We start from the raw sequence: 60,958 nt of genomic DNA, 5'->3' as shown, positions 1-60,958 counted from the left end.
CAGGATTATCTGCCAATAATTGTTTCTTTGTTGTAATTCACGTTTGTGTCATCAGTGATTGTATCTAGCAACCTTGTCTTCCATGAATTTCCTTTGATATTTTCCCCCAAGCATTGAGCTTTTCTTTGAGTCTTTTGCCTTTGCATTATGGTTCTAAAATATTTAAACATCACTATCCTTATTAGTGCTTCTTGCAAGCAATCCAGTGTTATGTTGTTTAGTATTACAATATTTTGCTTCCTATGGTCCAAAGTATTCTCAACTATTTTGCTGTAGCACCATAATTCAAAGGCATTAATTTATCCTTTCTTGGCCTTTCTGATGGTACAGTTTTCACAGCCATATGTTCCAATTGGGAAAAATATAGTCTTTACAATTCATGCTGTTATTGTCAGTGTGATGTCTCTGCACTTGAATATTTTGTCTAGATCTGTCATCTTTCTCACAAGTAGCAGATGTCTTTTCATTTCATGGCTACACCGTCACCATCCCTGTGAATTTTGAGCCTAGGAAGATAAGCATCAACTTCTTCTCTGCTTATATCCATTGTTGGCATAATTTTATTTTTTAATATTTTTTTTAAAAAAACCATTGAGCAGCAGACCAGCTTTTGCATTGTTCTTTTCATCTTCAAGAAGAAATTCCTTAAGTCTTCCTCACTTCCAGCCATCATAGTTGTATAAACAGCTTTTTAAGGTTGTTGATATTTCTTCCAGAAATTTTAATTACAATTTTTATTTTTTTTTAATCAGCATTTTTCATGACATATTCTGCATGTAAGTTAAATAAGTTAGGTCATCATGTACAACTTTAGTACTTTTCTGCTTCTGATGTAATTGCTCCCTTAATTGCTGTAAGAAGTTTCCTGGTTATCATATTAATTGTTCAATTGGTCCAGTACACCTATGTTTTTAAGAGCGGTTCACAATTTGTTATAGTAGCCTATGCAGTAATTTTTTATATGTTTATTAATGTTATAAATTTCAGCCCAGAGATTTTTAAACACTCAGTTTATCAAATCTAATCCATTAAATTTATTCTTTATTTTCACTGCACAATCAAAGGAAACATTGTTGATGTTGTTTCTTTGAATTTGGTGACCTTATTTGTTTTCTTTAGTTTGAGTTTTGGTTTTGCAAGAAATTAAAGGCCTGATTCACAGGCAACGCCTGATTTGGCTTCTGCTGACTGAACAGAACTTCTCCATCTTTGCATATACTGTAGAGCAGACATGTCAAACAGAAGGCCCGGGGGCCAGATGCGGCCCGCGAAGTAGTTTCATGTGGCCCACGAAGCCATCTTGGAAACAGTGAGGGAACGGCCCCCTCTCCCTTGGCCCTGGCCTAGGCCAGCCGGGAGCCAATGTACAATTTTGTGGTGGTGGCCATCTATGCTGAAACACATTCAGTCTTAGCTCCACAAGGCTCTCTGGAAACAGCGAGGAACCAGGAGACCCTTGAGTAGCAGCCTTGGGGAAGTGGGGCTGGGCTTGATGCCGCGGGTGCTCAAAAGCCAGGCTGGGCATTTGACCTCTGCTGCCCAGGGCTCCGGGCAGCCCGTACCATCATCCAGCCCCCCCGCATGTCCTGAGAGGAACAGTGAGGCTCCTCCAGTGAACCATGCCTTGGCACTTGCCCTGATCCCATCCCTTCTGCCAGAGACCCTCAGATCTGTCCCATTCCTGCCCAGGCCCCCACAGGCACCCTTGACGCGAATGATGTAGAGCTGGCCATGCCCACCCAGTAGGCCACACCCACTCCATCCATGCCCACCCAGTAGGCTGCACCCACCTTGGCCACATCCACCTGGCCCCCTGAGGGCAACCGCAATGCTGATGCAGCCCTCAATGAAATTGAGTTTGACACCCCTGCTGTAGAGTATATTTGATTCCACTTTGTCTAGTGATACCCATATGAAGAAGTTGTTAGAAGGTAGTTGCTTTAGGTTGTTCAAAGAAGGAATCTGTTACAAATATTGGATTTAATTGACAGAACCATTTGTTTGTTGTCTGCTTTATTTCAGATGATATTTTCCTTCCAGGTTAAGCATTCCAGTCTGCTATAATTAGCATGTTATCTTTTTTCTTGCTGGTGTGGTATTGACATGGTGTTGCAAATTACACAGAATTGTTCATCTTCTGTTTACTTCATATTTGTGATTGGAACACATCTAGCATCACCAAGCTGCCTTGGACTTGAATTGACATCATTCTGTCATTTTGGGGGCTAATATTTGAATATTAATTTTGACATCCTTTTGTTAACAATGATAACTACTCTAGTCTTCTGTTTTCTTATTCACGGTAGAAGATCTATTGCTCTTCTGATGTGAAGTAACACATTCCAGTTTATTTCAATTCACTAACTGATTCCCAAAAGCAGTGTTCAATCTTTCAATTTCTGCTTTGAATAAGAGCTGGATAGCTTTAGAGAATTGAGGTTGAAAGAAAGAAATTATTTCAGTACACAGATGGCAGTTTTCTCTACAGATAACACTTAGCTATAGAGGGGGGAGATGTGTGGTGTGCATTTGAAAAACAATCCAAGTTCATTTGCAATATAATTTATTATGTCTTCTGTCCTGCTATCAAAATAAATACATCAGGCCAATCTCCTCCAAGCTAGATCTTTCCTGATGTATTAGGATGGTAATTTCTCTGTTTCCAGCTAGCAGGTCTAATACCGCAAGAACATGGCAGATGGGGGAAGGCTATATTAGTATGGTATTGTATATATCCGCATAAATATGGCTAAGGGTCCTAATCATTTCAAATAAATATATATCTTAGAGAAACTGACTAGAATTGGTGATTTCTGTGGAATGAGGTATTTATATTTAAAATAGAAATTATCATTAAGAGCTGGAAGAACAAGTAATTGATTCATGGTTGAACAAAAGGAAGGAAGCCATCTAAACTGATTTTTAAATTTTAAATCTAAGTTTAAAAGAACAAATTTCAGCTTGGGGATCTATACTTTTTAATTTTTTCTCCAGAGTTATTTGCACTAACATGAAACCACTAGGATAGTTGTCCAGAGATTCTTCAATGTACTTATGTATGCATCTTCAAGTCAATGTTGACTCCTGGTGACTGCCTGGACTAGGCAATATATATTTTTGGAAATGATTTATCATTTCCTAGGGCTGAGAGAAAATAACTGGCTTAAGGTCACCCAGCTGGCTTTATTGCAAAGGTGGGACTAGAACCTATGATCTTCAAACTGGCTCTCTTACTTGTATATTATTTAATTCTTTTCTTTTATCAGATTTCAGGAAGAGTACATAGATTACTTCAATTACGTCTATTACTATATTTAATTGTTAAGATGGCATCATGGAGGTCACCTGGTTTCAGTGAAAGAGAGGGTTTTTTTAGTTTATATTAAATTATGGAGGATTTTTTTATTATTTTGGCTGGTTTGTTTTGGAAGTTATGTTTTGTTATCTGATATATTTTTAGGGTACTGGTTCCAAACTCTGAGAGATTCTTGGGACAATTTTTGGTTGCTGCAGTGGAACTTGCCGTGTTCCCATGAGAGGCTTTCAGGTTGTTTACTTGCTGAAGATCAAGCTGCATCATTGTTGGAGGTTGTGGAGAGGCTGTAGAGGGCAGTGCTACCCAAAAGAATCTGGACGTATCCTCTGAGCATAGAGACTTTTTTTCCCCTTTTGTGGCCTGTGGCTATCACTATAATTGGCCCAGCATCTAAGGTAGAGGGCTGACTGGATCTCTTGGGTTGCTGAGGCTAACGCTGAATTTAATCTGTTTTTTTAATTGGCCATTTGGTCAAAGGGTGGCCAAAGGATGGCACCATTCCCCATCCTGCTGGCTGATTAGATGGCATATAGTGTGGGCTGACAATATTTATCATTATCAAATTCATTTGATTGTTAGTCATCTCCGGAATTCCATGGACTTTGCTATGGCACGTGACAGAGATAAATGGCTGAGACTGCTTCCCCAGGATTTCTCTGGATGGATCATTTTACTGGAAGGAATTAAGGCTGGGTCTTTGGATCCTGATACTTTTCTAAGGACTGACTCAGGTGGCCACTTATCTATATTTAATTTCTAGATGTGTATCCTAACACATAGGTTTTTGGTACATATGTTTGCCTAAAATTAGATTCAGATGGATTGAGATGTTAATTTCCTATTGGGAAAAAGTAAAATGCTTTTCATTGTCATTTTGCATAATTTGTGATTGTAAAATAAGATGAGCTCTTGTTTGAAGAAATTGCATAGTTTACTATGCAGCAGCTACGCTATATTTAGTAGTTTTGATATGAAATAGAACATAAGATCTTTCACCAGTAGGTTTTAGGACGTATAATTATTTGTCTTAGAAATCTAAAGGGTGAGTAAAAAAATGGAAGGGGTTACATGGCAATATACAACACAGCATCAGTACTTTCCTTCCCCCCCCAAAAAAATTAAATTTCGTCAAGTGGCAGCCCTTATTTTCTTACCAAATTTCTAATGAGTGGGTGGAGTTCTCAATAATGATAAGCTGTAAGGCAATAATAGTCCATCCATCCAAGGCAGATGTGCTTTGAATTTTAGTATGGAATGGGAGTCATTCTTTATGCATACCATGGCTACTCTTATTAGCATTATTTATTATGTTTATTTCAAAATAACCTGAAAGTGAGGGTTTTTGTGTTTTTGTCAATTCTTCAGCAGTCTATTTTTCTCTAAAGTTAGGATAAGGTCCAAGCATTTTGTCCATATCATGGCATACATGATGTATAGTAAAAAAAAAAAGTGTTAACATGGTTGTGATAAAATAGTCAAAAACAAGATGATGCTTTACCTTTTTTGATGTATCTTTTTGATATAAAATTTGAGAAATTTTTAGATCAAAACAAAATATTTTTAGACTAAATTATATAGTGTTTGCAATATCTGGAAAGATTCTTGACTGTTTTGACCTCAATTCCTTCTTCTAATGTCTTTCAGTCCCAGCAAAAATGCATCGTGATTTTTGCACTGGTTTGCTGCTTTGCAATTCTGGTTGCACTGATATTTTCAGCTGTGGATATTGTTGGAGAAGATGAATATGGACTTACAGAAAAAAACTGTCAAAATAACTGTCGGTAAGAGGTAACAAACAAAGCTTCTTTTTTGGGGATAAATGGCTGCTGTGATGCAAAAGATACATAGAAAGAAAGTTTAAAACTTTCTTTAGAGGTACAAAAACAAGGTGAATTGCAATTCATTTGTAAGAGTAATGTGAATGTCAGAATTTTGAAATAATCTCTAATTTGACAATATCATCCATTTGAACCCAAAGCTCAATAGAGAACATTTTTAAATGTGGGTATAAATTGATCAGATTGCATGGTCATATTATATTTTTTTCTCATATTAACATAAACAAACATCCAATGAATAGCAGAAATAAAGGTGAATATAATGTATGTCTCATATTTAAAATGTGATTTACCTGCAGGCATGATTCTTTAGTTAACCATGTTTTCAAATGTATTTTTCTGAACATAGTTCAGAATGTTTCTAGCAAAGCTTATAGAGGAAAATGAATTTTAGAAGTAATGTATCCATTTAAACATAGAGTGTCAAGGTTCTGACTAATGGAACACTTCAAAGAACTTCCAGGCATTGTTTATCCTAAAAAGTCTTTAATCATGTAAAGACAGTGTCAGCACACGGCATGGAGGATGCCAAGATCTGAATTCTCCTCCCCTGCACATAACATTCCAGCCTATTCCCCTCCTCTATTTTGTAGTCATAAATCACGTTTTCCAATCAGCCCAAAGGGCAAAGGTTCACCTCCGTTCTGTAGCCCAAGTATTCTTTATCTTAATTACTCCAACACTGGAAGTTTTTAAGAAGAGACTGGACAGTCATTTGTCCGAAATGGTATAGAGTTTCCTCCCTGAGCAGGGGGTTGGACTAGATGACCTCCAAGGTCCCTTCCAACTTTATTATTATTATTATTATTATTATTATTATTATTATTATTATTATTATTATTATTATTATTATTATTATTATTATTATTACTCCCCACACACATTCTTTCTCCTCCCCTCCCAGCATCATCTAAGTTAACTCTAAAAATACCAGACAGTTCTGCATATTTTGCCAAAGCAAGAATATTCAATGTTAGCAGCGTTGACATAGAGCCTTTGACTCATTCAAATTATTTATAAACTTTGTAAATAAGGGCCAGCAGGTGTTTGTGTTATGTCAAAGTTTGCATCCTTACTTTTGTCATTTTTATTACATCATTTCTTGAGATATTTTGGTTATTTTATGCTTCTTACCTTGTAATATTTTATAAGATCTTTTATAAGATAACTAACTTTGATATTATTTTGTTATAGTGTTAGGTATTCTGTTCTGGGTTTCGTATTGAATGACAGGTAGTTTACCATTTTATAGAGAAAGTAATTTATAGATAAATAAGGTATACATTATCATGCACAACAACACTAAAAAGCAATGCACACTAATATTCATACGAGCTGAAATTAGATTTCATGTGTTTAAATTAATAGATAATAAAGTAGCATAAAATCAAGTGCCTACATTTTGAAATGTGGACAAGAATATTTTTTAGTTTTTTAGTTTTTAAAAAAATTTCTTCCTATCTTTTTCTTTTAAAATTATAAATGTATGCGTGTCTTTTATTTGTTAATTCAAATTATCTTCTTGCACTACGTATAAATTTGATATTTATATGTTTTTTCCTTCCTTTTCTAAGAAAAAGAGCATTTTTAATGAAATGCTGACCTTCTGTTTAAAACAATAAACTGTGCCATAAAAGAGAATATCAACAGATCAAAGTTGTACTGTGGGGTTCCGGTTGGATTGCAGCGCCGATGGCAGCTTCCTTTCGAGGCTGCCTGCCCCGAGGACACGTTAGAGCCACAGGAACAGCTGTTCCGCGGCTCAATCCCCCTCCCCGGGCAAAGGGGAGGGGGCGAGCTTCCCCGATAGGGGTAGAGCTCCTTAGCCTTCGCATTTTCCAGCTGTGAGGGCTAGGTGAGCTCCCCCAGAGTCGGGGACTTCTCCGTGCTTTGGGCTCCTTCGTTCAATAGAACGAAGCCAGACGCGCATCCAATCTCTGCTGTTTTAGGAAATTAATGACTGTGAGTACACCTATCATGCAGACAGAGCCTAACAGGATTTTTTGAAAACTGTTCGAAATGGGACTTTAACTCTGGAATCTATTTTGTATTTGTTCTAATTTGAAGAAGAAGGAATATGGCTGCGGAAGGGCGTTTCTTTTCGTTTGATTGAAACTTATGAGACTTTCGTTTTTTGGAAATACATGAGACTTTTACTCTTTGGAAACTTTCTCTTGGATTATTTTATTGTAACAGATTTAGCTACTTTGGATTGTTTGTGCAAGTACTCCTACTCCATTGTTGTTTGAGGTTCTTATAAGACTGTTAGATTTTTTCTTTTAAGATTTTTATAAGATTCTTTGAAAGAGAAAAGTAAAATGGCCTCTAAACGTGTGGGATTTTTTGTTTCTCAGAAAAGTACGATCTCCTCTGCAGCTGTTTTAACATCACAGCAACCAAAACTTGATGTGCCTCCGCCTTCCCCCCTAACTTCAGCATTTATATTGAAAGAGATACAGGATGTATTTAAAGACATTGTAAGACAGATTAGAATGGATATGGAGAAACTTACTGATAAGAAATCTGAAGAGAAAAATGTAGAGATGAGAAAAGATCTATTGTCTGCCTCTCAAGGCTTAGCATGTCATGAAGAATGTGTTGATGGATGGGACGAGGAAGCAGAGGAATATGTTGAAAGTTTGGAATTTGAATTGGAAATGGGGGAAAAAGTGGACTTAATTCAAAATGAGGTCGTTATGTCACAATATAGAGAATTGGAATATGCTTCGATAATAAGAGAAAAATCCTCAAGAGAAATCGGAGGAAGAGGATGCAGCAGATTTGGTTATGGTTCTGAATTGTCAGCCCAAAGATATTATGAGAGAAATGTAAAAAAAATTATAGAATTAATTTATGGGTTGCAAGACAGAAAAACCTTCCAAGAGATGTTGTTATCTACTCTTCTAGAAAAGCAATTCGTAATGGAATCATTCAGCTTTTTTATAAGCAGAAAATACCACTTAAAGTGTTTAGAAGAAGAAAAGATTCTGCCCTTTTGTTCGACAAGGTACCAGGAAGGAAGGAACTTATGAAGATTAAGTGGTTGAAGGAGTTATACTATTATCAAGTGCGACAAAATCACAAGATCAAGATGAAACTAAGTAACAAGTTAGAGGTGATCAGAAAACTTAGAGAATGACCCGTGCAGCTTATAGATGCAAGAAAGAGAGTATTTAAAAATGTGGACATATGAACTAAGATATTAATTTGGGAAATAAGAAATTTTTTTTTTGTTTTTTAATCTAACTGCAAGAAGAATGAATAAGGCTGTGAAAGGATGTTTTGTTTTTTTTTCTCTTCTTTGATGGATTTTGTTTGGGGAGCAATTTATTATGTTGATAATAGAGTAGATTATGAATTTTAGACTATTATTGTTGTTTGATTTTATTATTAGTGTGCTTAATAACTGGATATGGGTCTAAAAGAGTGGGGTTTTTTTTTAGTGGGGAGCAACTTATTAATAATAGAGTAGATTATGAATTTTAGACCATTATTGTTGTTTAAAAGTTATAACAGTTTACTTATTATTATTTTTAATTGTTAGTATGATGTTATTATTAGTGTGTTTATTAATTGGATATGGGTCTAAAAGAGTGGTGTTGTTTTTTTTTAGTGAAGTCCAGAATGTTATTGTTGCTTAAATGATTTAGTTTTATTTTTTATTTCTTAATAAGATATTAATATTATTGCGTTTAATTGAATCTTAATTGAATTTTAGAGTACTTATTTTTAATTTTAACTATTAATATGATACTATTATTATCGTGTTTATTAATTATATATCTGTTGAAAAGAGAGTTAAAGGAGGTTACAGATTTGTTATTTTAACAGTTTTCAGATAGAGTTAAAGGAGGTTATAGATTTATTATTTTTATAGTTGTTTAAAATTATTTAGAGTATGATTATTTTATTATTATTCCTGTGATTGGCTCTGGGAAGTGGGGGGGGAGGGAGGGGGGCGGAAGGGTGGGTTTGAGGGAGGGATTTATATTGTAAAATGTTATAAAATTTTCAATAAAAAAAAAAGTTGTACTGTGGAATCTTGGTGCCCTCTGAGTTGGGTTGTTTGCTTGAAGATGTTTCATTATCCACCTAGGTAACATAATAATTGCTAATGTTACCTACCGATGCTACATTATTGCTAACCTAATGAAACATCTACAAGCAAACAACCAAACTCAGAGAGCACAAAAAAACATGCATTTTGTGCAAGTGAGAATTATATTGAGAGCTATGCATAGAACATATTTTTTCATATCAGAAGTGTTATGTTATGTTATGTTATGTTATGTTATATTCAAATAATTCTTGAAAATAAGTGATTCCATGTATCCAGAAGGGAGAAAGCCTTGATAAAAGTAATATGAAATTTGGCATTTGTGTTACAGAAATACCCACTGTAATACAGTACAGTATATGTATTCCCAAGCACATTTTATAAATTGCAGTTTTTCCCTTTTATCTTCGCTTATTCTACTTTGTAGTCCTCTGTCTTGCTGTATGTTGGAATTTTAGCTGTCTTTGGGCTGTTTATTTTATGGTTTGCTGGACTGATGCACCTTCACATGTTAGGTAACAAAGGAGGTGAGTAACCATAGATCCCCATGACATTTTTGGCATTAGGAAACAATAAACAGGTTAACCACATGGCTTATAAGGATTTGTTTTCTTTAAATGGTATTCATCAACACTCTCCATGACTCATCACCTTTCTATTATCCAAAGAGAAATACGTTTTTGTATATATTGACAATAGACTTTTCTTTTCATTCACATTTGCATTTTTGTATTTCAGTAATACGTGATAAAATGTGTTAGTGTTCCTTGTCTTGTTCTTAATTTGGTAAGAATTCAGAATGTTTAAAATCTTTTCTCAATTAGTATATATTCTCAGTGCTCTCAAGTAACTTCTGAATACATACACACATATCCATCCATTCATCCACATATATTTCTACCTTCTCACCCACTTATTACTCTCACACTCAGCAATTCACTGATACCAAATGAACTATCCCACTGCAAAGACTCTTCTCAGACTCCCCTCCCCTGTCTTAGAAGCAACTGCAATAAACTCCACCTCATTTTCCCAAGCCAGGAGATACAGTAAGCCGTGCAAAATTCTCCATTACCAACTGGATGAGTAGCTAATGACCAGCATTTTGAAAAATGTCTTGGAAATGGTTTTTTTAAATAAATTTCAGCGATGGGCTTCAGGACCATAAAGCCTTCAGAAAATTTTCCTCCTTGAGTTGCCATTTGCACAAGTCCTAATATCACGGGTATCAGGTGCAGCCATAGTTATAAGTTCAACTCCTCCCCTCAGAACGCCACTGTAGGGCATTGCATGCCAAAGCAACTAGACACAGGGGCAGTTTTTTCCCTTGTGCCATCAGGAAGGGATCAACCTATTTTCCAAAACACCTGAAGGCCAGACAAGGAATAACAGATGGAAACTGATCAAGGAGAGATTCAACCTAGAAATAAGGAGAAATAAGGAGAACAATCAACCAATGGAACAGATTGCCTTCAGAAGTTGTGGGAGCTTCATCACTGGAAGCTTTCAAGAAAAGACTGGACTGCCATCTGTCAGAAATGGTGTAGGGTCTCCTGCTTGGGGGGGGGTTGGACTGGATGACCTACAAGGTCCCTTCCAATTCTGTTACAATATTCTATTCTACTCTGCTGAACACCTAATCCTCACAGTATTGTCTTACTGTCATCCAAAAAATTCTTTCAGTTGAAACTCATTTAAAATGCATAGTATTATTTAAAATTTATAATGGCTTCCTAATGCACATAGGTGTCAAAATTCTGCTTATAAAAGAAAATCTTCCTTAATGTTAGAATTAAGAAGGCCAAACACATCTCTTGAAGAATGTGTCTGGCCTTCTGATCCATGCTCCTCTTGCCAAGGAAAGACCTTCAGCCGACCCTGTCTAGATGTCCTCACCAAACAATATTAGGTAAGGCAATCTCTTAACAGGAAAGTTTTTGATCATAGACTGTTATTTGCCCATAATCCTTCTAAACCTTAATATTCTTAAATAGATAGTTTTGAAAAAGCGCAGCAAAAAGAATGAAGCTAGGCTCAGTAGATATGTAATCTTTCATTTCTGTTTCCTATTAGTAGATTAATGTGTGGGAGAGTTATTACACTCGAAGGGCAGGGAGATTGTAATCTGGGCATCTTTTTCTTCTTTCATTACTTATTTAGAGTTGATGGGTATAGGAAACTAGATAGTGCTAAAATGCATTTTCTTCTTTACTCCTGGCTTTTCCATACCCTATAAGTTTGTTCCTCTTTCTACACAGGTTTCTAGATCAAGGTGATACTGGATACATACCTATCACGTATTCCATTTTGGGATAAACAATGTAGGGAAAGTGCAGAAAAGGGTAAAAAAAAAAATACTAAGCCAAAGAAATTAAAGATCTGAGATAAGAAAAAGAAACATAGCATAATCTAATTTACACCAACACATTCACTATATATCTCATTATACTTCCCTGTCCTTTCAAACTGTCATTGTTTGCAGCATATCTATACTGCAACCACTTCATATTTTCTTCATTAACTTCTCACATTTTTCACTTTTCCCCTTCCTCTCAACCTATTTTGGAGTAGGATTCTCATTCATTCTCTCAGCATGACCAAACCACCTCAACATATTTCTTTTGTATTTCTTAGCTCATATCCATATGCATTTAGTTACTATTCATAGTTTATTCTTTCTCTCACTCACTCCCCCTCACTTCCTCTTCTTTGTTAATACTTTTTAAGTACATTTAAATTCATTTACATGCTTAGAATACATTTACAGCAAATACATTTCTTGTTATACAGTACATTCAGTTTATATTTATGTTTTTCCGGATATATCCAGCTCTTATTTTTATTTAATGTACTGGAAGAAGTATATTGTCATACAGTGCCATTTTCACTCTTTTTGATAAACAATCATTCATCATAACAGACCACATATTACCCACCACAACTTTACCAATATTTGTACTTTTTAAATTTCTCATTAATAATATCTTTAATAATCATTTCACCAAGATATAGGCATTCATCTACTTGCTATAGTTTTCACCATTTATTTATAACGTGCTCACTCTATATTTTCTCTGTCAAGGACCAAGACATACCTTGATATTTTGTCAGTTTCACTATGTTATTTTAGTGTGTTTTGCAGTAAAGATGCCCTTGACCTGATTGACTTTTTTTGTTGCTCATATTTATCTTTCTTGCAATATATTAATCATTAGTCACACTTCTCCCGAGAAGCAATTTGCATTCTTAATCGATTGCCACTTAACCAGAAAATTTTTTATTACAACAAAATTTCTTCTGATGGAAAAATATTTTTTTGTCTCATAGTGAAAATATGATGCAAAACTTGACCCTGTGTTTTTTGTTTCTATTATTATCTCATTGCTTTTAAAATCTTATTCTGGGAGATGGTCCACCTTGGAAGATAGAGATCAAACAATTGGTCTATCTAACTCAGTGCTATGTGCACTGGGTATCAGAATCTCTTTAGAAATTATACTTCAATACATTTTAGATTTTATTTTCAAACAGATACTATAATAGAACTTTAACATTTTTTAAAATTTAAGTCATTTAACTTTAAAAAATAAAATCAATTTTAAAATGTTTTAATATTAATATACTGTTAACTGGGAATTCATGTCACATTCTTGTGTTTAATACTAACAAATGTAATTTATGGATGATCTATCAGATGAAAAGTAATAAATTAATAAATAAAAAGCAGCACCTTTACAGCTGGATGCCTAGTGAATTCCACAACTAAAGGATAAGAATGATTCAGTTCAAAGAATTATTAAGCTATGAATAAACCCATGGCCAAGTGTCTTTGCTTCTATAGAAACTTTGAATTTAGTTTTCTTGAGATTTTGGACAATGATTTAATGAAAGATCACATAAAATATTTGTTTACATTCCACATAATCACTGATTTTACCAATAGAATGTGTAGCAAGATTAGTAAAGGTTGGTATCTTGAGATGTTAGAGATCCATACTACCATTTAAGTTAAGCAGCACTATACTAATTGAAAGGCAAATATAAATCCTAATATAACTAGCTTACTGTTCTCTATAATCCTAAACATATTTAAAACTGAAAGCAGATAGCATTTGCAATCATTAATGCTAATTTGGGAACAAAATATGGAATAACAAGAAGGAAGGCTAGGATTTTTCAGAGATACAAGTACAGTATGTGCGGAGTAATGTATGCAGAATAATGTATCATAAGTCCCCCCATATCCAAACTCCAAATCTTCAGTCAAGGCAGTGTAGAAGAAGACCAGGCTGAACCCAAGGGAGGGGTCAAACGTGTCATAAGTCATGAATACCTGCAGGCCCCCAAGAGATCTATGTCCAGCCTACCTTGAATGCCTTTCTTATCTCCCGTTCATTTCCCTTGACTGCCAGTTGGTCAGATTCTTGTAAAGAGCTTAAGTTTGGCAATAAATCTTTATACTGATTTGAACAGCCTTGACAGGCAGAGATCAAAGATTCCACCTTCCCACTTTTCATAAAAAAGCCCCCAGGGAACTGATGCATTTCTGAAATGGGAACATTTGAAAATCTGTTTTGTTTTCTTTGTGTCTTCTCAGAGTTACTCTTGTGGAAAATATTCCTGAAGGCATAAACTATTCAGACAGTGCACCATCCCATTTGTCTCTTTTCCAGGGATGGATGAATTTACTTAATATGGCTAAAGCATCTGTTGACATAGTATCTTCCCAATGGAACCTCAGTCACAGTCATCCAACTCCATGGCAGGTAAATTTTTAAAATTTTTCAAGTCTAATTGTCTGCTTGGTGTACATTTTACAATTCATTCTTGCCTGTGTCTGAATCCTTCAGGGTTTATTTATATAAGAAAATAATTACTGGTTATTCTCATTGTGAGATTGAAGCAATTGCCTGTAGAATAGTCTTTCAGAGTAACTAATAATATTTCATATCATATAAGTTTAATACTGAAAACAGTGATATCAGATTATAAAGAGTTTCCTAACTTGATCATGGGCTTTTTCATGTTTTATTATAATGATATTTTTCATATGCATTTAGAGAGAAAATAAAGTTCTTTTTAAAGACATCTCTTTCAAAATTACTAAATTAGTTTACATACTCTAATAAACTATCCTGACACTTTCTCAGATTGCAAAGATGCCAGTTGGATTCTGGGAATTGTTATTTAATGAGGATGAGAAGGTTGCAATAAAGGATAAATAATACCCATTTTCTCAGTGAAATTCCTTTCTGTTTGTTCTTTAGTAATATGTTAGTTTATCACAGCAATTTTAAACAGTCTTATTTTTTCCTATATTTAGAACAAAAAGTATTTCTAACATAACGCAAATGTGATTTTTGTGTGGTTTGTGAAGTCTCATAGTAATGAGAAGGAAATTTTATTGTCTACATTGTTTATTTTTATAAAAACATCAATACCATTTATGAAAAATTATATTTGATGAATTAGTCTCAAGTTAAGGCTATAAGCAATGTAATTAATATTTTTTAAATATAAGACCACAAATTGGTTAAAGTAGGATGTCCCTGCTCCATAATTCAAAATTCCTGTAAATTACAAATATCCAGGGCTTTTTTTCTCATAGAACGCCCAGAACGGAGTTCCGGCACCTTTTTTGGATGGAACCTTGTAGGGTAGGCAAGGCGGGTTGTATGACGTGTGTGAGTTCCGGCATCTTTTTTTTTTTTTTTTTTAGAAAAAAAGTACTGCAAATATCTATCTAAAATTGTTCAGGTGTCTATCAGATATTCAGTATGATTGTTTGTTTTAAAATACTGTATTTACAGCCTATCTAATCCAAATGGACTGAGGAATTTGGAAGGTTTAGACTCTTCCAAAACACTTTCCAATATAATAAGTGATTTAGAGGTTTAGGAGTTGCTAATAATTCAGATTTGAACTGTGAAGTCAAAAGATGTTTTAATTGAATGTTTGTTTATTCCACACTCTGGCATTTAGCATATTAATATATTTATAAGGAATTAAGATGATTCCAAACATTAGTACTACTTTTTGCTCTAACACTCTTAAGAAGGATTTACCTGCAATTTTTAAATGAATATAGTTCCAGTTTGTCAGTTTTTCATATAAACAGAGAATGAACTATCACAAAATAAGCCAAACAGGCCTTGAAAAAAAAATCAGTTTTTGCAACCTTTGCTGTTGCAAAAACTGAATTTTTGGTAAAAGAACAACCAAGCCCCTGCCGAAATATTGGCGAGATCAAGTGTTAACATTATAGCTATGCACATAATGGTTTTCGAGAAAGATCATTTAGATTCCATTTAAATAGTTCTCAATTCATACCCCAGGGTGAAAGATGGACATCTAGAAAGCTAAATCTTCTTTGTACAGAAATTGCGATTTAAATAGAAAAAAATATCTCAGTATCTATCCATCCCAAACTAAGGGATCTCTCTTTGTATCTGTGTATAAATCTAGAATTATATTCATTTAATAGCAATTATTCTTCCCCATAAGTTCATGGGAATTTCAGTCATGTATTTATATCAGCAACTCAGTTAACAACCGTCTTGCCTAGCAATGGAAATTTGGGGTTTAGCTGTGTTCATAAGACAAGGACCACCTGTACAAGCTTGTTCCACTTGTGTGTGTTGCATTGTATATTATGGCTGTGTCTAGAATTACAGACAGTGTTTCTCTAGAGTCAGATGGCTTCCAAACACAATGTCACTATGTTTTGTTGGGGGAAAGCCTGCTTCTCCTCACCACGGCCTTAAGAACTTATAGGCATGCTCAAAAAAATGTAATTGTATCATATCAAAGCTTTTTCTGGATTCAGTAGAGGGACCACCACCAAATTCAAGTTTCTGTCTATGCATTTTCTAAAATGCTGATTAGCAGCTTAACGTAATCAGAAGCTTGCAATGTTATCATACCTTGCAATTTTTAAAAAAAGTCAGAGTACATAAGATGAATTTTAGAAGTAATATAGTTTGCGATCTCCATGCCAAACTGCCATACTGTCAAAATTTAGCATGTAATTGCTTTTCAAAATTGCTCACTGATTTTTCTGATAGTATAAAGGCTTCCAATCATTTTAACTTTTTGGCTTAAAATTTGACATCTTGCACAGAGTTCTTATTGAAGGGGAATGTAAGATAGCATTCTGCTTGTTATTATCTTCCTGACTTTGTAAACTTCAAATCCTTTCCCCAAACAATAGTTTTAAAGTCTTATAAAAGCACTATCACATAACACAGTATATTTTACACACATAGATACAATGACATTGATTTTTATAAAAAAATAATGTTTATTAAAAATTATTTCATAGATTAAACATGAATTAGTATAAAGATTAAAGAACAGAAAAAATGAGGTGAAGTGAAAAAGTAAGAAAAGCATGAAAGAAAATATAGACAAAGAAAAAAATTACATCACCATTCTTTTCTTCCCATAATCAACCTTTTTAATCAGCAAATCCATACACAATCAATTCATTTTTTTTCATTTTCAGCAAAAATCCATAAAAGATTTCCAGTGTTTAATAAAAAATATAATTATCATATCCCTAATTCAGTCAATTTTGCCATTTACACATGTTCCATCATCTTTACAATCCATTCTTTCATTGTAGAGATTTCAGTATTTTTCTGGTATTCTGCATACAGTAGCCTTATTGCAATTACCATATACTAAACCAATCTTCCATAAGTCTTTTCTAATTGGTTATCCATAAATCCCAGTATACATTATTCTGGTTTCATTTGAATGTGAGTCTTTAGAATTCATTGCATCATTATATTTATTTGTATCCAATATTTTTTGCTTTTCACAAATCTACCATGCATGTTAAAATGATTCTTCATATTTTCCACATTTCCAATGGTGATTAAAGGTATTTTTATACATCTTAACTTATTTCTCTGGTGTCATATACCAACGGTACATCATTTAGTAAAAATTCCCTCTTAAATTGTAACACAATGTGACTTTCAGTCCTTTTAATTATTTTATCCCAGTTGATCCATCTCTATATATTATAAGCAAAATTCTTAGCTCATTTTACCATGCACTGGGGAACACAGTGGCTCACATGGTTAGGCTGATGATCTGACAATCGGCAGGCTCGTATTTGAGACCCGGTTGCTGTCATGTGGCGGGGTGAGTTCCTATCACTCCCTCCAGCTTCTGCTGACTCAACAATTTGAAAACGGACTGTAGTAGATAGATGGGTAAGACTTCAGTGAGCAACCTAATAGGAACATGAAAGAATCCCATTTGGGCATCCCCTAAGGGAAGGTGATGTTACTGGTTGATCCTTTCATCACAGAAGCTCTTTGGTGCTTCTGATACAGAAGTATAGTATCATGCTCCGTTTAACTTTCTCTTCTTCCATTTCAAATCTTAGCAAAAGTTTATACATTTCATATTTGTCATTTGTACACAATTCAGTTTCACAGTCCATTTTATCCTTTTTCAATTCCCAATTATCTTTTTATCTATATTAAATCTCTTTTTAAATGTGCATATCAAAGCCATTCAAAAATAAATTCCTCTGTAGTCCACTGTTCTTCTGACTTCATTTTACGCTTTCCAGGTTTCATAAACACATTGTTTTTATATATAATGTAATCCCTGCTGATCACACTGGTCCCTTCCTTTAAATCAGTGTTTCTCAACCTTGACAATTTTAAGGCATGTGGACTTCAACTCCCAGAATTCCACAGCCAGCATTGCTGGCTGTGGAATTCTGGGAGTTGAAGTCCACATGCCTTAAAATTGTCAAGGTTGAGAAACACTGCTTTAAATGCTGCCATCTCGTAGGACTTAGGAAGTGTGCCTTTTCTATGGCAACCTCTGTTCTATGGAGACTCTTCCCCCTAAGGTCTAGAACAGTGGTTCTCAACCTGTGGGTCGGGACCCCATTTGGAGTCGATCGACCATTTCACGGGGCTCGCCAAGCAAGGCTGTCCGCCATTTTTTTGTCCATTTTTTTTGTCCGCCATTTTTTCCCCTTTTCTGGCGGGTGCCTTACCTCCCTTGGGCTGGGCCAGCTGGTGGTCGGCCTGCTCCGTCTCTGCCGCTTGCCAGCTACGCCTCGACCGGCGCAGGGGGCGGAACCACGCATGCACGGCGCTCCCAGGCAGGGAAAGTCCTCAACTTACGACCGGTTGTGTAGTCCTCGACTTACGACCGGTTAGTCCTCGACTTACGACCGGTTTAGTCCTCAACTTACGACTGGTTTAGTCCTCGACTTACGACCGGTTGGGGTCGCGGCATTAAAAAGGTTGAAAACCACTGGTCTAGAAGCTCCCCACCTCCTTAATCTTTTGAAAAGCACTTACGACAGGGGTGTCAAACTGCCGGTCCGCAGGCCAGACGCATCATCCAGAAGCCGCGCCCACCCCATTGCCAGCAATGGCAAAACTGTCCCGATACATTGCGCGATGTCACGTGACATCGCTAGTTTGACATGTCTGACTTAAGATCTAGGTTTACCACCAACTGCTGAGGTTGGCATGGAATAAACTTGTGGGATACATGGGAAGGTTTAATTGTAGCATCTAGCCCTTTCTGTTTTAATTCCATTTTTATATATTGTTTTATTTTGGGCTTGTGAACTGTCCGAAGTTTGGTTTAAAATGGGTGACGATATCAATGTTTTACATAAGTAAATAAATAAATCTTTTCCTTATAGGGGCAACACATTTTTGAAAAATTGGAAGAATTATTGTCCCAAAATATTGAAATAAAATTAGTGAGTGATATTCTTCACAAGAAGTCCAAATTATTAATTGACTTGGAAAAAAAGGGTAAGGGCATGAACTTTATTTTGTCTTATTATAGTGATAAAGCTATATTGTTTACATCACACATATGGGTTGTTTATATGGTATGCAAAATCATTGCTGGATTATATCTTATAAAGTCAAGCATTTTAATTTTCATTGAGTTTTGTGGAAAATGATTGAACACGATTAAATATTTTGTATTGCATAAATAGTTTCACTTTGATCAAATTATGCCAATTCATATTAAAAACCGAAAGCACTGTTGCTGGATGTATAAATATTCAAAATAATGCTGATAGTAAACAAAGAACAAACTTACAAATGCACTCATTTTTTTTCTGCAATGCCCTCATTGGCATCAGGTTCCCTCATTGGCGTCAGGTATATGATATATACTTTTATGGTGTCTCTCCGTGTTACTTATTTTTGAATCATGATGATTTTAAAACAGAGCACAATCAAGTCAGAATGGAAATATACTTTATAAACCTTATACTTTAATATGGTACACTCTGAGAGGAGACATTCATAATACAATTTCGTATTAATAAGTTTTAAACAAATAATTGAAATTAAGTTCTCTGCATATTGGAAAATAAAAATCTGTTAGTATGATAAGAGAACCCGAACATTTTTCTGTCCCTGAGATACAGCAAATAATAATATATTAGTCATACAAAATGTATAAATAAAATGTAACTGTTCATTACAGAATCCAAATATAGATTTAAATCCATTATATGGATTTCAGATTTTTTTTTGCCAATTTGATACATATGATGATGTGCGTTCTATGGACTGCTGTATTTATTTGTCAAATAATAAAATTTCATGTTGTGATTGACGAATAATGAAGTAAAATTGGATACTCACCATTTACAATACAATTTATTAATTATTTTATTGGTAAAGTATACATTACTGAACACCTAGAAATTTGTAATGTTTAACAAACCAGTTTTTTTCTGAAATAAAAACATTTTGAGCCAAACAAATCAAAGCTATACATTTATTTTGTTTAAAGAAAAAGTATTTCATTTGTCTGTATTATTATTAAATTTAGAAACTACACAAAAATCTTGATAGGTAAAATTGTTCCTGGCACTATAAGCACTATAATTTTTCCTTTGTCCCATGTATTTATTTTTCAATATTTTACAATTGCTATTTTACAATTGCTATTGTAACAAATATAATTACTTAAAAATGCAAGGCTAGCAAGGAGGACATTGTTGGAATTTGCCTAAATTATAATCTGTTTTATGGAGAAGTTTTAAGTTTATTAATGTGAAAAATAATGTGTAAGCAGTTTAAACTTTCCATAATTTTAAATCAGGTGTAGATTTCTCCTTCTAATAACCTATCTCAGTTCTTCATACTACATTTATAGAAATGCAGAAATACCGCAGTTATCTCTCTATATCTTTACCGTTACTATTTTAATAGGGTTTTTATGCTTTTATGTAACTTATAATTTACTCTCATCATTTACTGTGTCCATGTCAGGCACTAAAAGGGTCTACTGTGTTACCTAGTGAAGATACACATTCATCAACATTCAACTCACCAATACTTTAAACCATTATCGTGTCAACATTCAATTATTCAAGATGCTCTATGGGAATGTAAGCTAATTTTTGTACAAAGTTTCATTAACCAAATATTACAGGGAGAGAAACAAGTTCAGGGCTTTTATTATTAGCAAATATTCTGAAACCTAAGATTAGATGCACTGCATCTATTTGGGAGGGGGAAGTAAACATGTTTTTTTTTAAAAAAAAAAAAAAGAAAAGAAAAAAACCTCCCATTCTAGAACTTCTTTGTAATTCACATCAAAATCAGGCTCATTTTCTCATTCACTTTGCAGGGAGGTGTGAAGCCAGATGCTGTGATGAGATGGCCAACAGAATGGTGGTAAGTTATCCTAGAATGAGAAAATAATGTGAAAATTTAGACATGTATAAATAAAAGAAAAAGAAATTTGAAAAAGAAAAATGGGAAAAATCTCCCTTAAGTTCCCATGGAGCTTCTATATTTGAATGTTGACGCTTGTGGGTTCAGTGTGATCCAGTGAATTGTATTTATAGTTGGATGTAAACTTTGATCTTACTCCCAGGTCTTTCATAGACTTGTTAGCTGATCTGGAACCATTAAGTCCTATTCAAATGAACAAGCAGCATGAAACCTACCTGAGACTACATTATAGTAGTGGGCTTTTCATGCATACAGTCATTTTATTACATGTTGCTTCTGTACAAAAGTTTTCTCTATCCTTTTACCAAGTGCCAGTAAGAGTATTTCAAATTTGCAGATCCACATGATGAGTTCTTGAGCACAAATGTAAGGCATAGAGAAGGTAGGCCCTCCAGATTCTATTTCAAACTATCTTTATCTTGCTTCTTCAGTTGTATCTGAAATGGGGAAGGGTAAAAGAGAAATTCCAAATTATTTAGCAAGTCTATTCAAATATATCACACAGCACCATTCACTTAGACCATTTATAGGATACTCCGTTAAATGTGTCATAAAATTGGGAAGCTGTGACATCTATTGGACAAGAGGTTTGCAGACCAGACTTCCACTCTTTAGGAGGTAATTCAGAAACACATTTAATGTGAGAAGGAACACTCTGTTAGACAAAACGAACAATAACAGTGAATAAAAGCAGTAAATGATGGAAGTAAACTTCCTCTCGATTAAATGGAATGCTTCACCATAGAACAAGAAGTAATGTGTGTGATAATACCTATGTGTGATTTAGGCATTTATGGACAAACACATAATGGAATAATTGTGGTGACATTACAGGCATGTTAGTTGGGAATGTGAATGTCTGTGTAGAATACTTTTGTATGCAAAGGATGCCCAAACAAATTGCAGCAGATTTAAGATAAATTATATGAGACCATGAAGAGTATGGCCCAGAGATTAATGCTTCAGATAATCAATTGTATTTAACAGGAAAATGGAGTGACTCACTGTATATGTTATGTATAAATGTGAGGGGCTAAAGCAAGTAGATGAATTTCTGTTCTTTAGGACAGTGTTTACTCAAGACTAGAAGATGAATAGATAAGCTTTTAAGACATAGTGGCGAATATCTGTAGTTCGATTGTAGGATGAAGGTGAAGGTTCATTCTCCGAGCTTGTGGGTTGGTTTCCAAATGTTTTGTTACCAAGCTAGGTAACATCTTCAGCGGTATTTAGTGGTTGTCTGTGTCAGTGTTCTACTTATATATTTTAAGACATGCAGATGCTGGTAGAAAACAGGGCATAAGTTGCCTGTTGTAAGGTATCTGTATCAAGATGTAGTGAATTATAGTGTATGCTAGATTTTTTAATACTTCTTGTACATTTCTTATGTCATGCCTTAATTCTTGTGGCTTCCTAATTCTTGCTCCATTTCTGCACTGTGAAAATTCTGCTTATTGGCGCAGAATGATGTATGTATGTTAATCAGAGGTGGGTGATCACCATAAAGGATGAAGGGAAAAAAAAAACACATACCATGCAAATTTTAAGTCTAAACTGGGAAGTATATTATATATGTGAGAGATAAAGATATATTATGGAGCTTTATTTCACAGTAGGACTTGCCATATTCATCTTTGAGCATAAATACTTGCAAAATGCTTATTAGACTATGTGACAATAATATAAAGCACAAACTATACTTAGAATAATGAGGTAGATAAAGGAAACTTGGTACACAAGAAAGAATATAGAAAACATTAATTTTCCTATGATTGCAGAGATATACTGTACTATGGTGCTGGAAAGTAGGTTAATATTAGAAAATGTAACTTGCTAATACTCAAATATATGAACAATGTAAATTAACCTATATGAATAGTTGAGGAGAAATACAGAATCCATTTTAAGAAAATTGTATTTCACTATGCAGCAATTAAATAAATCCAAGCAATTGGAATACTTTCTTCAATCATGGTACCTAATAATTTATGTGCTTACTTTATACCCATCCCTAATAGCAATTATTATGAAGAGATAATCAATTAAGGCAGAAAGTAGTAATTCCTCTTCAAAACTGAAGCAGTCCCAGAAAGTGAAGACTGTTGTGAAATGAGTCCCCCCCAAAAGCCTTTCCTTGCTGGGACAACAAAGCTATAAATCTGTTTATACTTCTGAACCTTTCAGTATGTCTGTCAGTTCTAGAAGTTTAATGGTAGAAGTCTCTCAGTTCAGTGAGGTTCTACCCTGTACATGAATAGATACAGTACATTAAATTATTAAATGAGGGCATCCAGGATCTTGAGTGTTATACAGAAAATCTATATATAATAAAACTTCCTGTGTAGAATTTTACACTGGGAGAGCTTCATGAAAACAGGATTCTTGCACTAATAAAATCCCAGATTATATTGGAGCTTTAGCATGTTCAGTTTATCAGGTGAAGGCCTCTTTCCTTTAAGTATTAACACTACTATATACTGACATTTGGGAAGAGGAGAAATGGCATGAATGCAGCTACCATATTGACTTTATAGAATTATAATGTCTTAAGAAGGCTTATTTCTCAGTTTAATGTTAAATTGGATGAGGACTAGTTAAGGTGAGTGCATTGCAAAACAAGCGGACTTTGCAACTAAGTGATATAAATGCTGAGAAAAACAGCAACAACCATATGTTTACACACAAACACACACACACACACACACAAATGGCATTTACATATAAGAATATATGAAATAGTACAAAAGAGAAGACTCTGGAGTTCTATTTGTGTGTTGGGTTAAGTAATTACACCTATTTGACTTGGCCATTGGACAACAAACAGAATCAATGAAAAAGAGAAAAAATACTGAATGTATACTTCGTAATAATATATATGTTATTATAAAGAGTGACCTCCTGAAGCATATGCATTATATTTCATAAAGAAAAGAACAGTGATTGTGTTAAACAGTAAAGATACTGAAGGCAAATCGGAAATAGTATAGAATTTCCTGCCTGAGCAAGGGGTTGGACTAGAAGACCTTCAGGGTTCGGTTCTGTTGTGTCCTGAGCCTGCAAAAGCAGGCTCGGGACGTTGCATTGGTCCCGGGCATTCCAAAAGCTGCCCGGGACCAGACAGAGTGGCGCCGGCCTTGTGTGCATGCGCAAGGTGCGAAACGCTCTGTTCCTATTGGTTGACACTGTACGGGCTTCTGGCCATATAAAAAGGCCTGCGTGCCTTTTGCTTTTGCTCGGTTGTTGTGGAAGAGAATAAAGCGTTTTGTTTAACATCGCCATGTGTCTTCATTACTCGCTCGCGAACGAAGTACACAACAGGTTCAGTTCTGAAAATGTGGCATTTTGTGTTTGTGTGTGTGCAGAAAAGAAAAGAAAAGTTAGAGGGAGAAAGAATTATTCAGTTATTACTAAATGAGAAAGCAGTGACGAGAGACAGACAAGGAAGGAAACAGTCTGTTTTTTTAAAAAAAATAGAATGTAACTCTTACTAGAAATTAAACTATTTTAAGTACCATAGTCTTGGATAACATAAAAATAATTTTCAGTTTAAAAATTGGATGTTAGGGTTGTTAATATGAGCATTCTTCTATTTTTATACTTAACCTATTTGAGTGCAAAGATTTTGCATTAATGGAATCTCTGGAACATCTCCAGGCCTTTGACAAAAGTGCTGAAAGGGTAGCTTGAAATGTCTGGAGATATGATCTTTTGCCTCTGAGCCACTGGAACATATCCAGTATAAAGAGGCTCTTCTAAATGCAGTTAATCTCTTTTTAAAATAATTTGTCTCCTAAAGACAGTTAAAAAAGAATGAATTCTTTTTCTCTGAGAAATGTCATTTATACTTAAGACATCTCACTGTCTTTTTTAGAAAGTTTCTTTGAAATTAATGATACAAAACTACCAATTAAATATAATTTGGGATCAAATTATACAAAGTATACAAACTTTACTGCATTGAATTATTTGTCTCTATTGAATTTTTTCTTCCTTCTAAAATAATACATTAAAAAGAAAGTAATACTTGTGCATCTCACAGAGTTTTCATTCTGATTTAATTTTTAAATGTTCTTTTTATTACAACTAAGGCCAGGTGTGAGCTGTCTATGATCTCCAGCCCTATTTTATTTCAGCCCCCAGTGGAGCCAAAATAAAGAAATAATCCACTAAACCTTAATCCTCTTTAATATTTCAAAATGAACACCAGAAGATCTATTGGCCTATCAAAAGGTACAATTATTAATTAGTTGCACACACAAAACTGTTTCACCATCATACTTTGTCAGTTTTCTGGAAACCACATTTACAGCATACCTCAGCAGCATCAACCTATATTCTTAATCTCTAGAATTAAAATAATCCCAAGTATGTGTTAGTACATTGTATGTACCTTGTAGTGGGCAGGAAATAGGCAATTATTTTTTGGCTTGCTTGTTGATGTTCTTTAGAGATCCTAGCTAGCACAGATTGGCATACGCAACAGGAAATGCTGCAGGTGGCATGGATAGTAACCAATCTAGGAATTCTTTATCTTACTAAGAAAGGTTATTATTGGCTGGGAAGAGTCAATATTTGTGGGTCTATTTGGGGACACTCCTGGCACAGAAGATTCCAACATGGAATGTAGAGTCATGATCAACAAAGAAATGAAAAAAGAAAGATATTTTGGATGTCTGAAGGGGAAATAATTGTCTGGCTGTTTGTGAGTACTTTTTTGGATGATGCAAGTCTGAAGTAACATACTGAATTATTTCTGCTTGCATGTGCTTTTATTGAAGTCACTGCTGTGAGAAAAGGTGCTGTATAAATCATATAAATAAATAAATAAATAAATAAATACATACATACATACATACATACATATATACATACATACATACATACATGTATTTCAGTACACTGTTGAAGCTCTGACACCCCTTCCTCCCCAGTTGCATCTTTCTAGCCTGTACTTCTGGCTGTTTTACTAAAATAGTATCTTGTTATCTCCTCAGCCAGTTGCTTTACTCTTGAATGCTTTCCTTAGCAGAGAAAGGTGACAGTATGTGTTTTTCTGATTTTTTCCCCCTTTTTCTTGCCACCATTTAAGCTTTTTCTGTCCCAAGTTTTGAGATAAATTATATAGGTGCTTGCCACTGCAGTGCAATATCTAGTTTTTTTCTCTAGTTTTTCCAAGCCTCCCAAGTCCCATCCTTTGTAGATAGCCTCTGTTTCTCATCACTAAGTTGGAGAAGTGGACGGGACTATGTGGGAAGTTAGGTTCCTCCTCCACCTGCACACAATGTCACTGTTGGGTCAAGGGTAACTTCTGTCCTTGCCACCACACGGCATTACCACCAATCAGATAACTGGGCTAGTTTGGCTGGACTGCAGCAGCTTCTTTACAACTGAGCTTCTTAGCACTTTCTTTTTAGAATCTATGTATTTGCAAACTGAAATAGCACAGTTACAATTCTTCTGTCAATTCCACTCACTGCTGGCCAAAATAACCAGTCAGTTTCCTTTAACATCTTATAGCTGCTCTGCTGGCTTTCTTTCACGTGGAAGATCTGTCTGAATCAATTAAGCCTCGGTGCTCAACCCCAGATCATCTCCCTAGAGCTTTTAGTTCTTTCTCTCCCTGGGACTGAGTTACCCTAAATGAGGCTCCCAGACAGCAAGCTATGGATGCAACAAGAGCGGGAAAATAACTACATTTTGCTGCTCTAATTCTAATACTATCATTGATAATAAAGGCAGTGTTTAATTAGAGTCACTCTTCATCATCTTCTAGTAGCATTCTAAGTGTGTCAGCCTAGATGAAGCAGTTGGATAAGGCAAAAAAGAGGTGACACCCTGAACATTTGTTATGGGTGCATCATGACAGAAATGGGAGTGACATAAATGCTGCACTTGACTTCTGCTGGATTGCTCATGGCCATCAAGCTGCAATTACTCAATCTTGACCTGGTAGACATGCCTCTCTCCTTTAGAGGGATTTCAGGAACAATTGTATTACCTGGCAGGTAACATTCCATCATTCCATAATTTAAACAATGCTTTCTTCTATTAGTAAATATATTAAAAGTTCCAATATAGTTGACACTGATAGTGTTTTGTGCAGTTGCTTATTTTTATATGCATTGTGGCATTTTTTAAAAAAATGCATATTAGGAATATTTATTTTTGAGTTAAAATTCTCATTGAAAAGCTAGAGGTCTTTTCCTTTTAACGTATAACCAAAAACAAAAACACCATGGGTTTTCATTCATTTCATTCATTTTGGAGAGAACATAAATCATTTGCACTATATCAGGCTTCTAAAAATATAATCTATCTTGTGCTACATTCTAAAACCTTTGCTATAGTTATTTTTTCATTCTTTCTTCGTATGGAATGTAATATCTTTTTTTCCATTTAGCTATTTTTGGTCAGTTCCAAGACTCTGCTTAGTGTGCACTACTACAGTGTAGTATAGCAATGATATGATAAACTATTCTTTTGGATCAGTAGGGCCCTAGCTTTGTAGATCAAGATATTGGGCAGTTATTCCATCTTTTTCTTCATGGGCAGGTTTTTTTGTGGTAAGACAAAAACAGAGGAAAAAAGGGTTAGAAGTTGAAAGATGCTAGCTTTTGTAAATTCAAAAAATGTGACAAGACTATTGTGTGAGAAAAGCTTCATTTACAAGAATTCAAAGTGCTCTGTTTACCCTAGCATAATTTCCTTCCATGTGTCAGTCAATACTTAAATACTAACTCAAGGCCATCTTCATAATCAAAATGAATACAGTGAATTGAGAAACATTTTCTAGACACATTTTAATCTGTGAATGTTTGCAGATAGGTAATTATAATTCTATAACTTCTATCAAGTCTATTTTTAAAACATCTCTGGGACTACAACTTCAGCCTCAGATATTTTGAACTATGTCTTACTGGCTCTGTGATTTTAAGATTCTTATCATTACTGTTACTATTATTGTTATTGTTGTTATTATTATCTTTAAGAGAGGATGATTTAATTATATGTTCTAATTGTTGTATTTTATTTTGTTTAGGTGCAGAAGTGATATATGTAAATTTAACTGCTTATAATGATGGTCATTTGCAGTCATCATTCTGGATTGTGGATAAGCAACATGTGTACATTGGAAGTGCCAGTTTAGATTGGAGTTCATTGGGGCAGGTATTAATTCTTTAAACTGCAAAATAAAATCTTAAAAAAAACATAATTAACTTTCTTATGGAAGAAATATCATTAGCTTTTGTATATGTGGATCATTTATGTTATGGTTAATTATTTCACCTCGGAGTCCCTAGTGGATAATCACTTAAATATGAGCTAGCAGTGTGCTGCAGCTGCCAAAAAGGCCAACACAGTGCTGGGCTGCATTAACAGAGGGATAGAATCAAGATCACGTGGATGCAGTATTCCAAGTGTGGCCTTACCACTTTACAATGCCTTGGTAAGGCCACACTTGGAATACTGCATCCAGTTTTGGTCACCACGATGTAAAAAAGATGTTGAGACTCTAGAACAGTGGTGGCGAACCTATGGCACGGGTGCCAGAGGTGGCACTCGGAGCCCTCTCTGTGGGCACACGTGCTGTTGCCCCAGCCTTGCCTCCCCCATGCCCATCACCAGCAGCCCCCCTGGAGGAGAATCGCCCCCAAGCATGGCCCATGTGGAGCAGCACAGCCAAGGACATGGCAGCCAGGCAGCGTAGACAAGACTCTGCCCTCACGCCCCATCACACACAGTTGATGCTGCGGGGCGCAGGCAGAGGGCGTGGCTGCCATGGCGCTGCTGGGCTGCCTGGGCAATCTGTGGCGGGCCTTGGAGGCGGTGAGTGGCCCTGCGGGCAGGCGGGATGGGGGCGGGGCAGGGCTAGTTTTTGGGCACTCGGTCTCTAAAAGGTTCGCCATCACTGCTCTAGAAAGAGTACAGAGAAGAGCAACAAAGATGATCAGGGGACTGGAGGCTAAAGCATATAAAGAAAGGCTGCTGGAATTGGGCATGTCTAGTTTAATGAAGAGAAGGACGAGGGGGGACATGATAGCAGTATTCCAATATCTCAGGCGCTGCCACAAAGAAGAGGGAGTCAAGCTATTTTCCAAAGCACCTGAAGGCAGGACAAGAAGCAACGGATGGAAACTAATCAAGGAGAGAAGCAACCTAGAACTAAGGAAAAACTTCCTGACAGTTAGAACAATTAACTAGTGGAACAACCTGCCTCCAGAAGTGGTGAATGCTCCAACACTGGAAGTTTTTAAGAAGAGACTGGACAGCCATTTGTCTGAAATGGTATAGGGTTTCCTGCCTGAGCAGGGGGTTGGACTAGATGACCTCCAAGGTCCCTTCCAACTTTATTATTATTATTATGACTTAACTCCGTAAATTGGGCTGTTCTTAACAGAATCTTCTAAGATATCTATTAGATAAATAGTATGACAACTCTACAAGTACTACTAGCATTAGTAGCCTCAGTTTTAATTGCTCATGTGCCAATCTGTACATTATTCTCTCATGTATAACACCTTCAGAAGTTAGATCCTCAAGAGCGATATAAATTGGATACAAAGCATCTCTACTCTAATGGTCCTTCTATTTCTTCTTCATACTGCTGGTAGGAAATTATTTTAAAGAACCCTTCTACAATTAGTAATCTCTATGCAGAATAATTACTTTAGAGGGCAGTGCAGCAGGTCTATAGGTTTGGGATCAACAACTGACGATGTCATTCTCTAGGTGATCCAGCCTAATGCTTATGTCACTCTAGGTCTGCATGACATTTGGCAGATACTCACTTTTACACTACTATAAAATGCAATAGATTGGATGACATTTTTCCCCAACATCAATTTCCTAAGTAATTGATTGTTTGAAGCAACTCAGTTGCAAGTCCAAATGACACCGGAGACAAAGAGAGACAGAAATTCCGTGCAACGGAATCCTGACCTATTACATTACTGTTTTTCCTTTTTGCACCACAAATCACCAGGCAAGTCTGAAATACTATGAGTTGTTTCTGTGGGCAAAAGCACCATGTTTTCCCACATCTTCTCAATCACATGGGGAATGTATTAGGCTTGTGCAAGTTAGGCAGGCTTCTCTTCAGTATATCTCTGAAAGGCAAGATGATCTATCCCCTTGCGTATAGCAAAGCATCAGAGGCAACAAGTTCTAACTATTAAGGCGGTAGTAATTCAAATGGCTGCAATGCGGAAGATCACTGAAGGACCAGAAAAGTTAGTAAAATCTACAGCCATTCTAGATGGCTATATAAAAATGTCTCATCATGCTGAGCAGCTTCACATATCTGCTTTGGTGGAATGATTTGATTAAATGACTTTCAGATGAAATCACTACCTCTGTCAGGCTCCCATAAAGACAAACATGGTTAGTGATTGTATCTCACTGTATCTCAGGAAATAGAGCTACAACAGAAATTTAGTTTACAATTAAATCAGATTAGATCAGATTTTGAGCTTTCAGAAGAGGAGACTTGGATTTCATCTTCTCTAGTTGACTAGTAACGGTTTATATTCTCTGTATTCTTGATCTGCCATTCAGATACGTTTAGCAAACTAGACAGGAAATCACGAATTGAACTCTGATACTCTGGTAGCTAATCAATTTAGCCATGGTTTTGTTTCCGTGTGTACTTTGTGCTGTGTTTTATTTCTCAGACAAATTGTCAAATGCAAAAATGAGCTTTGGCTTTTAAAAATTTCAAAAAATGTTTAATCCAATGTATTTTCATTTATCTTACATCTATGCACTTTGTTGAGTCCATTACTTTTGATTTTGTTGCTGGCTTCTATTCTTTAGCAAGGCTGTAAAAAAATTCTTTTTTGCATGGTTTGCTACTCACTTGTTTTTGTAGCCCTGTTACCAAAAGAAACAAGGGGCAATTCTCATTGTTTCCTATAGGTCGGACCTGGGCATTTCATGGTCCGCAGGCCACAGCTGGCTTGCAGGCCATCCAGTCCAACTTACAGTGTCTGGTATCCGTGGTGTTGGGGTCTAGGGCATCAGCAGCAGTGGGGAGGGTGGGGCAGCATTGGCATGGTCTTGGCAGCAGGGGTGGGGTGTCTATATCAGCAGTCCTCTACAGCAGTTCCAGTTTTTCATGCAGCCCCTTGGGAAAATTAATTGCCCACCCCTGCTATAGATGAACAGTAAAAATATAGTTTTGACTCTAAAAGAGCAGATTACTGCTGTTGTTTCATAAGAGGGATAAACTCATGTTTCTAAAGAGCCTGCATAAGATATGAAAAGTACTTCTATATGTTATGAAATTTAGCTTCTTTTTCATAGTTGTAAAAAATAATAGTTATCAGAAATAATTCAATATGTGAATTAAAATTAGCCTAATTAATATATTCAGCTTCTGGAGGTATAAGATTGTAGTCATTTTTGCATATTTATTTAATATTGAAAGCAGTAGTGCATAATTTCAAACTTCAAAGCACCCTTGAGATGATGCATTGTACTCATATTTTGCTTAGCTCTTTCCCAATCATCTTGTCCCACCTGGAGGGATCAGAATCTAAGCTTTAGGACTGTCATGCATTGTTTTTCCTCTGGCACTAAGAGAAGCCTTCCTTGTAGGTTTGACATGCTAGCTGAGATTTATAGGAGTTAATGGAACATATGTGCAGTATGTGCAGGGCATCATGTTTGATACAGAATGAATGAAGTTGATGCTAGAAACATAGTATACTATGTTGACTTACAGATGTGAACCAAGAACATTTTTGTAAATGAATAATTTTCAAGTAATTGTAATGGAAAAGTGTTGTGCAATCATTTAATATTTATATTGTGTATTCACTGTATCTATGTTTATTATGCAACAATTTAAATTAAAATATAGAATAGGCATGTGCTAAGATATATATATATATATCTCAAAATAAGTAATAGACTTTGCAGCAAAAGAACATCTAATAATTGCATCAACCTGTCACTTGGAGCTCTTATAATAGACAATGTGCCTAGTAATACATACTTGATTTCACAGATGAAGGAGCTTGGTACCATCTTATACAACTGCAGTTGCCTGGTTTTAGATTTACAAAGGATATTTGCCTTGTACAGCTCCTTGAAATCCAAGAGCAAAGTTCCACCCACTTGGTCTAAAAGACTGTATGCCGTGTATGGCACTAAAAATAAACTGCCTCTTAAGTTGAATGAAACCAAGTCAGAAGTCTTTGTCTCAGTGAGTATTTTTGTTCTTGTTTTTAGATAAGTTTAAGCTGCTACTTGAGTTGCTTCCCCATAAAATCATATCCCTAACATACTCAATATCTGCAAACCCAATACTGCAATAAATTTTATTTATGTATCAAACTTCTTAACTACACATCTCCCTCTTAGATGACATTAAGATGAAAACATGGTTAGCAGCAAACAACATATTCCTGTAGTTAAGACTTGCGTCTTTATGTGTGAGAAGGAACATGACATGGGATGTCCTCAGAATCTATCTTCAGTGATTTCCTTTTGCTCAGAAAAAAATCTGGCAGCAATAAGGAATAAAAATGAATTTAATGAAGAAGATGTGCCTAAGATATGTCTTATTAATAAAGCAATGTTAGGAACTGTCTTGTGGTAATCCAGCAGCCCTCCTATGAAATCTTTTGGGCCTATGACAAGAGGAAGAAAATTGTGATCTTTGTTCTAGCAAAAAAGACATTAACCAAATCAAACACAGCTGTTACTGATAATTGTATTTGTAATGATAATTGAATAATACATCTTTCTCCTGCTCCTTCCTCTTTCCTTGCCTTTAAAATATTTCTTTCCTTACAGCAATAGATAGTTAAATTAGAAGATTTAGAAGCCAAGGTACTGTTACATTGATCAGGCTATTCAAGTCACTAATCAATCGTATTTTAGTCAATATAAAAACAACTGCTAAATCCTTTTTTTTGCAAAACAATCTTTCTTGGCTGCAGCCTAACAGTGTAATTTTCTCAATAGTATTTTATCTTATAATCCTAATATTGGCCATGCAGAAGAAGGAGAAGATGCTGGATACTATTGTGTGATACTGTTAGCTCAATAACAAAGGGAATAAATAGAAAATTCCCATAAATTTGTTGAAGATAGCCTGCAGTTGAAAGGAAAGATTCTATTTCAGCTTAGCCAAGGCACAGGTGAATCCCTCCAAATTTGTAACTCGGGTCCGACACATATCAAGGAATGTAATGAGATTCTGAAAGCTGCCCTGATGAACATCGATACATAATGTTTCTATTCCACTGATAACACTTGTTCTGTTACAGACATTGCTCAAGGACAAAAGCCATAGAATTATTTGACACCTAAGATCATTGTTGATTTGAAATTTCTTCCCTTCTTTAAAAGGGAAAGATGAATTTAAAGTATTTCTCTCTATGCAAACTCATGTGTATAATTATGATGCTCCATAATGCCTTATCCCAAGGCCTGGAAGAACAACCAATTTTTTTTTAGTAATTTCCTAAATGTCATACAGGTGGGAGCTAGGTGAATCTCTGGAGAGAATATTCCAGAGGGCAGGAGCTGCAACATAATAAATCTTGCACCATATATAAAGCATAATTAATAGAAAGTTGTCTTTTTTGCCTTATACCATACCATTAAATATTTTTGGCTAATGATATTGCTGAAGTCTTTTTTTAAATTTTTTAAATGTTTTTATTTATTTTTATTTTATTCTAATGTGAACTGCCTAGAATCTTTTGATTTGAATTAGAAATGAAATATATAACACAAGAACCCTTCTGGTCACACAAATGGAATTCTCTTCACTTTTTTTTATTCCAGCCCCTCCAGCATTTGCTTTGGAGTATCCCCAATTTATCCACAGAAAATTATAAATTTTGTAGTTGCAAACATATATTTTTAATTATATTCAAGACTCCATTAGAGCTAATGATGGATTTTGCAACTACATGATTTAAATAACTTCTGCATTATTTTTTTTAACACAGAATAGTTATGAATTCAAATAACACCTTTATTAGAGAATCAGAGATAACTATTATATTCTGCTTTTCAGAACAGAAATATACAGCATATACTGTAACATAAAATGTATTGATAAGACATCATGATAAACACTATCAAAATATTAAAAGTTATACAAGCCATCTTGTTACAGGTATAAGTACAATGGTTTTATAATTCTGCACAAAAAACTGAAATATCTACTATATTTTTAAATATGTTTTTAAACTTCTCTCCACAGAATTCTCCAAAGCTCCTATGCCCTAAAGACAGGACTCTGGATACTGATGCAATCTATAGTGTGGTAGATAATGCTGAACACTTTATATACATAGCTGTTATGGACTATCTGCCTATTGTTAATATAATAAATGAGACAAGGTGAGTAGACACCAGAAATATTCATTATGTATTGTTATATTAATATAAATATATTTTCTGAGAACAGCATTTCGTAAGAACTCTCTTTTCCAGTTTAGCACATTCAGAAGCTTATGTTGTAGAGCAATTAAAATGTTAGGACTAAGATAGAGGAGAACTAATTTCAAACCTTCCCTCAAGCATTCAAATTGGAATGCTTACTTCACAGTTTTTTGCAAGAATAGAATGAAAGAACATCTCCTTATGTATTCCCTGGGATTCCTAGGGGAAATACAAGATATAAATCTAACAAATAAATAATATATCCAAATAGTACTTGGACTTCTGTTTCCAGAATTCCTATGGTACTTGTTGGCTGGAAACTGTGGAGGGTGTAAGTCCCACCAAAACTAAAAGGGAGCAAACCTGCAAAGATAGGTTTAAAGATTTTGCAGATTTTGTCGAGCATGTCTGAGATTCAGCCACTAATCCTGCAAATGCATTTTCTTTCTTTGCAGTTTTATAGCTAGTATATTTCATTATTTTGTTAAGCAATAAATTGTGTACTATCAAAAATGTAGTTTATTTCCTAATTTTCCAACTTCATGTTTATTTTTAATACATCCTTTATTCAGATTAGTTATCACACATTATGTTTTCAATGGGAAAATATATAACTTGATTTCTTAATATAACCTGTCAATTAGAAGTGACTTCTAGCAGGACCACTGTTTTCTTATGTACACATAAAATCCTAAGGAAAAAGCAATCTAACCTGCCCCCCATAGCCCCAAGTCAGTATAACCACGAGAAGTTCTATTTTTTCTATGCAAGAAAAAGTAAAGAAACTACACCACAACTCTCAATTCTAAAAGTCCTAATAAATGTGATAAGATGCTGTTCGGCTTGACCCGTTGACTAATACTATTCAAAATTGTGAGTGAAAAAAGATTAAAAATACCATATCATATTACCAGACTGATCACAGAAAGTTCTCCTACAACACTCTATTTTAACTAACACAATATTTACAGACCTGAATCATTATCACCTTCCTAACTCTACCTTTCTCCATTCTTGGACTTCTACTTCATTGTCTAGCCCAGGGTCTTCAAACTTGGCCCTTTTATGACTTGTGGACTTCAACTCCCAGAATTCCTTAGCAAGCGTGCCTGGCTGAGGAATTCTGGGAGTTGAAGTCCACAAGTCATAAAAGGGCCAAGTTTGAAGATCCCTGGTCTAGCCATACAGTTTGACCTTGATGAAGGTCCTACATAAGGTAAGAGCTACCTATTTCTTGGCTTTCGGGAATTTCAATGTGAGAAATTGTATGAGAGTCATGGTACTTCAGAATTCCTTGGTTAGAGTTTTGTTTTTGTTTTTACATCACAAATCCTGGCTTTTCATTTAAAAAAAATGAATAACATAGGTTGCTTTTTTTTTATAGGTACTGGCCTTTTTTGGATGGAAAGATCAGAGAAGCACTGATTCTACGTAATATTAAAGTGCGACTCCTTATAAGTTTCTCCAAAGAAACAAATCCCCTCACTTTTAACTTTATTTCATCTCTTAAAGCAATTTGCACTGACGTTTCTGACTGTAGTTTAAAAGTTGTAAGTATTCCTCGTGTTGTTTGTTTACATAGCTAAAACAATATTCTAGTACATTTCTTCAGCAATCATGTTGAATCTCAGTCATATGAATTCCAATGTAAATCCACAGCAAAATAAAACATGGTCTTCTTTCCTCTTAATAATGGAAAGCTAGGGTCATTATTTCAAGTTTCCTTATCGTTCTCACTGCCCATTCTCTGCTCAAATTGTGTTTGGTTCTCCTCTTGCCAGTTAAGCATGGTTGCGGTTTTGGTATATGTTGATTCTTTGATTCTATGAATCTTTCATAATTTTCTTCATAATATGAGTGCAGAAGCCTTCTCAGAATGTTGTTTTCTCTTCACCTAAAATTCAAAGAGTTGTTCAAATGTATTGTTCAGTAATATGATTCCTCTTCTCCTATAGCAAAGTCCTAAAAAGAACTATTGTAACTTTTCCCCCCTTGAGTACAGTACAGCTTTCTCTTTTATTTTAAACAGGAAGGCTTTGATTCTTTTTAAATTAATTTAAACTATAAACTATAGTTATGTCCAGTCTCAGACAAACTGGGTTAGGTTTTCAATGTAATTTAGGAAAAATATTTGTGGTTTAGGAAATTGCTTACTTCTCTAATCCATAATAATAATAATGATAATGATAATGATAATTATAATGATGATGATGACGATGATAATAATAATAATAATAATAATAATAATAATAATAATAATAATAATAATAATAATAATAATAATAATAATAATAAAGTTGGAAGGGACCTTGGAAGTCATCTAGTCCAGCCCCCTGCTCAGGCAGGAAACCCTATACCATTACAGACAAATGGCTGTCCAGTCTCTTCTTAAAAACGTCTAGTGTTGGAGCATTTACTACTTCAGGAGGCAGGTTGTTCCACTGATTAATTGTTCTAATTGTCAGGAAGTTTCTCCTTAGTTCTAGATTGCTTCTCTCCTTGATTAGTTTCCATCTGTTGCTTCTTGTCCTGCCTTCAGGCTCTTTGGAGAATAGCTTCACTCCCTCTTCTTTGTGGCAGCCCCTGAGATATTGGAATACTGCTATCATGTCACCCCTAGTCCTTCTCTTCATTAAACTAGACATACCCAATTCCAGCAACCATTCCTTATATGTTTTAGCCTCCAGTCCCCTAATCATCTTTGTTGCTCTTCTCTGTACTCTTTCTAGAGTCTCAACATATTTTTTACATCGTGGTGACCAAAACTGGATGCAATATTCCAAGTGTGGTCTTACCAAGGCATTGTAAAATGGTATTAATACTTCACGTGATCTTGATTCTATCCCTCTGTTAATGCAGCCTAGCACTGTGTTGGCTTTTTTGGCAGCTGCAGCACACTGCTAGCTCATATTTAAGTGATTGTCCACTAGGACTCCAAGATCTCTCTCACAGTTACTACTATTGAGCAAGATACCACCTATACTATACCTGCACATTTGGTTTTTCTTGCCTAAATGTAGAACCTTACTAATAATAACAATAAACGGTAAGTAACTGAAAATCTTCCAGTCTCTTATTTTAGGCTGTATCAAAGTAATAGTGGGGAATTAGGGTATCGGTTTGAGAACATGCTACTTACTGTTTTTTTGAATTACTTACTGTTTACATGATTACAACTAGCAATAAAGTATCAAGATTTGAAAATCAACTTTTCTATTAATGTGGAAATTTTGCAAAATACAATCAAAACCTCTTTAAATTTCGGTTATTTCATAATATTTTTATAGATTTTATTTTCACTTTTCCAAATTTGATAGATCGCCATTTTTAAATTTAAAGTTCCTTCAGCAATGTGGGGACTAGCTATCTCTAAGTGAGTTTTTCTCATTTAATACAGAAATTCTTTGATCTTGAATCAGAAGGTGCATGCTTTATTAAGGAGCCAAAAAACTCTTCTCTTCTCAAGCTAAATCGCAATAAATATGTGGTGACTGATAGAGCTGCTTATATTGGTAAGTAAAGAATTGAATGAGCCAGTTCCAGTCTGATTATTTATATACTGTTTGTAGCTTTGAATCTAGAATAACTGATTAAGTATAAAGCATCTGAACAATAAAAACCTAATTTATATAATATATATATATATATATACAATCTTGTTTTATTAGTAAGCATTACATTTGAAAAAATTAGCATGTGACATAACCTATTTACGTATGAATCTGAGATTGTCATGGAGAAAGTAAATTCAATCTGCCTCTATATTAAATATAAACTATCAAAAGTGTTCAGCCTGAAGTTTAATTAAGAAAAAAAATGTTTTCCAATTGTTACATAATTTTGATTGTCCTTTCATTTACCTTATAGGTAATTTTGACTGGGTTGGGACCTATTTTAATCAGAATGCTGGAGCTGGTCTTGTCATCAACCATGCAGACACAGGGAACAAAACCAGCATAATTAAACAACTTAAAGCTGTGTTTGAAAGGGACTGGTATTCACATTATGCTAAAAGTTCAACAGCAAAGATCTCAAACTGCCTAATCTACAAACACAGCAAAGCTGCAGCCAATAAGTCTGCCATAAGCAATATGAACTGATGCCTCTTTTACTGTTCAGCATCACAGCCAAGGGAGAAATAGAGTAGGACTGATGCTGACTTCCACTTTCTTATTTATGGACAATAGACTTTTTTAAAATAAAAAAACTTTATAGTAAAAAAGCACACTTACATAAAATGTTCTTTAAACTATATTCTGTATACTGTATTATTTACAAATGCTAGATTTGTTACTGCTGACAATGAATGTCTTTTCGGCTTTGCTATTGATTTGGACATATTCATATTTAAAAGCATGCTCGATTTCTTAGTTTGAAAGTTATTTCTACCTCTCTCTACTATATAGTAAAATGTATATACAAAGTAAGTTTGATTATGGAAAAAAATTCTTAAAAGAGTTGATAGTAAGTGCAGATTTCCATCAATTCCACAATTTAAGTACATATAAACCCTTTATTGTATAAATAGTATATTCCCAGTTTAAGATACTGATTGTCTACCTGAATTCATAATACTGTGTCCATCCCAGATATATTTAAATGACCTATTATTACTTGAACCTCTAAAACAAAATTGTAAAGGGAATTGTTCTAATCAACCATAACCATTAGCTTCTGCCAGTCATACACTAATCTACTTTGATTTTCTGGGGGAAAATGAAATTATGCCTTAAGCACTACAAAATACATTTTAATTTTTTTTGAAAAAAATATGAGACATTAATAGGTTGCATGTAACTTTGTTACCTGCCATATTGAAGTAAAAATGTTTGTCTCTGCGTAAAATCGTTTCTGCAGGTCTAAAGCTCACATTTATTATGTGAAGAAATGGGGCATAATCCACTAGGACAGTGTTTCTCAACCTCGGCAACTTTAAAAATTCTCCAGCCACTGCACTAGGGATTTAGAGGCAATTCACACCTTTTTTCCTTTCCAGGCAGCCCACAATGGAGGATGAGCATTCATGCACATGTCCTTCCTCATTTCCCATATAACTCACTAAGCAACCTCTGATCTCCTACAGAAGGACAGGATCATTCTGATGAACACCATGGAAACCCTCTTGATGTCAGCAATTATGATGCAAATGAATGGTGATATGAGGTTTACTCAACCTTCTGATAAGATACTGAGAGATCTTAAAATGAAGTTAAAAGTTAACAATGATTTTGGTGGTTGTTGATGGTTGAATACCATGTTAGCAGAAAAGGGCTTTATTTTAAAAAATATGGTGAGCTCTTCTATTATTTAAGATGTCTATCCTTACTGTTCATGCAGAAATAATTGTTCCCAGTTTAACATTTTTCAGATAAATATTCTTAGACTAACTTTTCTAACATCTAAATGACTTTGTGTATTGTTCGTTTATTTTTTTTAAAAAGCCAACTATAACAATAATGTCAGTTGAGTACTTATTAAATAAACATAAATCCTCATAGATTTCTAAAGCTTACAAGATAGTCTGTAGAATTTCTGATTATAAAGTGAATTTAATTTTAAATTCTTAGATTTTGAGAAAAAGAAGCAGACTGATTAACATAACAAAAGCATTTCTTGTAGGCAAATGTAATATTTCACATTCAAACTACTTACTCTGTATCAGCAAGCCTATCATTAGTATTTAAAATATTTATAAAATAAATTCCTACTAAACTAAAATTAATCCATAAGTTTCCCTTACAAAGTGAACATCCAGGAAAAATATGGCAGCCTTATACCATAGTTCTAGAGCAATGTTTATATATATACAATTGTTTTTAAGTTGTTTTTAAGTTATAACAGCCAGGCTGTTGTGATAGGTTGGAAAAGTTGCTCAGAAGCTGTATTTTCATGTCAAGTTCTGGGCCTATAAATTGTTAAAGTAGCCATTTGTCAATAACTCATCAGTTCCATTTTCAGAAGTCACATGCATATTCTTTTGCTATAGATATAAGCTTCCAAATTTCAGCTTGCTCAATATTGAAGGCAAAGTATTCAGCATCGATAAATTAAATTACTTTCTTCTGGCTGAGCAGGAAAGTTTGATTTGTTTGAAATGGAAAGTGAAGGCACCAGTTTTCAGAGCTAGTTGATATGATACATGATAAGGATTGCAATGACGCTGGAAGTAGATGAACGGAACCCCAAAAACTTCAAGACTATCCATACAGTCTCTCCATATCAGTCAGAAGTAAACTGACTAGAATTGCACTGTAAAGCTTTCTTTTAAACTGATTTCCTAAGTTTATTTACTGCAGATATATTCTCCTCCTTTTGTCTATCACATCCATTATTTTAGTCTAGAATTTTTGTGTTCTAATGATGCTGAACTTCTTCTAGCAATCTATAATTTCTGATAGAGGACAATATTTGTAGCTCAGGGTTGAAATGATCAGCCCTTGGCGCTCTCTGAGGTTGACTGTTTTCTTCCAGACATTTCATTACACAAACTAGGTAACATCATCAGTGCACTGATGATGTTACCTAGTTTGGGTAATGAATCATCTGCAAGAAAACAACCAAGCTCAGAGAGCGCCAAGGGCCCCTCAGTCTGTGATTTACCTATAGAAAAGCCCGTAACAATATATAATTCAATCATAGCTTTTACAGTTTATGGAAACAAGAGAGGTGTTCATGCAGAAAATGTGCTTTGTTTCCTGCACAGAACATCATGATTTACAAGAACATTGTGATTTGCAAGTTTTGTCATGGCTGCCTAATTTATTTATTTATTTGTTTACATACAGTATCTGGTATAACAATGTTTTCCATAAATCTGGAACCCAAAGCACCTTTGGATTATACAGACAGCATGTGAGATTTTCAGGCTTCAAAAGTCAGGGAGGACAGCTAGATTCAGAAAAACTCTTAACTTTTTGTTGCCATTAACTGATCATTGGAGGGAAGAGTCAGGTTCTTTAAATGTTTATCCAGTGGTGGGATTCAAATATGTGAACAACCGGTTCTCTGTGTGGATGCCGCTTCCGGAAGTCCATTCTGGGCCTGGGCAACAAAAAATTAGCTACCAGTTCTGCCGAACTGTTGCAAATTGGCTGAATCCCACCACTGTGTTTACCCCCAAAAAGAAAATGCATCTTGTGGGCTGGTGGCATCCCCTTCCTATTCCTGCAAAAAAAAAAAAAAAAAGATTGTGATCTCTGTATGAAAGAAAGATAGACATAACACTTGTGAGAAACATTATCTCCTTGCTGGCTGCCATCCATGCTAAATTCAAATTCCTCGGCAAATAATTCTTTGATACTTGAAGTGCTATAGAAAATCTGCCATAACCTTCAAACCAACTTCAAAAGCTTTGCAGCAGAATACACCGCTAACTGCATCACAGAAATATACGGTTGGAAGGGAATTTGGAAGTCATCTAGTCTAGCACCTTCCAGAAGCCTCAGATTTTCCATCAGATGGCTCTTTTTAAACACTTCTGTGCAGTCAACAGTGCACAAGAGGATAAAATGCATACTTATGTATGAGAGAATTCATAATGCAGAGGATACATGGATGGATAAACAGTGATACAACCCCCTCCCAGCCAAACACTACAAAAGCTAGCCAACCACATTGAATCTCTGATTTTTGAATTCATGCAAAATTCTTTTTTTAAAAAATCCAAAGACAGAGTCAAACCAAAGCAAACTGTTTGTCTAAAACAGGGGTAGTCAACCTTGGCTCTTTTATGACTCGTGGACTTCAATTCCCAGAATTCCTGAGCCAGCTTAGCTGGCTCAGGAATTCTGGGAGTTGAAGTCCACGAGTCATAAAAGAGCCAAGGTTGACTACCCCTGGTCTAAAACTTCAGGAAAAAACAATGACTAAACTACATTGATGATAATTTGCTGTGTTTAGCTGTTGTGGAGCTATTAGAGTGCCTTGCGAATCACAATTACAGTCACTGATTTCCTACAGAAAGACTTCCTGAATCTCCATCAAGAAAACAAACTTAAGGGTCCTGGTGTTGGGACAGATGGAGCTCAACATGGCTTTGGTAAAGCACCTGCTTCCTCTTCACATTCCTTCATCTTCAGTCCCTAATAGAGGGGAATGTGCTGGCTGTTTGAAATGTCAACTCCATCCTATCTGTAGCTATTGTGGGGAAAGAGTTCCTCCTCTAGCAACTCTCCCCTGATCTTGCCCATCATAGTACCAAGTGGAAGGTACCACTGCTGGTTCGGTAGGCAAGGTACCAAAACCCAGTTTCCTCACTGGCTTTTGATACCCCCCCCCCACTTTTGGCTTGGCTCACCTTTTGACCAGCCTTGCTTTCTCATCCATGGTTTATTCAGTGGGTTTTTAATAGGGGGATGTTTCTTCTCTTCCTAGACTCATTATTCTAGACCAGGGGTAATCAATCTTGCGAGTCATAAAAGAGCCAAGGTTGACTACCCCTATTCTAGACTAAATTGGCTCATTCATTTTGTATAAAATTACCACGATGAGCATTTTTTTTTCTATTCTGGCCTTTAGAAAAGCATTTCTTTCCTGAGGCCTGGCTATAAAGTAATAATCTCACCAAAAACGGTCTTACAATGAACCTCACATCTTCATATTCTATTTTTATGATTAACCAAGAAAAATATTAAGAGCCTTCAGGTCAATATATAATAAGCATATTTGCTGCTGCATACCAAGTCGTTGATTTAGGCATAAATTGTTTGGTTATTGCTTTGACTTTTTAGTTAACTCCAAATGTACTCAGACAGATTGAATAACTCCTTGAAAGATTGTACAATTAATTGCACTGATTTCTCCATCTCAAACTTACAGGTATGAGACAATAATTCCTCACTTTAATTTGACAGAATCCTTGATCTAAACTTCATAAAATAAGGTTCTATTTCATCCCTTTTTATCCTTTTTAATAATTTTTCTTTAGCCATTGTCATGAAAATATCATCTTTGTGAAGGCTACTTTTCAGAATATTTAATATACAGCTTTTAACTTATTTCATTCAAAACCTAATCTTACTTAATTCTTGTATATTATTTATATTAGATTTACTTTGAACTTTCAACATTTTACTTTATTTATTTATTTATTTATTTATTTCCTGCCTTTATTATTTTTATTAATAACTCAAGGTGGTGAACACATACCTACCCTTTCGTAACTTCAAAATTCATTATCATTATAATTAAAGAAAATATGTTTTGACTAATATGAGCAAACCAACTCCCCCAAAGTGGCCCATGTCATAAATTTGCAACAGTACGATTTTGTTCTTTTCTTTTTTAATACCTCCATTTCTTTGGCCATAAAAGATACATCTGTTAATATGATAGGTAAATAGGGAAGCAAATTATTATTTGTGATGTTTCACATATGATCTAGATCAGGGGTGTCAAACTGCTGGCCTGCAGGCCGGATGCATCATCCGGAAACCGCGCCCACCCCATTGCCACCAATGGGAAAACCGTCCCGATATGTTGCGTAACGTCATGTGATGTCGCGAGTTTGACATGTCTGATCTAGATCATTTTTGCTTATTCATTTACTGTTATAATTTTTAATATCAATTCTACCTCAGCAAGAGATACCTTTCATAGTTGAATAATTATCACATTAACATGGGATTTAAAGAACAGGTTGATATGGATGTTGCATTTTATTATCCAATAAATAATGGATTCCACTATCAACATGCTTTCAATGGGGTGCTAAATTAGAAAATAATGCCTGGGGACCCCTTGCTTAGGGCTTTGAACTTTATAACTTAGGAAATCCTCATGCCATCTTTTTAGAGGCAAATAAATCCACTTTTTGCAGTGGTCAGAATCACTATTTGAAAACAATAGAAACAGAATTTAGAAGTGGCAGGAATAGAGCCATATGTTTGTGTGATACCTTCTGTTGTCAAAGAGTAGAGAAGTCTAAATTCTTTAAAAATCACATGGCTATTTGTCACCAAGGTTGAAGGATCATGAGCCATCAGGAGTGTCAAACTGCCGGCCCGTGGGCTGGATGCATCATGGCAAAACTGTGCCCACCCCATTGCTGGCAATAGAAAAAAAGTTGTGATACATTGCGACACGTCATGTGACATTGCGAGTTTTACACCTCTGGTCTAGAGTGTTACAGGAATTCTCACATAGAGGGAAAAATATGGAAAATAAATAATTTACCCAAATACTTTATCCCTAGATTCACATTCCTTTATATGAACTGTTTATCAGAGGAAAAGGACAGTTCTGCTTCAATACTTTAGTTACTTGAGATAAGCCTTACCAATTTCCCAAACAAGAGTTCCTTGCATTGCTTAGACCTGCTATGGTCTTGTGTTTTCTAGTGCACCTGTGGGAAATGTAATTTTCAAAAAACAAGTTGCTACAAACTATATCTACCTTGTATTTGAGCAATGCGCTTTAATTTCCAAAGGCTGAACACAAGGCAATTGCTGCATGCTTATATAATTCAGTTTTATGATATGACTTTGATGAATGCCTATGCATTGTAACTGCTTTATTACAACAATATTCAATGTTTTATACTCATTTTTTTAAAACAAGTATATACTGCATGATTCCATAATTGTTCTGTTGTCTGCATAAAATACAAGCAACTAAGCAATATGTGATGTTAAGAATATAATTACAGTAGTTAACTTCAATCCATTATAACATCTAGATATCACAAGACATTAGAGACAGATGGGAAACAATGTAATAGGAAGCCCATTTCAGCAGATAGCGTGCTTGCTTATACATGAGTCAGTAATCAGTATGTGTTTGTTACTCCATGTACATATGGAGTTAGAGGCCTTAGCAAATCCTGGACAACACTTGCATAATTCAATAGGGCTTTGAATAAATTAGTGTTGGCAGAATCATAAGGGTAATTATAAAATTATGGGATTTTTAAAATAACCCCAAATATAGTGCAATTCTTTTTTTTTTTTTAAGATATGCTGGTGGAAGTCCATTTTGTTTTTTAAAAAAGGAAATGTATAAAGCCAGCATTCCCCAAGTTAGTGCCCTGCAAATATATTAGGATTCAGATTGTGCAAGGGTGGTCTTGTTAGGACCCTGAATTGTAGTTCAAATCTGTCCTGGGAACTATATATTTGAGGACATGCAGGGCATGATGGCTATTTTACTTGGCATTATAAACAGTATGTGTTAAACAATATGATAAACATTAAACAGAAATACATACTAGAACATTTGCTAAAATTATTTTATTTCATTGTGTTGCAAAAACGTAATCCCAAACCAAGGTAGGCTTTCTATGGCGAGGAACTCTTGAAAATATTAAGCATTTAAAGACATTCTGTAGGATCCAAACTATTGTTTAGGTTGATCATTAATTTGGCTTTTCTGTCACTGAACAGCAGCCTTAGGAACAATGCCTGGCTGTGAAGTGGGCCATTGTTTAGAGCAACATTCCCTATTTTGGAGCTTTCCAAGTGTCTTTGAGAACTCCTACCATCTCATTTAATATTGTAAGCCCCCTAGAGATAACTTGTAGTAAGATGGGCAACCAATAAATTGGACAGATAAATAAATAAATCTCCAGCACAATCCAAATGGGTTAGGAGTGAAGAGAGGGATAATTCAACTTGTCTGGGGCAAATCACATGTGGAAAACTGATTTACAGTGTTACTAAATGTAACCAAAGATAAAATACTTGATCATTTGTTTGAACCTAAATGGGAATACCAAAGGGATGGATTCATATAGAAATCTCTTTTTATCATATTTCATATTTAAAAATCATTAATTTAAGTCACCAGAAAATTAGAATTCATGTTTGAAAGAAACTTCATGTTATATTTATAATGCTAATTATAAGTTATACTTATAGTGTATACCAAATTGTCAATTATATAACACTAATGAAATTATTGTATAATGCATTAATTTAAAGCTGTGCAAATATTACTTTTTAATGTAATTGTTATTAGTTTTTCTCATAACTTTGTTATATAGAAATTCCTGATATTGCACAGAATGTATTTCACATAGCATGTTTGATCCGTTGTTTTATTTTTCAGTACAAATTTTCAGGCTAAGCCGACTAACTTTTTATTTCACAGAAATAAAAGCAACATGTTTCACTATATCTCAATGCCCTTTCTGTCATTGCCAACGTCTTGCAGTGTTACAACTGAATCTTATCAGACACTATGCAGAGCTACTGTTAAAAGACATCATGTTTTGCACTATAAAATAAAGAAGCAAGGATTAGAACACTGGGGGAGGGAGTAAAACTGAGGAAAGAGTTGTTTTTGTTACTGATTTATATATCTTTTTTTGTCAGAAGTACAAATGACTTACATGAAAAATTTTGCTGGTGCTGCATATTCGTTGCACTCCTGAGGCTTCTTCACAGTGGTGAATTTGATTATATTTTTAAATGACTTGTAGCTGTTCTATGCATCTTCCTAATATTGGTATCATGCATTAATTTTATTTTCTGTAAATGAAGTGTTCATGAAAAAAAAATCCAGTGAATGAAAAGAATGGTTCCCATCTTGCATGACCTACAAGTTGGATGACATGCCTTCCTATGGTATGGGAAGAATAAAATACATAGATACTTTCAAAACCACTATATAAGAAACACACTTCTTCTAGAATGGGAAAAGGTAAAAGTGAAAATTTACATGAAAATATCTGGATGGCTTTCAACAATGGAAGTGTTTGTTCACCAACCTAATTAATTATGAGAAAATTGTGACTTATAAAGACATTTTGAATATTGAAGGGAAACTAAAATCTAGACAAGAACTGGAAGAACAAGGCATTGATCTACCATGGTGGCCACACCTGCACATTCAAGCGAAATATGAAAAAGATGCTAAAACATCTGGATTGTATAAAGAACAGACAGAATTTGACCAGATACTATTGACATCAGATGAAAAATTGATTAAGAAACTGTATAAGTATATGTTAAGTTTAAAGATGGAAGAGGAAAAAGTTAAAGAAACAATGATAATATGGGCAAAAACATTCGTAATAATGGAGTTAGAAAAGTGGCAAAGCCTTTGGGAAAGAAACTCTAAAATAACAAAGGCAATGACAGGTTTTCTTACAAAGAAAACCTATATAAAATGTTTTACAGATGGCACTTAACACCTATGAGGTTAGCAAAAACATTCAAAAATATGTCTAGCAATTGTTGGAAATGTAGACAAAAACCAGGCACATACTATCATCTTTGGTGGACATGCCCTAAAGCCAAAAGATTTTGGTCAAGAGAGAGAAAATGATAAAAAAAAACATGTAGATTTTAAGCCAGAATTATTTTTGTTAGGTATAATTGTAAGAAATTATGAGAAAGAATGGTTCCCATATTTTACAAATCATTGAACTTAAAGTTTTATTTCTGATCTGTTACCTCTGTGATATTGAAGCAAGAGTAAACTTCAACTCCTAGTAATTTCACCTGTACAGCCAATGCTTAGCAATACCATTCAACAAAATCATGCAGATCACAAACTTCCTCCTTACTATGTGGCCTTCTTTCCCATTAATAAAAAAAGTTCAGCTGGGGACCTCCAACAAAATTTTATCCAAAATGGAGGTAATAAACACATCCACACCTGCTCATTTGGAGAATCTGGAGAAATAAATCTCATAAGGGAAATATGGAAAGCCAGTAGAAGGAGAATGAAATTATGGAAAAGATTGCAATTGGTTTATGTTTTATTGAGCTTTTGAAAAGTATTCCTTCGAATTGTACTTTTACAATTTTCTCCAAAAAGATAACTGAGATATTTTAATCACCCACTCCATACAGCTGGATTTTAATTAATACCATTTACTGCATGTTTCTACAGAATTTAGCATTATTTGGCTTCCTTTGGTGTTTATACTTAAAGTAATTGCAATCAAAAGTATGAAGTCTTCTTTCTTTCTTTCTTTCTTTCTTTCTTTCTTTCTTTCTTTCTTTCTTTCTTTCTTTCTTTCTTTCTTTCTTTTTTGTAAAAAATAACCCTCTCTGGTAAAAGTGTTTCAAGCAATTAACCCATAAGAGTGATATAATTGTCTTTTCAAGTCATGTTTACCTGTATTCATAAGCCCCAAGATGATTGGTGCAAAATCATGAAGGAAATAAGGGACTGTCTTTGTCATCATACTGTATAGTGCTATCTTATTGCACAAGTTTGCAGAAAAGTCAGCCCAGCTCAGTGAAATCTATTTTGAAGTAAGTGTGAATAGAACAGCAGCTTTAATCTTTTCAAGATCAAATGCAGTAGCATTAGATAGATCTGTCACTTTCTTCTTTTCTGCTCACTTGTTTGAACTTCCAATGACAGGCTGACTCCCAGACAATAAGCAAGGCATTCTTTCCTGAGCCAATGGAACAACTACAGAACATTGTTTTAGACCTTGAACTGTACAGCATGCTTGGGACTCCCTGTCAGGTGCTATATCTATGGTATACAACTAGCACTTTTTGCTATTTCGGCAGTTCTTGATAGAAGAATGTAGAACAAAAGGAAAAAAAGTCATTTTGAACAGGCAATTTTGCATTTTAATTTCACTTCAATAATGGCATCATATGACTGTTGAAAAAACATAGAATTGTTTCTGCTGGTTTGAGATTAAATGCATTTACTTAGGACTAGGCACTTATATAAAATGAGATGTTTAAAAATACATTATGCCTGGTTAGTTATCCTCAACAATTAGTTATTAAAACAGGAACAAAGAGATGTTCTGGTGAAAAGGATTATTGTAAATCCACTGGGCTCAACACAGCCATGCACGCAACACACATTCTTGTCACTTCTTATTTTCTAGGTAAAAACCTTGGGTTATGGGGCCATGAGATTTGTCTGAAATGGTATAATGCCTGAGCAGGGGGGGCTGGACTAGAACAGCGGTCCCCAATATTACCAACTTGAAGGCCTGGCCCGGCGCTGGGAGGGGGAATGTGTGAGTGGCAGGCGCACAGGTGCACAGCTCCATTGGTACAAACAGCACGCATCTGCACCCTCCAGTCACATGAAGGGAGCTTTGAGTGCGAATAGAGGGTGCTTGCATGTGAAGCCCCACTTGCATGAACGGAGGGTGCTTGAGTAGAGGACGCTTGTGCTTGTGCACGAAACTCCATTTGTGTGAGAGGAGGGCGCTCGTGCGTGAAGCTCCATTTGCATGAATAGAGCTTCACACAGGCGCACAAGTGCCCTCTGTATGCATGAATGGAGCTTCACATGCACGTGCTTGCCCATCTCTCCTGCAATCCGGTTTTAAACAGGCCGCAGCCCGGTAGTGGGCCATGGGCCAAGGGTTGGGGACCCCTGGACTAGAAGACTTCCATGGTCCCTTCCAACTCTGTTATTCTATTATTCTGAGAGTTAGCCCTAATTTTGTCACTCTTTGGGACAGAAAATATTACAAAAGCCTCCCTATTAAAATAATATGGCCAGGCAAAAAAAATATATAGTCAAGACTCAAGAGCTAGAAAAATCTAAATATGCCTTAGATATGATAGCTATTTTCTATTATATCGGGAATATTTCATAGATTCCTAAAGAAGAACTGATAGGATCCCCAGGGTCAAATCATAGAAAGCTATTGCTAATCAGTCTCAGGCAAAGAAATAATTTTCACAGATGCTTAAGAGATATAATATTGGGTATCTCTTATATTTCAGAGGAAATCACATTCTGGAGCCAAGGAGATGTTCATAAGAAAAACAGCCCAATGGCATCAGAGCTCAGCACACCCATAAGACCCTTCCTTGATGATACCTGTGATTGTCCAAATCTATCACAACCAAGGTACAGATAAACTATCCTTGTTCAGAGTTGTTCAAGATCTATATCGTAAGCAGAACGCTAAACCTGGTCTGGCAGCCAACACACTTGCTTCAGCAGGCATAATTCATATTGTCTAGAGTAGGATTCAAGGCTCCCACTTTTAAAAATCTAAACCAGGGGTCCTCAACCTTGGCAACTTTCAGACTTGTGGACTTTATATCCCAGAATTCCTCAGCCAGCTTTGCTGGCTGAGGAATTCTTGGAGTTGAAGTCCACAAGTCTTAAAGTTGCCAAGGTTGAGGACCCCTGATCTAAACCATCTCCTAGAAAGTTAAAGTCCAGGTTAGGGATTTTTGCATTGCTGTTTATAAATCTCAACCCAACAATCAAAGCTGTTGTCTCTCATTCATTCTATAATTTTAAGTATGTGTTACACAAAGGAGCATTTATTTAGGTCATCTCAAACATATTGTTGGTTTCTCTTTAAAGTTTATACATTTTGTTTTCCCTTTCCACATATATGCTGAAGGCAATTTTGAAATTTTAAACCAGTCATAAGGTAAATAAAATAAAATAAATAAATAAGATACATAAAATAAAATGAATAAAAAGCATCACATATTTTCTTGTGAATTCTTGTTACCAGCTCCCCATTTTTTTCATGATCCTATTTTTAATCAGTAGCAAATCTGCTAGCTAATTCATTAATATACTTATAATGCATCATTTTAGTGTACTTATCTTCTAGGTAAGGTCTGATATTTGTAGTTAAACTGTTTTTCAGATGTGCTGGCACAGATCATCTAAATTTTGAGTAAAAATCTTTGAACACTGAATATAGCAATGGAAAATAGTAAAAAAAAGAAAAAGATGCATACTAATAGAACACACTAAATGTGAGTTGTGTGAGTTGTGTCATTTCTGGCACATCTAGTAATGTGAATAGCAAAGTCCAAACTGCAACTTTAAACCCAAAGGCTTCTATTATTTTTAATACCATGTGTGTTCTACTATCTTGCAACCTTATCTGGGCAAGCTGAAAGGGAAATTGAAATAGTGGAGTGTCAGGATGATTTCTTAATCACCAAGATCTCCATCAATACAGGCTGACTCACTATGTATAAGCTTTCAACTATAAAATTTAACTTCATTCATTAACTGTGTTTAATATGCCTCTTCTACTGGCTTACAGGTTTATAGCATAAATATGCTTATGGTATACATTTTAAAATGCAATAAAAAATAAAACCAGGGGACTATAAAATGCAGCACACAATGCAGCGTAAGATACATGGGGAAAGGAAACCATTGCAATGCCCAATACATTTGAAAGATGCTAGAGGAATCTCACAGGAATTCCCTTATTCCATATCATATCAGGAATGGTGTTAATAGGACTCCAAGAAAGATCTTAATGAAAATTTTGATACAGCTTAAGGTGAACCTCAGAATTCAAGTCCGATTGCATTTTTGTGTTAAAATTAGAAAGAAAATTTTCTCTGGTTCTAGTCCTAGATAGAAGTTAGAGGAGGAGGGAAAAAAACTAATAAAAAATGAAATCTTCTACAGATTTCATTTTTTTAAAGTTTATTTTTGTCGGTGCTGAAATGCGTACACACCTAGCAATGCACTTTGGCTCATTGTTGAAAATACACCTGAGAAGGATTCTTCTCCTTCAATCCCTCTCTCAGTGAATTTGTCTCAGTTGCTTCTCTTCTCTGAGATTGTTTGGTCTCTAGCAAAAGAAAAAAGAAAAGAAAATCTCTCTTTTTTTTTTACTTTGCCAAATACTTAGTGACCACTGCAACAGATTCCAGTAAGCACTCCAAGGGTGACACTACTCGCTAAGAAAAATATTCTTGTTAAATCTTTATAACTGTCACTTTCAGATTCAAGGCATAGTCTCCCACCCATTATATGTACATGTAGACTTCAAGTTATGACTGCTCGCTCAGGGATTGTTCAAAGTTACAACAGATCTCACTGTCATAAGGCTACAATAAACGTCAGGCTTGATGTCAATGCTGCTAACCTTGGATGTTCTTGCTTTGACAACATACGAAGATGCAGCCTTTTTCTTTCTTATGCTTTACTCTTAGAATTAGATGAGGCTGGGGGAGGAGGCAGAATGTGGTGGGAGTTAGTTAGACATAACAATATTGTACTAGTGTGTGAATTCAGAGCTTGAAATAAGAGATGATAAGAATTGGCGGTAGCAGAACAGGAGGGAAAGTCTGTATTTCAAACTAATTGGAGAATGTGATTTATGACTGTTAATTGAAGGAGGGGATTGTGCTTTGATACTATGTGCTCAGGGGAGGGGAATCCAGTTTTTGGCTTCAACTATGTTAGTGCCGAAGCTATGCTACTCCCCTAAAGATTCTTTAAGGTAAACAATGCCTTGAAGTTCTTTGAAGAGTTTCATCTGTTGGAACCATGACATTCTGACACTGTGCCAGTTTGCTGGCCAGAGATGATCTGCACTCTGGCGGTTCGAGCCTAGCTCTGAGAGATAGAGCGAGCTCCTGTCGCTCACACCCTGGCTCTTGCCCACCCAGCAGTTCAAAACCATGCAGTATCATAAGCAGATAAATGTGTACCATTTTGATGGGGAAAACCTAGCTGTGTTTGTTTGGGGGGATAGCGGAAGCTGGTGCTGGATCTGGCCGAACGCGAGGCATAGTGTGACATGAGGTGAAGTGAGGTGAGACCGGTGCAGGAGCCTACAGATCCAGCAACCCAAGTGCCACTAATTAATCAATGTAAAGCTAATTTGCTCCCTGTGGTGCATCAAGGATAGGCATACAAGTGCCAATCAATATGAACTAGCAGTCTAGGCTGTCAGGACTGTATTGTGTATCTAGCATGTGTAGATTTCCCTGACATTGTATGCTATACTCTAAACAAACAAACAAACAAACAAACAAATAAATAAATAAATAAATAAATAAATAATCCACATTCAGAACTATAATACCCACCCATTCTCACAGTCACATGATCACATTTTGGGCACTTTGCAATCAGCCCACATTTACGGCTGTCTGCAGCATCCTGCAGTCCCATTTCTGCATTTAACAATATATTTTTTTGCTGAAATTAGCATTTATTTCCAGTTAAGCAATTTTGACTTTTGGGAGCCTCAACACTCGAAGCTGCAGCCTACTGTCAACAGAAAAAAATAGACTATATTCTTCCTTCTTCTTCTTTTCCCCAAACTGAAGAGAGGAAACTCATACGCGGTCATAGCATGCAACTGTCATAATAAAACTAATTTGGCATTTAGGCCTTAAGTATCGGTCTTTAAATATTTAGTATGCTTGGTTCTCCTTACCTTTCTGTGTTTTGCTAAATATGGATCCCAGTAAATGAACTGGGAATTAGAATTCTAATGGGAGGGTTATTCAACTTTCCCCCTTGAGATTTGTACATTAATAGATTTCAATCCTAAATTCATTTAGTGTACTTTTGATGAGCATCTATATACTATTAGGCAAAGGCCAAATCATGTTTTCGCTGAGGTCCTGCTCTGACACCAGAGATAACCAGATAGTTTCATCATATGAAGTGATCCACATTTATTTGACTGAAAATCACCCCCCGCCTACATACCTTTCCTCCACTAAGCATCTACAGTGTAAAAAGCAAGCCTCTTTCTGACCATCTTTCAAGTACACTGCAGCATTAATTAGGCCGTTTCCCTTACCATCTTCCTATGTGGGGCCCTTGGTGCTCTCCGAGCTTACTTGTTTTGTTGCGGGCATTTCATTATCCAAACTAGGTAAGATCATCAGTGCTCCATTATTGATGATCTTACCTATTTTGGGTAATGAAACATTTTCAAGAAAACAACTAAACTCGGAGAGCACCAAGAGCCCCTCATTTCAACCACCATTTAGCATCAAGAACAGCTCATACTTCTTCCACCAAAAGTGGGTAGGGGATTTTTAATTGGGACTACCAGACTTATGCTTCAGAAATCTGGATGACTTATAGAGGGCTGTATTTCTTTGCCACCCTCCAGATTTCCACAGCCAGATCCTGCAGTGTTTTCTTTTCAAAATGTGTTATCTACCAGTACCAAGCTCGCAAATGCATATTGCCTAATAAACCTCTGAAACAGTACAAAAATTGTAGCCAAACTGCAGTACTATTAAAATAACAAAATGTTCCCTTTATTAAAAAAAAAAAAGATACAGTAGGTAAGGTATGAAAATTGCCATAAAAGTACAGAAATTATTCTGCTTCCTTTAATTTCAGTATGCATCATTCCTTGGCATTCATTTGCAGAAGATTAAAAAAGGAGAGGAATAGCTTCAGCATTTTAATGAAATTAATTTTTTTTAAATAACCCTGAAGAGTTCAAGAGCTGTTATTTCAATCTCAGTCTAAGAGTGCTAAGTTGGCAGAGACGGATGTGCTCAGCCGTGTTGCTCATAACCATTGCTGTAGGGATTCTTTCCAAAGTGTTGGCCATCTTCAAAGTTTAGGTTTGCAGTGAGCTCACTCTGGCTTGGTCTCCCAGATGCATTAATTAGTATTTCAGTCCTGTTGCCAATTATGGAACTGTTCGCATCTCTGTGTTAAGCACTGCATACATGTCAGGAGCTGTCAGCTTCTCTGAAGTCTTCTGAGGTGTGTTAGTTAACAGCTTTAGTGATCAATTTACCCACTGGGCATACTTTGGACAAAGTTTAAACTAAGAACTTATCTTCCTGACATTGCACACAGCTGCACAGCACCTGGCTGACATTTCATTTAGTTGTTAATCCTTCTTGCAAATGTGATGTTGGGAGGGGACCTGGTTTATGCCACAATAAATTGATTAGCCTTTAATATGCCTCCTGAGATGACTGGGTCTTTGTTTTTTCCAATAAACTAACATGTTTAACTTCCTCTTCTATACATTGTCACAGGCAGACAACAGCTGATAATCATAAATAAAAATGTATCCATGATGAGCAAAACTGTATATCTGTTTTTAATTCTCATAGGGGCTTATTAAAAACAATTTATCTTTCCAAACCAATAACCTCCCTCCCCTTTCTAGTTACATTATGCCAACCTCCTTAATTACAAGACCTGCAATTAGTGTTGGGAAGGCTTTGCTATGTAAATATGCATATTTATTATCTGAAAAGTGCAAGGTGAGGATTATTCTAGACATGCTATTTATCCAACTGTCAGAATGACAAACAGAGCATCACCCAGAAGAGTTAGGTTGTTATTATCCATTATTATTGTTCAGAATAATGGAATAGTGTTGGAAGGAAAAGGAAAGTCTTGATCAAAATGTGAATGAATATTATCCAGAACACATAACAACAACAACAACAACAGAATCAGCCTGCTAATTGCATTGCATATATAGAAACAAAATCAAAACAATGTAACTGAATCAAAAACTGTATATACCTTTATCTGGTTTTTAATTTAATCCCAGAATAGGACAAATTTCTGCTGCAACAAAACCTGGACCAGAAATCCACAATTGAAATAGCTCTTTGAATGGGTTTGGCAACATTCCAGGAAAAAAAAATATCTGAGTTTGTTCTGGACATTGACATGGGAAATGGAAATAGAACATCCTGGATACCATTGAATCTAGGTATAATAATAATTTAAAAACCCAATAGTTTCTCTTCTCCATGGTTCTGCTTCAGATAGTTTGGAAGTCTTCTAGACTCCAAACCATCTGAAGATGGTGAGTAGCTTGGGATGTGTGCAGCAAATGCAAGGAGTACAAAGGGAAGGATAAGAAAATGTCTACTGGCATTGATGGATATCTGCTTGCAAAACTGCGTGTGTGCTGTCTAAGTTTGCAATTGCATACATTAAGACACAATTCTGGATTGTGTATTCTAATCATAGGTTAAACACAGCAGAGTTTTGTTTACATTGCCAGTTGGATGAGGTCATTCAGAAAACACACATTTACCATGTACATGTACATGTATGATGAAAAAGAAAGAGGACAGCACATTCCATCGTGAATCACATGTCAAGAGGAAGTGTTTTAAAATCAGTGGATTGTTCAATAAATCCTTTGCTATACCATAGGCATCAGCTAAAGAAAAACACTGAGCTCATACATGCTCACTACTAAAGGCAACAGAGTTTCAAAGTTAGTTTGATATATTATAATATATTTAATTTTGTATTTTTCCAGCATAGAAAAATATCACAGGCTTAAACTCTGTTTCCTAAAATGTCTCTCACAATGGTCTACTGCACAAAAATGAAATTACATATAAAGCATGTCCCTTTGGTGATCTGAATGTTCTTAAAAAATCAATGTGAACTGAATTAATCAGAAATTCAAAGTCTGGGAGCCATCTGTTAATGTAAACATTAGTTTCATATATTTCACAACCGTTGTGCTATATTCTCTATGCATATCAATCAAGTTGGGGAAATGATGGTGTGTAAAATCTCAGAAGAGGTTTGTAAAAAAAATATACAACAAAGTTGATCAGTATAATTTCCCAGCAGTAACATTTTATTTGCCTAAATGTGACAGCATTTTTAGAATAACACCCTTATTCAGAATAACTTCAATTTTTAATTTTGAAAAATGGGGAGAATATGGGCTGATAGCCCAACAAGATAATATGCTTATAGTCTCTTCGGTTGTGCCCTCACAAAAAGACATTTTGTGTTTTACAAACCTTAGCATGCCCCTGAGCCTCCTGATCTGTTCTGATAATGAATAAAGAAGAATAAATGACCAAGACTGTGATTTTTATTCCAACTTATATAGATATTGTAGGATTGGGGCACATATGACTCTCAAAATGCTGCTGAATTCTTAGCAACATGGGTTAATGAGGAGAAATCCAAATGAGATGTTGGAAATCATAATTCAGTTATATTCTAGAGAATCCACAAATTTCCCATCTTTATGGTTTAAAGCTCATACAGATTCATCATATGATGAATATTTGAAGTGATTTGATGTGCAGTGTGAATATAAATCAAATACAGATAATGACCAATATTTTTAATAGTATTTAGTTTAGCATTCAAATGATGAAAAACAAGTGACAGATATCTACGTGTAAATCAGCTTTTCTCAAGAGTCTTAAAAATCTTGAGTTCTGGACTGTGAATAATATTGCCTCTTGAAAAGGAAAGGGAAGGGAGGGGAGGGGAGGGGAGGGAAGAAGGAAAGAAAAGGAAAGGAACGGAAAGGAAAGGGATACAAAGTTACTTTATACTCAGAATATTACTATTCAGGAAAGTGATGCTTCCCTTTAGAGTTCAGCCTGCATTTAAATGTAGTCCAGGCTTCAATCCCCAAAGCAAATTATCTCCTTTATATGTAAAATATATTAGGCCGTAGCTGTATCACCAGGAGATATCTCTAGTGTTAGCTAGATCATAGAAAAACATACTTGGATATTAATTTGTAAAAATGAAGCATCAGCCTTCCTGATATTAGTAAATGATTATGTTGTGCCACCTAGTGATCAAGTCGATGTATGCCATTCCATGATTCATTACAATTTAGAGCAGGGGTAGTCAACCTTGGCTCTTTTATGACTCGTGGACTTCAACTCCCAGAATTCCTGAGCCAGCTAAGCTGGCTCAGGAATTCTGGGAATTGAAGTCCACGAGTCATAAAAGAGCCAAGGTTGACTACCCCTGATTTAGAGACTTGAGATGTTTCATTGAGCTTAACTAGTGAACCTCAAAGAAATCCAGCCCTTACTAGGGTTATAAAAAGAATCTGTGGCACCATGACACGTTGTCTAGATACCTTACATGATTTGTAGCTACTGGGTATCTTGCAATATCAAAGCAGCTGGACCAAGGTTGCATAAATCACAGTCAGGGTATAAAACATGAGGCTCTGAGATAAACTTGAGATTAGCAGGCTAGTCCCATGACATGACTAAGTACCCAGGCTTAAGCAGTGCTCAGATTGTCTGAAGTGCAATACTAGTACTAGATGCTGCTCACTCATTGAGATTATCCAAACACACACATACAGTAAATAGAAACAGGCACAAAGTCTCCTTAAAGAATTTACTATGCTGAGAGAGGAGACTATATTTGCTGTTGCCAAATCAGCATTGGACTGGACAGAGAAATAAAGAATATCCTATCATTTATTAATTCATTCTAGTAGCTCCTAGTTGGCTCAGGAATATTTACACATTCCCTATAAAATAGATTTGTTAGTTCAAAAATTGCTAAATCCCATTCCCCAATATTTTTTGGAAAAGTAATAAAATGTTCTTATTTAATCTAATAAAGGCTGGATTTAAGGCCAGTCTATTTTTTTTTAAATGGACTGTAGCTCCAGCAAGTGACCTAAAATATTAGGTAAGGATAAGTTTGTAATAAAGTTTTTATTGCATGGTAGCAAAGCAGAAGATCATTTTCATTCCACCAAGCATTGTCTTCTGGAAGGGTGTTCACATTATGAGAAAGTCACTTAATTCTAGCAGTGCAAGGTGCTGATCTCCTGCTAGAAATGAAAAACAGTGACTTATTTTACACTATGGCACTTTTGCAAGAAGTCATAGCTAGCTATGGACATAAAAACTTAGACCATAGAAATTTGGGAGGAATTGAAGCCTAGATACATAGCAATAGGACCCTCCCACTTAAGCCATCTCTTTTGTGGGGAGCCAGCCATTGTAAAGAAAAGATGAAGTTGTTCCAACCAACTATTGTCCCTTCATCCTGAGAAAGATTCCCTCAGTTACATTTCCAGCTACATAAGATCCACTATACCCAAAAGAATCTGGATATAAAGAAGATTCCAATAACCTTGCTATGGGCAGAATCCTCTGATAATAGCCTGGATATGAGATTTTTGCAGTGAACAGAACTAGCAATAAACCCATGGTAATCAATCAATGACAAGAAACAATGGATGGAAACTAATCAAGGAGAGAAACAACCTAGAACTAAGGAGAAATTTCCTAACAGCGAGAACAATTAACCAGTGGAATGGCTTGCCTTCCAAAGTTGTGGGTCCTCCATCACTGGAGGCTTTTAAGAAGAGACTGAACAACCACTTGTCTGGAATGGTATAGGATCTCCTGCTTGAGCAGAGGGTTGGACTAGAAGACCTCCAAAGTCCCTTCCAACTCTGTTATTCTGTTTTTTCTGTTATTTAATGGTATTATTTACCCAGGCAGATGACAAATTAATAAAGCAGGAAGATACACAGTCTGTTTAGAGAGCCTAGAAAACAACAACATGGCTGGATTGGAAGCCAATGCCCCAAATGCCTCAAATATGAAGTTTGAGGGAAAATGGGAAAAGTCCAAAACAGCCCTTATAGATTGTGAATCATAACATATAGATAGTAAGATCAAGAAGGAGCCTTGGAGATTGTTAGACTAATCCACTACCTAGTGCCAAAATCTGCTACTACAACATTCCTGGCATGATATAGAAGCAATTCAGTTTCTGTATAAACACTTCCATCAAAGAAGACCTCATCACTTCCAGATCAGTCTGTTGCATCATTGAACAGACTTGTACAATTAGGAAAGTCTCCCGATATCCAGTTAAAACTTATTCCCTTGTAATTTAAAACCATTGTTTCTTGTAATTTGGAATAAAACTAAACTCAACTTAGTATCATGTATGGCAGCCCTTTAGATGCTTGAACACAGCACTCATGTCTCTCCACAATTTTATCTTTTCCATGATAAACCTACCCAATGCATCCAACAGTTTTTTTTACTATTTTGCTTTCCAGTCCTCTTATCATCTTGGTTGTAGTCCATTGGAAATGCTTCATTATATCAAGGTTCTTCCTAAAATACAATGCCCAGAACTGGACGTTATATTATAGCTGTGGCTTAATCCATGCAGAACAGAGAGTCACATTGACCTCTCTTGACCTGGACAAAATTCTTCTATTGATGCATCTTGCAATCTTGGATTGAATTTGTTTTTTGTTGGCTCATGTTGAGCTTGTGATCAGAGTCCATTTTGCATGAATGGCTGTCCAGTATGGTCCTATTCTATATTCAGGCCTTTGATTTTTTTTTCTGTCCAAATGAAATATTTTGCATTTCTCCCTGATGAAATCTTACTTCTGTTAGGATTTGTATATATACTTTAGTGGTTACTGAAATATGATTCAGAAACTGAACAAGACCCAGAATGATTAATAATTTAAACTGAACAATCAATATGCAACAATGGGAATATCAATGGAAAGTAAATGTTATTATAAAATATTATACTTGGAGAAAACTGATATAAGATGTTTTTCATTAATATATTACTCCACCGTTGATTGTCAAAATTAATAACATATTCAACAAACTGTTTGAAATGTAATGTCAGGTTGAATTGTTTTCACATTTCTTGTAGCAATGTCTCAAAGCTCGCAATTTTAGAAAATGATTCACTTAGGATGAAACAAATCTTAAATATTCATTTTTCTTCTCTGCTAAGTTGTTACTTTGTGAAGTATTGCCAAATCTTATATACTACAAAGTGTGCTGAGTTTTTGTTGTATATGATAGCCATTGTATATCTACACTTCTCATTGGAAATTGCATTCCACCTCTACATGACTGACGTGTTAATCCTTATGATGAGCACAAGTATCAAAATAACTTCACAACTAAAAAGTGATTCTGATACTAACTATAACTCAATTTGAAAAGTGTTTATGGTCTATAATTCTGCACATAGCTTTTACCACATCTTAATTTCAGGTTTATTTATTTTTATTTTCAGGTTTAAAGCTTTATTTGATTAGCTTTAAAGTTAACAATGTATTATTTCAGATTAATTAGATATTCCTGTTCATTTTTATTATTTTATTATTATTATTTTATTATTTTAC

At 35.3% G+C, this 60,958-nt stretch overlaps 1 protein-coding gene across 1 annotated transcript; it reads left to right on the top strand.

Annotated features, from left to right (window-relative positions):
• The first annotated feature begins 5,054 nt into the window (after positions 1-5,054).
• Positions 5,055-38,471, top strand: PLD5 (phospholipase D family member 5). Its single transcript, XM_015824804.2, has 9 exons — positions 5,055-5,104; positions 13,809-13,977; positions 18,900-19,014; positions 28,007-28,134; positions 31,976-32,173; positions 34,190-34,329; positions 35,756-35,921; positions 37,769-37,883; positions 38,239-38,471. The coding sequence occupies exons 1-9, from the start codon at positions 5,055-5,057 to the stop codon at positions 38,469-38,471; spliced, it is 1,314 nt and encodes a 437-aa protein (XP_015680290.1).
• Positions 38,472-60,958: the final 22,487 nt, after the last annotated feature.

Source organism: Protobothrops mucrosquamatus, unplaced genomic scaffold (genome assembly GCF_001527695.2).
Source record: "Protobothrops mucrosquamatus isolate PMUCROS unplaced genomic scaffold, P.Mucros_1.0 scaffold2359, whole genome shotgun sequence".
In the NCBI taxonomy this organism is placed as follows: Eukaryota; Metazoa; Chordata; class Lepidosauria; order Squamata; family Viperidae; genus Protobothrops; species Protobothrops mucrosquamatus.
This window is presented reverse-complemented; position numbering and strand designations above follow the sequence as displayed.

Coding starts and splice junctions, on each gene's coding strand:
- PLD5 (XM_015824804.2), top strand. CDS start 5,055: ATGAATATGGACTTACAGAAAAAAACTGTCAAAATAACTGTCGGTAAG. Junction 28,135..31,975: donor ATTGGAGTTCATTGGGGCAG/GTATTAATTCTT, acceptor TTGATTTCACAG/ATGAAGGAGCTTGGTACCAT. Junction 32,174..34,189: donor AGTCAGAAGTCTTTGTCTCA/GTGAGTATTTTT, acceptor TTCTCTCCACAG/AATTCTCCAAAGCTCCTATG.